General features: G+C 49.3%; 3 protein-coding genes across 6 annotated transcripts in view; 1 reads left to right on the top strand and 2 right to left on the bottom strand.

Moving 5' to 3' along the window:
* Il17ra (interleukin 17 receptor A) overlaps positions 1–9,010 on the top strand; it is a 19,669-nt gene extending 10,659 nt beyond the window's left edge. Inside the window, exons 6-13 of one of the 2 annotated variants that reach the window (XM_075982926.1) lie at positions 754–801; positions 913–968; positions 2,203–2,286; positions 2,676–2,760; positions 3,322–3,333; positions 3,529–3,630; positions 5,323–5,364; positions 6,292–9,010. In XM_075982926.1, the coding sequence (XP_075839041.1) occupies positions 754–801; positions 913–968; positions 2,203–2,286; positions 2,676–2,760; positions 3,322–3,333; positions 3,529–3,630; positions 5,323–5,364; positions 6,292–7,793 (1,931 nt within the window). In that variant the 3' untranslated portion in view covers positions 7,794–9,010. Of the gene's footprint in view, positions 1–753; positions 802–912; positions 1,077–2,202; positions 2,287–2,675; positions 2,761–3,321; positions 3,334–3,528; positions 3,631–5,322; positions 5,365–6,291 lie in introns of both variants that reach the window. The other variant, XM_075982925.1, reaches the window with a different exon arrangement.
* Positions 9,011–14,403: 5,393 nt separating this feature from the next.
* Tmem121b (transmembrane protein 121B) lies at positions 14,404–20,111 on the bottom strand. The gene has a single exon (XM_075982924.1). It carries the CDS (start codon positions 19,507–19,509, stop codon positions 17,797–17,799), a length of 1,713 nt encoding a protein of 570 aa, XP_075839039.1. The 5' UTR covers positions 19,510–20,111; the 3' UTR covers positions 14,404–17,796.
* A 15,985-nt stretch (positions 20,112–36,096) lies between these two features.
* Positions 36,097–55,662, bottom strand: Hdhd5 (haloacid dehalogenase like hydrolase domain containing 5). 3 transcript variants are annotated; one of them, XM_075982935.1, is made up of 8 exons: positions 55,513–55,662; positions 48,979–49,182; positions 46,602–46,714; positions 43,586–43,679; positions 42,253–42,286; positions 40,472–40,646; positions 37,208–37,396; positions 36,097–37,035 (listed from the first exon to the last, which is right to left on the bottom strand). In XM_075982935.1, exons 1-8 carry the CDS (start codon positions 55,636–55,638, stop codon positions 36,723–36,725), a joined length of 1,248 nt encoding a protein of 415 aa, XP_075839050.1. In that variant the 5' UTR covers positions 55,639–55,662; the 3' UTR covers positions 36,097–36,722. The 3 variants fall into 3 exon arrangements, with proteins under 3 accessions (XP_075839050.1, XP_075839051.1, XP_075839052.1); XM_075982936.1 differs by having other exon boundaries at positions 42,253–42,283; XM_075982937.1 differs by lacking the exon at positions 48,979–49,182.
* Between the last annotated feature and the right edge of the window lie 14,196 nt (positions 55,663–69,858).

Genomic DNA, 69,858 nt, shown 5'->3' with positions numbered 1-69,858 from the left:
GGAATTTCCACTGTATGTGCAGAGCCCAGGGCCACATCACACACGGGGGGCTCATAAGTACCTGCTAAATGACTGGGAACCCGTTAGAAACACTGCTTCCCAGGTGCTCAGTGGCAAGGTGCCTGTCTGGGTTTGATCCTCAGTTCTATGAGCACAAAAAGAAAAATATGAATGAATGGATACATGCTGACACTTGGCACCCAGCCAGGGCTCCTGTGGGAAGTCAGAGAGGCTGCAGCGGAGACAGAAGGGCCTCTGGAGTAGAAAAGGTAGAGGCCATGATGGACGAAAGACGCATACATAGAAAAAAAAAACAGGGATTTCTGGCCACATGAAGCAAGCTCTGACTCAGGATCAGTATGTTTGAGTCAGGAGGGCTCCCTAAGTTAGGAACCAGGTTGCTCTATTTGATGGGATCTCTGGCCAGGGCCAGCTGTCTGAGCCTGGAGCAGGCTGTGAAGGGGCGTCTTTGAACAGGCTCCCCAGGGGCACAGCAATCTTGGCCCCTGTGTCAAAAATGTGCAAGAACAGCCTGGGTTTAGTGGTTCATGCCTTTAATCCCAGCACATGGGAGGCAGAGGCAGGTAGATCTTTGTGAGTTTGAGGTCAGCCTGGTCTATAGTGAGTTCCAGGACAGCTAGGACTATGTAGAGCAGCCCTATCTTAGAAAAACAAAACGAAAGACCAAAATCTTCAGGAACAAACTCTCTCAAGGCAAAGACTTACTGATTTCTCCTTTATTGGGGTTGGCAGACTGCGAGGACCCTAGGATGAAGATGACCACATCGTGTGTGAGCTCAGGTAACAGGCTGACCTAGAAGACCTTGACCTGGGCAAATTAGCATGCATGACACATGTGCTCATGGACACACATGCGCCCCTCATTCCCAACCCACCCTGTACCCTTGGCAGGCAGCCTGTGGGATCCCAACATCACTGTGGAGACCTTGGACACCCAGCAGCTGCGAGTGAGCTTCACCCTGTGGAATGAGTCCACCCCCTACCAGATCCTGCTGGAGAGTTTTCCACACTCGGACAACCAAAGCTGCTTTGATGACATTCAGCAAATCCCTGCGGTACCTGTATTTCCTGCCCCCTCAGACACAGATTAACACACCTCCCAAATCCTCCAATTTCCTCCCTCCTGGCTAACCCTATTGCCAAAGCCCAACACTGTGCTCAGGTGCACCTCAGAAGGCAGAGGGTTCTGGTATCTTTGTGGTTTGTTGAGAATAGTTTGTGAGCATAGCTAAAGTGACTGAGTAAGCTTTAGACTGTGAATCTAAATACAGGGGTTTAAGTTCTCTCTTTCCCAAGCCTGTGGTGAAGCTCAGATTGGATTGCAATTGAAAGTAAAAAAATGACTCTGCCAAGGCTTCTGCTGTCTTCTCCCAGACGAGAGAAATAGATTAAAGTTGTAAGATATTAGTTGTTAACTAAAATTTTATTTCATCCCATCAATCTTCTGGGGATTTGGCTTAATAACATCACTTGATTTGCATTTAATAGATGTAAGATAAAGGTTTGCAATCCTTAAATAACAGAAGTTAAACTTAAAAGTTTGCTTAGGCCTTTGAAGGCCTTGGGCTAATTTTGTCCTAAACTTGTAGTTAAGGAAACTAATTATTGGGAGAGGGTAGTGGGAGGGTTTAAGTGGCAAGAATAATTAGAGTGTCAGGTTTTGTTACTTTCTCTGCTTCCCTGATAGTTAATTGTTTTGAGGATCCCCTCATGACTGAGTCTTCAGTTGTTAAAGTAGTGATGATACTGGCCAGCCCACCGCCCCACCCGCATTTTCCACAACCCATCTAGTGCATGCTCTCCACGCCTCCACATTCCTGCCTGGCCTCTGTATTTATTCTACTTTCTCTCAAAAATTATTTGGAAATTTAAAAAGAAATGAGATTAAGACAGAGGGAAATAGGTAAGATGAGGCCAAGAGAGCAGAAAGTGTGCTGTGCTGCACACCTGCTGCATACGCATAGATGCCCTAGTCCCAGCAGCCAGAGCAAATGTGCCTGAGTTTACCACAGGCTAGTCACCCTGCAGAAATGACAGTTTTCCTGGAGCGGAAATCAGAAAAGCATTTCTCCCTCTGGGGCTTGTAAGAGGGGCTCTGGCCCACAGAGGGTCACTTTCCCAATAGCTTTCTTTGGAGATGTACAATCCCAAGGTCTCACCAGCTTCTGCTGCTCTCTCCAGCCCAGACAAGAAGAATTCCACCAGCGAGCCAATGCCACGCTTCCTCTAAGCAACTCTAACTGGTGTTGCCGCCACCACGTGCAGGTGAGTGGGTGGAGTGGCAGGAGAGTAGTGTGCGCAGGTGGCCTTCCTCTGAGGCAGGCAAGGAGGGCAGCTCCAGCCACTACTGGCTAGGAGCCTCTGGCTGCCTTCTCCTCCTGGTCCTCCCAGCCTGATATGAGTGGGAAACCTGGTCTAACAGCCACCCTGAAAAATAAGGAGCATAGGCCCATTGAGATGGAGTCTTACCGTATTCCCTAGGGCTGGCCTTGAGGAGACTACCTTGGCTTCTCGAGCCCCTGGGGTCTAGGTACACACTACCACATGCGGCTCAACAGCTACATGGAGTCCTGAGCCTGGCCAACCAGGGTCTGTCACTCACATCTGATCCCAGAGTATGAGAAGGCATCTTCTTCACCCTTCTGCTCCCCCAGGTCCAGCCCTTCTTCAACAGCTGCCTGAATGACTGCTTGAGACATGCTGTGACCGTGTTCTGCCCAGACATCCCAAAGATCCCAGGTAAGAGAGAAATGGTTGTCGTTGGTATATATGGGGTAAGCGTGATGAAGTCGTCCATGGAGAAAGGTCCTGACCATGCGGAGAGGGAGATTTAGTTCTGAACCACGGTAGTGAAGGTGGAGCGCAGAATGACACCCGTGGGCTGGACTCCTTGCCACCTTGCACAGTCTGCACCTGAAGGCAAAGGGCTTTGCCTTTCTTACCAACTTAGTTTCCTTGGCTGAAGAACGGGATAGTTATTCCCACTAGGTTAGAATATGTTCCATAGAAGTGCTTTAACACGCCAAGTTCATGTATGAGAAAACTGAGGCACAGGTATTAATTTGCCAATGTCTGTGCTGTCTCTGGTGGGGTAAGACATCAGCGAGCATCTCTGATAGGTTAAAGCCGTTAGTGGGCATCTGTGATAGGTTAGGGCCGTTGGTGGGCATCTGTGATAGGTTAGGGCCGTTGGTGGGCATCTGTGATAGGTTAGGGCCGTTGGTGGGCATCTGTGATGGGCTTGGGTGACTGCTAATCATTAAGAGTAACCCTGTCCTGTTTCCTTTTGTTCTATTACAGATTCTCTTGCAGGTAAGTCCTTCCTACAGTCAAGGTCATTCCCAAGGGACCACACGAGGCCCCCGCTGATCCCTGAGCCAATCCAGGAAGGCAGGATGTACCCACAGCCAGCCAAAGGGTGAAACCATTAGTGTAGCCTGGTACAGGACAGAGCCTGGGCTGGGTGTGTGGGGCCCACCCAGACTCATGCTGTTCTGCTTGTCACAGACTCTATTCCCCTGTGGGTGTACTGCTTCATCACGGTCATTGCCATTCTGCTGGTGGGCTCTGTGATCCTGCTGACCATCTGCATGACCTGGAGGCTTTCTGGTAAGGAGTATGCTGGGGCTTCCTCTCTTCTCTTTTCCCATGTGTCCTCCCTTCTTGCCCCAGCCTCACAGTCTAGACCTGTCATCCTGTGTTTAAGGGGTGTCCTCCACTCTGCTCTTCCGTGCCTAATTAAGATCTCAGCTATCAGGAACCTAGAACCAGGCACCAGTCTGATCTGGAATCAAAGACCAGCTCCATGTGGAGCTCCCTGAGCCTCAGGCTTCTCTGTGACAAGATGGCATTTACAATGATCTGCACGTCCTCAGGTGCGGGGAGGGCTAAAGGGAACAAGCAGGAATTCTCCCTCAGAGCTTGGCTCCTGATGTTTGCTCAGTGCCTTTGCCACAGTGATGTTTTTGTTGTTCAAGTTAGTGTCGCTAAACTCAACAGATTGAAAGGAGCTAGGGTGGGATTTCCGTGCATCAGCCATGATCACTCAGACAGAGCAGCCTGAACAACCTCATCCTCAAGTCCCCAGCCTGTGCCTCTGAGCACAGAGACAATCCAGGGGCAGCAGGGTGTGACAGAGAAGACTCGGGCTCTTAACCCTGACTCAAAGAGCGGACTTTGCTCTCACCAACTTTGTACTCAGAGGAGTCACTTGCCCTTAGGTTTCATTTCCTTTTCAGTAAAATGGGTGCCTCCAAGAACCTGGAGTAACTGCTCAATCCCCACATCCTCTTCTACTGGCCAAGTTCTAATTGGGAGGAGGGGGATGACAGGCTAAAGGGCTAAGCTTTCCTGTCCTGGGACAGAATGTCTTCAGTCATCTGGGAAGAAGCTATTTCTACACTTGCCAATATCCGTGTGGACTATGGTTTCTGGGCAGAGTCATGTGACATCTCAATGTTAATGCTGAACCATGCCCCAGCTGCTACTACGTTTCCTGCTGTTTCCTAGAGTGTCCCCAGCACAGGGAGTTGAACAGGAGAAACCTCACTCACTAGTCATTAGACTGGCTTTGACAGTTCTGGGCAAAGACCCAAAGAATGAGGGTTGAAATTAAGATTCTAAATCTTCTTTAGGAGCCGTAATTTAGAGGTAGAACACTTGCATAATATACATGGGGCGCTGGGTTCCCTCCCTGGACCAAAAAGAAGTAATCCTCCTGGTCATGTGTCCAAGGGCAACAATTACCTAAGAATATAGTTCCCCTTCCTCATCTTGAGAACATGAGGAGGAAGTGTAGCAAGGGCCATGGGGGCTGCTTCTGGGAGGCAGTGTTGTAAGATGTCTGCTTCCTGCGTGGACCGCCCTTCCCTCCAGTGGAGTCTGCTTACAGAGGTCTGGGAAGCAGAACCCTAGAGAGGGGCTGCTAGGGAGGACACCCCAGCTCAGGTCTCTGGCTCTCCACTTGCTGAGTACCGCAGATAATCCATGCCCCAGCTGACTGAAGGGCCCAGCACTTCCCACACAGTCTCTAGACTGTAACACCACAGACCCATTCCTCAGGGGGAAAGATGGAGTGTCGGGCATTAGTAGCTCTCTGTTCATACAGCTTCCTGGAGCAGCTGACTCGGCCCTCACACCCACACAGCTATATGCCTCTGTCTCTGCAGAGGCCCGGAATATCTTGTCACCAACTAGGGCCTGCTCCCTTGTTCCCTTCGTCACTCAGTACCACTGGCCCTGACACCTGTGAGCTGCTGCCTTTTCTCTTGAAGGCACTCAGTAGATTTCTTTTCCCTGCAGGTTCTGATCCTGAGAAACACAGCGATGACTCGAAATGCAGCGGTGAGTAGCATGTGCGCTGTTGGGCACAAGGCTGTTCTCTAAAGCCTGGCCGTGAGCTCCTGGGGTAGGTGGATAGAATGTGTCTCTAGTCAGACTTTCATACCAGAGGAAGGCTCCATCCTCACTTAGGACACGTATCCACCTCATGCAGAAAGGGCTTTTGGGTAACCAAAACACAGGGCCCAGAAATTAGAAATTTCTTTTTCTAATTGCTTAGCCAGAAAAGGGAAGGTGAACATTTTGTGGGGAGCACTCTTCCTGAGTGGGTGTTTCTTTTCCCTAGGCAGATCCTTGTACCTTTTAGTACTTTTATTTATCTTGATTTAGGAGGTCTAGAGGTCTTACTATGCAGCCTTTCCTGGCCTGAAACTTACTATGTAAATCAAGCTGGCCTAGAACTCATAAAGATCCTCCTGTCTCTGACTCCCAAGTGCTGGAATAAAGGGGTGTGCCACCACAGCTTTTTTTAAAATTTAAAATGATTAAAGTATCAGCCAATAACCAGATGGAACTGTGGTGGGGGGAGTGTAGGGGTGAAGGAGGAGGGAGATCGGTTCTTCTTCACGGAAGCCCCTCACTGATTTCTCGAACATCACAGCAAGGCAGTGTAGCAGCATCTGGCCCACCCAGAAGGCTGTTAGCTGAAGACAGCCAAGCTCTACCTTTGGTACAGGTAGCTTGTAGGCTGTCTCTAGAGCAGTGGTTCTCACCCTTCCTAATGCTGCAACCCTTTAATACAGTTCCTTATGTTATGGTAGCCCCCCCAGCCATAAAATTATTTTTGTTACTACTTCATAGCTATAATTTTGCTATTATGAATTGTGATATAAATACCTGATATGCCATAAGGTTGAGAGCCACTGCTCTAGAGGGCGCTGCCCAGGTCTAGCATGTGAGCATCAGCTCGTATTCTCTTGTCTCTCACAGGCAATTCGCCGGTAGCTGAGCTGACTCCCCTGCCTCTGAAGCCCAGGAAAGTCTGGATCATCTACTCAGCCGACCACCCCCTCTATGTGGAGGTGGTTCTCAAGTTCGCCCAGTTCCTCATCACTGCCTGTGGCACCGAAGTAGCTCTTGACCTCCTGGAAGAGCAGGTTATCTCAGAGGTGGGGGTCATGACCTGGGTAGGCCGTCAGAAACAGGAAATGGTGGAGAGCAACTCCAAAATCCTCATCCTGTGCTCCCGAGGTACCCAGGCCAAGTGGAAGGCCATCTTGGGTTGGGCTGAGCCTGCTGTCCAGCTACGGTGTGACCAATGGAAGCCTGCAGGGGACCTTTTCACAGCAGCCATGAACATGATCCTGCCAGACTTCAAGAGGCCAGCCTGCTTTGGCACCTACATTGTTTGCTACTTCAGTGGCATTAGTAGCGAGAGCGACGTCCCTGACCTCTTCAACATCACCTCCAGGTACCCACTCATGGACAAATTTGAGGAGGTTTACTTTCGGATCCAGGACCTGGAGATGTTTGAGCCTGGCCGGATGCACCATATCAAGGAACTCACGGGGGAGAATTACCTGCAGAGCTCCAGTGGTGCGCAGCTCAAGGAGGCTGTGGGTAGGTTCCAGGAGTGGCAAACCAAGTACCCTGATTGGTTTGAGCGGGAGAACCTCTGCTTAGCAGGTGACCAAGATCTCCCATCCCTGGATGAGGAAGTGTTTGAAGACCCACTACTGCCACCAGGGGGAAGAATTGTCAAACAGCAGCCCCTGATGCGGGAGCCTTCTGAGGGCTGCCTGGTGGTGAATGTCTGTGTCAGTGAGGAAGGAAGCGGGGTAGCAAAGCTTGATCCACAGCTGCGGCCACAGAGAAAACCCGTGGCTCAGACTCTCCAGACCATGGTGCTGCCGGCAGAACAAGTGTCTGTGGCTCATGTGGTGGAACCTGTCCCTCTCCCACATGGCAGTGGAGCTGTGACCCAGCTGACCCTGGCAGAAGACAGCGAGGCCTGCCCGCTACTGGGGGCCCAGAGGAACAGTGTCCTCTGCCTCCCTGTGGACTCAGATGACTTGCCTCTATGTAGCACTCCGATGCTGTCACCTGACCTCTTCCACGGTGATGCAAGAGAGCAGCTAGAAAGCCTGATGCTCTCGGTGCTGCAGCAGAGTCTGAGCGGACAGGCCCAGGAGAGCTGGTTGAGGCCCGTGGTGGTGCTCAAGGAGCCCTGCACTTCCTCTGAGGAGGAGCAGCGGCAGTCAGTGCAGTCGGACCAGGGCTACATCTCCAGAAGCTCCCCGCAGCCCCCTGACTGGCTCACAGAGGAGGAGGAACCAGAACTGGATGAGTCATCTGAGCCTCTGTCTCCTGAGGTCCTGCAGAACCTGAGGAACCTCCAGCGGCAGCTCCTCTTCCAGGAGCTTGAGAAGAACCCTGGCTGGGACAGTTTGGAGCCACGGAGGCCAACCACAGAAGAGCAGGCTCCCTCCTAGGGCCTCCTGCTGCTGGTGCTTTAGTGGATGTATATTGTACTGGTGTGTGTGTGGGGGGAAGCGGCAGCTTTGGAGATGTGCATCTCTGAGTTTGACATAGTGGCGTATACCTGAACTCCCAGCACTTGGGGCCTGAGACTTGATCTCCTGAACCAGGGGGTTCAGGGCCAGTGTGGGCAACAGAGCAAGACCTCAGAAAAATAAAGACATTTTGATCCTGATCCCTAAACACCCCCTTATACTCGATAGGCACATCTGGTCGTCATCATACAAGAATCCACAGCATGTTTCCAGGCTCTCACAGCCAAGTGGGCCACTCATTCCTAGAGCATCTGTTCTGTACCTTACTATGCATCAGGATTGGGGATTGAAAAATAAGTTACATGACACAGCCTTGGCCAAGAAACTTAAAAAACAGTAAGGATGAAAAAATAGCCAGGATGATAATAGGAGACTTGAGGCTGCTGCCCTGACCACAGAAAGAACCCTAAGAGCCTGAGAGTGGAGGTCTTGGGAGGGGAGCAGCCTGTGGCTTGAGTATTATGCAGGAGCTGGAGCTCAGGGTGGAGAGAACTTTGAGGCTAGGGTAGGAGCAGCTGGGGACTCATTCCTAAGTAGATCTGTTGCCCTGTGGGGGAGGAAACTGCATGCCAGATATACCCAGAAGTCTTCTCAGATCCGTTTTGTACAAAGAGTCAAGATAGAAATGGGGGCTGCAAAACTTAAGAAGCAGGAAGAGGCGTGTGAAATCCTGAGCTCAAGTGCTGGCAGCCAGTCTGTGGGAGGGCTGGTGCGTGGTTCTTGACAGTGCAGCCACCTGATCCCAGCAGCTTGGGGCCCAAGACCCCTCAGCTCTACCTCAGGGTGTAGTAGTGGAGCAAAGTAAGATGTGGGGGTTTTGTGATGGGGGACATGGCAGTGGGCAACACAGCGGGCCCGCTGAGATCAGAGGAAAGTATGTCACTGTGGGCCTAAGGCGTAAGGAAAGGTTGTTTAACATAGCTCCTGGGATACCCTCTTGGGGCAGATAGCAGGCTTGGGTCCTAGAGAATACACAGGTTGCATGCCCTGAGCCCCATGCTGTCCACTGCCAGCCCTTCAAGCTTCAGGGAGAAAAGAACTATGAAGTCTGTGGGCAAAGCAAAAGCAGTGTTTCCGTGTGTGCATATGTGTGTGCCATAATGAAGACTTTAATTAAAGTTACTGTGTTGGTAAGAGCTCATAGTTGTTATTGATCACCTCTCAACCATAAGTAAAGAAGTTCCAGATAAATCTTGCCCGGTATTAGCAAGTCCTTAAGGTTCCTGGTCTCAGTGTGTGGCCCATATCCAGCCGTGCCGCAGCTAAGGGCCAGGGGAGAGAAAGAAAGCCCCTCCCACCCATCAGCCTTTGTCAACTCTGTTTCCTCTCAGAAATTCTGGCAGTGAGCGTCCTTGGGTCTGGATGCCAGTTAAGCTTGTGACATCCCCCTAGCTTCACCTATGGATGAAGCATCAAGGGGCTCTCCCAGCAGCGAGAGCCCCACAGCAGCACAGACCTGCCCCCCATAGTGTCCTCTCCAGCTTGGCCCAGTGCTCTTAACCCTCAGCTTCCAGCTGCTGCCCATTAGAGGGATCAGTAAATAGATCCTTCTGCTCCCTTTTCCCCCTAATATCTTCGTTGAGACGTTCACACATCAGGTAGTTTACAATTGGCCCTCTATTGAGTGGTTGGTATTTTCAGAGTTGAGCAGCCGTCAGTAGAATCACCTTTAGAACACTTCTGTCCCCTCAGAAGAGACTGGGGACTCTGCAGTACCACCCAACCTCCCTGGCAGCACCAACCCTGCTTTTTCTCACTCTCCAGACGTGTTTGTTCCAAAGCTTCCATGTCATGAGATCAGAATTCTCCAGGTCTTGTGACTGTTTCATGTTCTTCCCACCCCATCGTTCCTTGGAGGTCTTTGCTCATCATGAATGTTAGGAATTCTATAAACCAATGTCTGCTGACAGAAAAATGCCAGAATCATCAAGAACATTAAAATCATTCCTTCATGCTTGAGGAACCATGCCTAGTGAAACTCCCGCTTTGGCCTGGCCCATTTGAGAGGCTGAGACAGGAGAACTTCCAAGTTGGCGCTGGTTATATTTAGACTCTGTCTCAAAACAGGAAAAATGAAAAAAGATGGCTCTACAGGTAAAGGTATTTGCCAGCAAGCTTACTATCCTGAATTCAATCCCTGGGGCCCACCTGGAAGGAGAGAATATGATCTCAGCACGAATTTCATGGCACATACAACACGTGACACACACGTCAATTAACAGGAATAAATGGAACCCTTTGGGGGGGCTAAGTATGACTCAGGATAGGGTACTTTCCTAGCACACACGTGTCCTGTGGGTTGGAGGTGGCTGACAAGCACGCTCTTGCAGAGGACCAAGTACCATGCGCCCACACAGCAGCTCACAATTACCTGCAACTCCAGTTCCAGGGGATCCACTGTCCCCTTTTGGCCTCTTCAGGCACCAGGCATGTGCATGATGCACATACATACAGCCAAAACACTCATGTACAAAAGTCTTTTAAGATTTCATTTGCAAGAAGAGCACCCCACTGATAGACGCCACTGCCCCCATGTTCTGCTTTCTTAACTCTTTGGTCAGCTCCTAGAAAGTAGCAGAGGAGGCTTGCTGAGTAGACAACATCAGTGAGCACGTGACCAGAACACACATGGGGCATGTACCCCAAACCAACTTCAGTGCATCCTCAGGCAAGCTCCTGACTGCGGAGGTGGCTCTGACCTCTTCCTACCTGAGCCTAATCAAGAAAGGAGGTGTGTGGGGGGGGGCAATAAACAAGGAATAAGAGGCAATTAGACGGTGACCTGGGCATCACTTGATAAAGTGTTTCAGTCCAGATCTAGTTTCTGGCAATGCTTTGGGAGGCCCAGTGCTCAGTCCCTGCACCATGCATTCCCGCTGGCATCTGTGAATGGGAGGCTCCCATTCTAAGTAAGCAGTAGAGCAGGGCTTGCCCTACTCTGGCACTTTTTGAGAAAATGGCTCACCAAGGGCTGCCGACACCATGAGCTCTAGCCAGTGCAAGGGAGCAACAGCCCCAGCGCTCCCTGGTGCAGTCAATGCAGGACCCGCACTGTAGGTCAGGGCTTGAGTCTCACGTCTCACAGGGAGTGTCCCGGCCCCACTGCTCACCAGCTGAACAGCTTTGGCTATGACATCAAGGCTTCAGGTTACCATCTCTGAAATGGGCACAGCAGCAGCTCCTTCCTCAGAATGGTCTGTAAGGGGCGGGTGAAGTTCACACGAGCAACACTGAGGTCTCCCCACCCAGGAAGTGCTGAAAACACATTAACCGCCCTGGGCCCCTCTGCAGCGCCCCACCACACTGCCGCCTCTCCCAGCCAGTCCAGCTCTTAGCCTGTGCTTCTGACCTGATTCTGGGGTGGAGCAGCTTGTGTATCCTGAGGCGTTGTTCAGCCTCCTTTCCTGCCGTTTACTGCGCTCTCCCTCTCGTGTTTGCTTTCTGAGATTATCAAAGCCACCTCTGTCCACCAGCAGCTCACACTGACAGTGATATGTCATTGTGGGAAAGCAGCCATAGGACAGCACGCTAGTTACAGAAGATTGTTATGAAGACTGTAACACACCGGTGCTTCCTCAAGCCTGTGGGAGGAGCTCCGACTTTCTGCTTCACCTCAAACCCCAGCTGCTCCCAGGGCCACCTCCTTGTTCCTGCTCTTGCCCTTGCTCTCCACATTGTGGTCTTTCCTGACTCCTGGTCTCCACTCTAGCCCGTCTATATTGGTCACCCCGTGGAGCCAGCCTTTGTCTGTTAGTGGAACTTGACATCTGTTTCGTTGTTTACAAATGAGTAGAGGTCTTGTCCCCCTGCCCTGTCCACTCCTCACCTGGATACATTTCTCAGAGAATCACACTTGGGTTGTGGATACCTAAGTAGGAGCTGGCATCCAGATTCTTCATCTCAGACTGGAGAGGATGGCGGCATAACCTTGGCCTGAGGAGGGTGTGACCACACATAACTTGGCACAGTGCCCTGTTTGTTGGCCTTCTTCTCGTCTTCCACGAGACCTGCTCAGAAAGCAAAAATCAGTTTTGTTTTCAGCTACAATTGAGCTTTGCCACAGGGAAAGTTGACCCCACTGAGCAGCCGGCATCTGAAGGCTTCTGTGGAGTGAAGGTCTGAGAGGTGATAGACCAGGTTTAAAGTGGCTTCCTCCTGCCTGCAGGCAGCCTTCACAACTGCTTATCTTCCAGTGCTTCAGGAAAAGGAGCTGACGCCACCTTATAGGTGACCACACCGGGGAAATGAGCTGGTGTGCGCCAAGCCTGGCACCCCAGAGTGTGATGTTGTCGTCTTTGTTGGCACCAGCTCCGCAGCATGGTTTAACCTGTGGTTGCCTTCCTATCCCCACACTGAACCTGTCTTCCGGAGCCCTCCTCCAGCTTCCCCAGGTGTCTCTGAGGAGCTCCAGCTGGCCAAACCCAATGGGCACCGCTGGCTCGCCTGGAAGATATGTCTAAAAATGTGTAACAGGCCTGGCCAGACTTAGGAAGCCATGACACTGGGCCTCAAGGCCTGTAAATATCTTCTGCATACATCTTGGCCTGTGACATTTAGCACAGGCTCAAGAAAAGGATCATTTTGGTATAGGTCAGCTAGCTTAATTCTTTTTAAAATGTTATTAGTTTTATTTACTTGTGTATTTATTTTGTGGGGAGGGAGCTTGTGCAAGTGCCATGTATACCTGTGGGGGTCAGAGGACACCTTGTGGGACATCACAAGTCCAGGGACGTGAGCTCAGGTTGCCTGGATTAGTGGCAAATGCCTTTGCCCTCAAAACCACCTTGCTAGTCCGCCTCATTCCATTCTTTGGGTGTTGCTTTGTGTATGTGACTTTTTTTTTTGAACAGGGTTTCCTCTGTGTAGCCCCAGCTGTCTTGGTATTTACTCTCTAGACCAGGCTGGCCTTGAACTCACAGAGATCCTCCTGCCTCTGCCTCCTGAGTGCTGGGATCAAAGGTGTGCGCCACCACAGTGCTGTTCTCATTTCAATCTTAACATGTTCCTTCAAGGTGGCTGCCATGGCCCCTTTTTTTTTGTTTTTTGTTTTTGTTTGTTTGATGTGTGTGTGTGTGTGTAAACTTATTTATTTGATGTCTATATACCACATGTGTGCCTGGTGCTTAAGGAGGCCAGAAGAGGGCATCAGATCCCCTGGGACTAGAGCTGTCTCTTGATAGTTGGTTAGGAGCCCTGTAGTGCTGGGAATCAAACATGGATCTTCTGGAAGAGCAGCCAGTGCTGCTAACTTTGAACTTCCTCTCCAGCCTGTTTTGATATAGCATCTTGCTCTGGACTGGTCTTGAATACTTGCCCTTTTGCCTTACCTCAGTGCTAGGAATGCAAGCCTGTACCACCATCTCCCTCTTCTAACTGCTGCTTTAGAAAAGATGAAATACAGCCGGGTGGTGGTGGCGCACGCCTTTAATCCCAGCACTCAGCGGGCAGAGGCAGGGGATGGGATCTCTGTGAGTTCGAGGCCAGCCTGGTCTATAAGAGCTAGTTCCAGGACAGGTTCCAAAGCTACAGAGAAATCCTGTCTCAAAAAAACGAAAAAAGGAAAGAAGGAAAGAAGGAAGGAAGGAAGGAAGGAAGGAAGGAAAGAAAAAAGAGACGGGAGCTAGCTCCAGGAAGGAATGGGATGGCTCACGGCCACAGCTAAGGAGAGGGAAGGGGTCAAGCATGGGCTCCTTGTTGATCCGTGCTCTCATTTGCCTCCAGAGTCCTGCTGGTGACAACATGGTGTGATCTCTAATACTGGCTGCCTCAACACTAAGAAAAATTATTAGGACTTAATTTTTCTGAGCTTCTATTTTTACTTTTAATTATGGGTTTGTGTATCGGCATATGCTTGTGCACTTGAGCGCAATGCCGAAGGAGGGCAGAAAGAGTATGCGATCACCTCGGGCTGGAGCTATAAAGAGCTGCCAGCGGCCCATGTGAGACTCTTGACCACGGAGCCACCTCTCCAGCCCTACAAGTTTCTTTGGCTGAAAACCCAACGGTCTGCCTGAAACTTAGTAGTCTCCTTCCTGTCTGTTTGTTATTTAAACAATGACTTTACTTACACCGAAATTGTGCTTCTAGTTGAGGAAAGAGCGACATGATAGGAGAGAGTGGTTAAAGCTGGTTTCTCTCTGGGCACATCCCTGTAGTCCCAGTCACTTTGAGGACTGAGGCAGGAGGATCCCTCGAACTTAGGTGTTTGAAACCATCCTGAGTAGTAGAGTAAGAACCTGTCTCGAACAAGGAGGTTCACCTCTCCTGCCTTCCACCCTGGTAAGCTACCCCCAGTGTGAAAGCAAGCCAGCACAACTGGGAAATTCCTCTGTGAACAGAAAGCCCAGTCAGACATTCCCAGGCCCAGGCCACAGTGCACCGCCTCCCCACATCACACCAAATACTTGTGAAGGTGTGCCCATGACAGCGACACCAACCTACAAAACGATGACAAGTGTCAGAGTGACATTTAAGAATTCAGGGAGGAAATCAGGACAGGAATGGTCTTACACCACACAGGAAGCGTGTCACAAGTCTCAAGTTTTTTATTTTCAGAACAGAGTCTGGTTTTATTTTTAAAAAGAGGGGAAAAAATGTGATAAATGCTAGCGAGGTGCCGCTTCTCTGTTTCTTCTGGGCTCGAGTTCCCAGCTCTGCTCCCCACACACCCGGGCCTGGTTCCCAGCATGTTGGACAGGAAAAGCCTTGATTGGACAAAGCAGTGCACACCTGTTTCCTAGGGAGGCTGAAGTAAGAGGGCCACCTGAGCCCCAAGATTCTAGGACAGCCTTGGGAACATAGGGAGACACCACTCAGACATTTTTAAAGGGTGGGTGCAAGTCTCTAGAGAGAGCGCAGTCTTTAGATTAAGACTCTGTGATGGAGATGCAGCCCAGGAGACTTCGCTAGCATTGCCAAGCGTGCTTGAGGCCCTGGGCTTCCTTACTCCTCAGCATCGCAAAGAAATTAACTCCTTTTTAGAAACAGGTACCATTCAGAACACAGGTAATAAGCCCTCCCCTTTCAGGCTCAACTGCTAGGGGCAGGCAGAGCTAAATTCTGAGCCCAGGCTTCTTTTCCATGCTCCGTTCTTCTGGTCCAAGCCTCAGGACAGTGTACTGTCCTGGTCATGACACCTTGGGGACATCTCAAGTCTGATCCCTATCTACAGATACCCTAGAAAGCAAGAGAGGGGGAAAGGGCCTTAAGGGTCATGTGTGAATGGGACAGGGAAATGAGTAAAAAGACCCAAAATAAATACATCAGAAGGAAGGAGCCTGCCCCCTGAGCACAAAGGACTCAGAGAAGACATGTGGAAGAGGAGGCTGGAGAGGCGCTGGGCCCTCACTAGGCCCTCACAGTCCTGGCCTCTGTCACAGTGGCCATGCGCTCATGTCTCTTGATGTGCTAGGGAGATGGCAGCCTTCCATCCTAAATCCAGTGGCAGTCTCTCAGCAGTAGACAGCAGTCACACAGGAGAGGGATGGCTATCCAAACAGTAGAGGGAGGGTGGGTTAGGGGCCAGCCAGAGCCGGCCATGGCTCAGACATAATTTCTTTTCACAGTCATTGAAATTAGGTAATGAGAAACACAGCGAAGCTGGAGAACAAACAGGGAGGAGTGAGTGGGAGGAGCTGCAGCCCCAGCCAGGGCTCAGGCTCAGGACTGCGAGTCCAATCAGAAGAGGAGTCATCCGGGGTGAGAAGGAAAGGCAGGTGTGTTGTGCAAAGCAGCCGGTCAGCCAGCACCGGCTGAGGGCGAGAGACCAGAGGCGAAGAACTCACGGACTGGACTGTAAACATCCTTCACATGGCCCCTCTGAGAGCCGGGCAGGCCCCCGAGAGCAGGGCAGGCCCCCGAGAGCTGGGGCTCCAGCCAAGTTCAGCTGCTCCTGTTTCCAGCCACATAGATATCCTCAGCCCACAGCCCCAGGAAGTTGAGGAAGAGAAGCTCTTGATTCTCAGAAGCTCTAGAGCCAAAGGGAATGAGGGACTTGGGCCAGATTGCTGAGATAGTAGTCAGTGACCTGGCACTTTGGGCCTACCCCTGTGCTGTGGGCTTCAGAGGTCAGCATCAATGGGCCCTGCAATGCCTGTCCCCCAACCTAGTCTGCCAACTTCCCTTCAGCTCCCCCAAGACCAGATGCAAGGCAGGAGGAGGACTGTCCTCAAGTCCACCCTGGATAGCTCATCTCAAGTCTGCCTCTAATGTCCAGAGATTTCAAGTTCCAAACTCAAAGAATATCATCATCCTAGAAAGGTAGCTGAAGCTGGGCGTGGTGGCACATGCCTTTAATCCCAGCACTTGGGAGGCAGAGGCAGGTGGATCTCTGTGAATTAGATCGAGGCCAGCCTGGTCTACAAAGTGAGTTCCAGGACATCCAGGACCGTTGCACAGAGAAACCCTGTCTCGAAAGACAAAAAAAAAAAAAAAAAAAAAAGAAAGGAAGGAAGGAAGAGAAAGAGAGAAAGGAAGGAAGAAGGAAAGGTAACTGGGGCCTAGAAAGTAAAAAGAACATAGCATTCAAATCTAGCAAATAACAGGCAGAACAGATCACAGCCCCTTGTCTAGGTTCATTACACCACACAAAACTCCCAAAACAAGAGGGGGGGAACCAAAATTCTTCAGGTTTACACACACACACCCAATCCCGCTGTGGGGGTGATTATATCCTGACTTTGCTCCCTAGGCTTCTGACCCTTGACTCCCCTTAGAATACTTATCCTGCATTAGAGATTCCAAGGGTAACATCCCCTGTCAAGACTAGAGTAACCAACCCTGACTTTCCTTGAAGGACATCCCTAAGGAGAGCTTCACCATGAGGGCCCTGTGGGAGAAGGCTGGGCCAGGAGGGTCCCGCAGCAAGCCTTCTCCCTGAGGAGACCTGAGCAGAGGAGAGAAGAAAGGTCACCACCCTTTCTGCTCTATGCCGAGCTCTCCAAAAGAGCAGGTGGCGTCCCGGAGGGTCCCTAAGAGGCCAGACCTCACACACCTTTGCACCCAGTAAAGCAGGCGCTCTGAACCCAGTTCCAACCCAGCCAGGATAAGCATTCTGGTGCTGAAGGAGGAACCGGAAGAGAGCGAGCCAATGGCTGATACTCCACAGACCCTGTAATATCTGGTACCAAACCCCAAAGGGATCCAGTGTCCATGTTGAATGCAACTTCTGAGTGGGTTTTGTTTTGTTTTCGTGAGCAGCATCAATGTGTGATGGGATGAAAGTCGAAAGCACAGAGGTAGAAATACACACTCACCCAAGAAAGGGCGTCGCTGGGTCCTCACAGCAGAGACCCTCTCCTCCCCAAGCTGAGAACAGGGGAGCAGGAGTGAGGACGACCCTGGGTGAGCTTCTCCCTTGGAGTGTGGCAACCGAACAACTCCTGGGCATCCCGGTCATAAATTCAGGCAGGAAAGGATGGGGGTGGCATGTGGGGGGGGGCAGCAAGGCCTCCCTAGATCGCCTTCCCACTGCAAGGGGCAGGGAACAGACACCCAGAAAAACACCACACACACATGCACACGCACACACACATGCACACACACGTGCGGATGCACACACACGGACACACACACACACACACACACATGCATGCACGCACACGCACACTTCATCTACCGAAGCCTACCATCCCTGCCTGAACACCCCCTTCCTCCTCTCTCCCCCACAGAACGAAGGCAAGAAGAGCAGTTGGCACATTCATCCAGTCCCTTGTATGTCAGAACATGCAAGACTTTGGAGAAGAACCATGGTGAACATGGACCCTCCTCCCTCACAATATATTGCTGGTCTCCCTCCAAGTAGTCTCCACCCATAGGGTGCAGAAGAATTCGCTGGCCATCAGCCTTAGCAACCTTTTCTAAACACAGCCAAGGAGGCCGGAAACTCTCAAGCCAAGAACAGAGCCCCTGCCCTTCACCTTTTTCAGTTCTGAGAGGCCACAGCTAGAGTGTTGACATAGCCATGAGGACCCCCTTCATTTTCCAAGTGGCCCCGCTGGGACCCTCCCTGAGGTGGCGGTGGTGGAGGTGGTGGGGAGGCAGAGGGAGGAGCACCATAGCTGCTTCTGGCCCGACTTGGGGAAACCCAACTCCCTCGGTCCCAGCAGCCCTCCAAGGCCTCCAGGCCACGGCAGCCAAGGAAAAAGAGGTTTTTGAGCATGAAGATGGACAGCGGCTGTTGGTAGCTCACGACCAAGAGGCTGCGCAGCGCCAGCAAGGGCACGTCCACCAGGCAGCCGCCCAGCAAGCGCAAAAGGCGGCTGCAGCTTCCAGGCCCGGAAGCCTGGCCCCAGGACGGAGCTGCTGCGGTGGTGTTCAGCTCGTACAGCCAGAGCACTGGGGAGGCAAGCGTGAGGAAGTAGACGGCGATGAGCAGGTAGCGCAGGTGCGCGGGAAGCGGCACACGGCCGTCCAGCATCAGCTCCACCAGCGTGAAGCTGTCCAGCAGGTCCAGACACGTGCCCAGGAAGCAGCCCGCAGCGCGATGCTGCTGTGGCTGCAGGAGCAAGGGACCCGCCGAGCCCGGGGGCGCGCCCGCCTCGCTGATGGCACGCACCAGGCTGTAGAGCAGCGGCACGGACAGAGCCATGGTGAGGCGGAAGCCCGTGGTGCCAAAGGGCGCTCGCAGCTCAATGAGGTCCAGGATAGACGTTCCCAGGATGAGCACAACCTTGGGAGTGAAGGCGATGGAGTAGATGAGCCAGGCCAGGTAAGCAAAGGCGAACTCGCCCACCGCCCCGGCCGGCCCTGGCCCGGCCCCCGAGCCTCCTCGGCCCCCGCGAGCCTTAGCCCCGGCCCCCGCGGACGCCGCAGTCGGTAGGTGCAGAGGCGGCGCCGAGTGGTGGTGGAGCTGATGGTGGTTGTGCGCGCTGCTTGCTGGACCGCCCCGACGGCCCCGGCTGTTCTTGGCGAAGAAGATGGCCCAGCCCACCACCACCACCAGGTCAGTGGCAATCCAAGAGCACCAGTACAGGTCGGTGACGGCGATGAGGTACAGGTCCAGCAGACCACCCTGAGCCAGCAGCAGCACCACAGACAGCGCCTGGTAGCCCCAGCGGCAGCCCGGGCTAGGCGAGCAGCCGTGGCGCCGACCCCTGCGGCCGGGCCGGGAGGGGCGGCCGCAGCAGCAACAGCAGCAGGAGCAGCAGGAGGCGCCGCCGCCCGTCCCGGTGCCACCTGCGCCCGCCGCCGAGCGGCTCCCGGGGCCCCCGACGGCCCCGGTTGCGGGGCCCGCGCCAAAGTCCACGGCGGTCATGCTGCAGGAAGAGGTGGGAGTGGAAGTGGAGGAGGCGGTGGCGGGCGCGGTGGCGGACAACGGGGCGCCCCCCTGAACCGGGGGCCCCGGGAGCGCGGCGGCGGCGGCGGGCACCAGTGGCTTGCTGATGCTAATGCTCTCGTCGTCGTCCTCTCGCTCCGCGCCTGTGCTGCTGCTTGGGGAGCCGCCGCCCCCGCCGCGTCTGCCGCCGCCCCCACCGCGGCTGGTGCTGGTGCTGGTGCTGCTGTCTCCCGAGCCTCTCCGGCCGCGGGAGGAGCCCCCCCGGAGGAAGAGGGGCTGCAGCCGGGCGGCGGCGGGGGGCAGCGGGAAGGAGGCGGGCGCGGACGAGAGCGCGCGAGGGTGGCCCAGCGCCGGGTGCATTGTCCTCGGAGGGGCTCCCGGGGCTGCTGGGCCGCTCTCTCCCCCGCCAACCTCGGGCTGACGAGGCGGCCGAGGGGAGCCGGGGCCAGCCGCTGCCGCCTCCTTCCCAGCTGCTGAAACTCGCACCCGGGTCGGGTGGCAGCGAGATCCGGACTGGAGCGGCCGGACTGGGCGAATGGAGCCGCGGGTGGCTTGCGAGGCGGGGGTGCGAGAGAGGAGCCGGGGAGCCGAGCGGACCGCCGGGACTCTCGGAGAGGCGGGGGCGGAGGCGGGGAGCGAGCCCAGAAGGCAGAAGAAGGAGCTGGCAGCGGGGAAACCAGGACTGGATTCAAGGGGGAGAGGAGGCTAGAATAGAGGAGAAAGCCTGGCTGGCTGGATCAGCAGGACGGAAAGGAGGGGGAACTAAGAGCTCAGTGGGGCGGGCAGGGTGTAGGTAACCTGGAGGGCTAGGTGGCCTTGGTCTCAGTGTAGACCACACCTTCCTGCCTCCGAGCACCTTGCTCATTTCTGCCCCAAGTCTGCACTGTGCCTAAAGGAGAAAGCGGCGTGCCAATTTTCCCCGCTCTACGCGCCACCGGTCACTTTGTATCTCCTCCCTTTAACGCCCTGAGAACTCAAAAGGAGTGATTTAAAAGTAAGAATAAAAGAGAACCAGAAGGTGATCGGGATGATGTGTCTCCATTGGTAGTGATCTTGCCTTGCATGCATTAAGTCCTGGGCTCCATCCCCAGCACCAAAATAAAGAAATGAATAAATAGATAAATACCCGAAGTTCAGAAAGAGCAATCCCGAACAAATATTGCCTATTTACACATCCAACACTGTGTCTTCTCTCCCCGGTGGGATCTCAGTTTCCAGTAGCTGGGAAGGCTCCCTGAATACAATTGCTGAGAAGAGCGCCTAGGAAAGGGGGCTGCACTGACAAGCTCTGGAGTTAGGGGAGGCCAGGGCTAAGGCATGAAGTAGATCTGGAGACTGCCAGAGGTGGGGGTGGTTCAGAGAGTAGCCTTTGCTTACTTAGCCAGGATCATCTTCGGTACTCTCGAAGATTTTTACCTAGCATAGATGAAATGCTGGGTTCCTCTCCAACACCCCATAAAACTAGACATGGTGGCCCACGTGTGTGTTTCCAGATCTGAGGAGATAGAGCAGAAGAATCAGGAGTTCAAGGTCATCCTCAACTACTGTAGCAAGTTTGAGGCCATCTTGGGTTACACGAGACCCTGCCACAAAAACAAACAAGTTAAGGCAGGAGTTGAAATAACAGGGAACTATGTTTAGCAAAGAAGGGAAAAGGGTCTTTAGAGGTGTGAAGTGCATACAAAACAGACTCCAGCTAGGCCTGGCCTCACAGGCCAGCTCCTCCGTAAGCCACTCAGGAAGCTGAACCGGGAGCATTCTAAGTTCAAGACCAGCCTGGACAGTTCCATGGACTGAGTCTGCCCAGAGGCTGGACCTCCAGGTAGGACCCCTGTTTTTAGGGGTAGGGGAGGAAAAAAACTACTATATAATTTGAGACTCAAGAAGATTCCACTCCCAGCCCAAAGGCTGGCTAGTGCCTTACTCCCTGTCTTATAGATTGTACGTCTCTGGCCCCATGTCACCTCTTCAAAGTTGCTGCCACAATTGTCTGCCTGGGGGGCGGGGAGACACCATCATGTTGGTGGCCACAGCCTTGCCCTTAAATCTGACTCTTAGGAGAAAAATCTGGAGCTATAGAGATGGCCTAGTGGTTCACCCACTGATTTTGTAAAGGACCCAGATTCAGTTCCCAGCACAAGCCTGGCGGCTCACAACCATCTGTCACTCCAGTTCTAGGGAATCTGGCGCCGTCTTCTGACTTCCGCTGGTACCAGGCATGCAAGTGCTATACAGATGTACATGTAAACAAAACACTCATAAAGTAAAACAAATCTTACTCAGAAAGTAAATAAAAAACCAAAAAACAAAATTCTACTTTTTTTTTTCAAGACAGTGTTTCTCTGTGTAGTCTTGGCTGTTCTGGAACTCTCTCTGTAGATCAAACTGGCCTTGAACTCACAGAGATCCTCCTGCCTCTTCCTCCCAAGTGCTGGGATTAACAGAATGCACCACAACCTGTGAAAAATGAAATTTCAAAGAAGAACCTGCCTTAGCTATGCCTACTTTGTCTGGCTTCTTAGAGAATGATCTAGACAAATCCAAGACACACATATAATTTGGAAGTTATGATTTGTGCAATCTTACTACCCCTCACCCTGGCTCAGACAACCTTTGCCCAAATGTCCAGAAGGCAGAGCAGGTGGAAGTGTGGGACCCCACAGCCCCAGCTTCGTCACACAGCCTGTGGCAGCTAAGGCCATTCAGCTCACCTCTCTGTGCTGTGGGATAATGCTCTTGTACACTGTAAAGACTTGTCATTCGTGTTGGTTTAATAAAACACTTATTGGCCAGTAGCCAGGCAGGAAGTATAGGTGGTGCAACTAGACTTGGAGAATTCTTGGAAGAGGAAAGGCAGAGACGCAGTCACAAGCCAGAAGAAGCAGAGGAAGCAAGATGAGAAAGGCTTACTGAGAAAAGGTACCAAGCCACGTGGCTAATCATAGATAAGAATTATGGGTTAATTTAAGTTGTAAGAGCAAATTAGCAATAAGCCTGAGCGATAGGCTGAACAGTTTGTAGTTAATATGAGCCTCTGTGTGTTTCTTTGAGACTGAAGGGCTGCAGGACTGGGTGGGATAGAAACTTCCATCTACAGCTCTGAGCTTCACACTGATCTGGACAAAGTGACCAGCGCTTACTTTAAGGAAATTTTGTGTTGAGAGATTGTGTGTGCAGCTTAGCCTAGTGCTGGCTCGGGGTGCAGATTCTGTTAAAGAAGCAGGTGTTTATCTACTCAGTCTCCCAGGGGGCTCCTGCTCATAGCATGGTGGCTGTCATCTGAGCCAGGCTCCTTCTCAGGTCTGCAGTCAGGGGTCTGCTCTCTAAATCTTTACCTTTAGCAAGCACTAGGGAGTATATCCCTAGTCTTGAGAAACAAAACGACAATAACAGAAAAGCACTGGTTCTTTTCTTTTTATTTTTTTTGAGACAGGGTTTCTCTGTGCAACAGTCCTAGCTGTCCTGGAACTTGCTTTGTAGACCAGGCTGGTCTCAAACTTAGAGAGATTCGCCTGCCTCTACCTTCCGTGTGCTAGGATTAAAGGCGTGTGCCACCACTGCCCAGCAAAGTACTGGTTCTAAATCGGCCTTCATAAGCCTCATGGTATGGGGGTGCCCACCGTGCCCCCTGGTGCCAAGGCCACTCACTTGGGGCAGAGGGGAACTGACAGCTTCAAAGATGCAGTCTCCGCTTGCTCACATCCAGGGTAAAAAGGGGAGTTGGGGAACTGCCAGGTTCTGATGGGAGCGATTATAGCCGGTTTCCTAGTCTTCCCCAGGGAAAGCGAATGTGGAAGCTGGCCTGAGATTCCTTCTTAAGCCAGTGAAGTGGATGAAGAGATAAAGGCAGCCGAAAAGAGCTGAAAACAGCAAAAGCACTGGGACCCCCGTCATCGGTCCCCTGGCTGCAGAGCCAACAGTCAGGATGACCTTTCATTCACCAGGGCCAGATCATTTTATTTAACTATCTTTTGAAGTGTACTGTCATCCAAGGGGATGAACTTTCCTTTTATTTCATCATTATTGACTTATTTTATGTACACGGGTGTTTTGTCTGCGTGTATCTCTCAGTACCACATGTGTGCCTGGTGCTCGCAGAGGCCAGAAGAGTTGGATCCCATGGGACGGGAGTTAGAGCTGGTTGTGAGCCATCGCTTGGATGATGGGAATCGAGTATGGAAACAGCCGCCAGCATTCCTAACTAATGAACCGTCTCTCCAGCTGCTACACAGAGTTAATTTTTTGTAAGAGGTTCTTTATCTGAATTTCCTGTAGATCCCAAACCCCGAGTAACAAGAACACCAGTAATCAGGCTAAGTCAGCATGACCATGGAATAAGTTAGTGGCCAGAGGACTGGGGGCATCTCTCCTCTGTTTGGATTGGGTAATGTCCAGCGTTCTCTACCCCCCCCCCATAGGGTTGGGGATGGGGATGAGTTAACTACAAACATCTCAGAAGGATCTAGAAAAGGAATGGAACAGTCACAGAGCCCCTTACAGGCCCCTGGGGTGGGGGTAGGGGTCTGTTCTGGGTACCTGGAAACGGAACACACAAACTCAACTTACCCAAGTCATATTACTCTTGAAGAGGTGCAGACTAACTAGGGTTCTTCTGCCTGTCAGCCTGGCTGCCATTCTCTTCATAAACTCGGATGTCAGCAGCTCACAGACATTGGAGGAAGGGTCAGTTAAAGCGTTTGCATACGCGCACCTCATTGGGATAGCAGACACTAGATAAAGTTCCTCTGACAACCTAACGCCTGAACTACAAAGCTCATGGCCTTCCTGAGAAACAAGAGGCAAACCAGCAGGAAGAAGTGGCCTTGTCCAGCTCAGCACTGGAGGAAAAGGGGGGGGGGGGAGGTGGCGAGGATGCCTTTGCTTGCAGTGACCATGGGCCCTGTTCCCATCTGATCCAGTCTCTGCTTGGAGTAACTGCCTCTCACCTTTAGAGCAACAATAGAAGCCAGGTTCAAAGGGCCAGAGGAGCCCATAGAGGTCCCCAGTGTGAGAATGAGAAAAGACAGTGGAGTTCACTGGCTCTCAGTCGCGATGAGCATACACTGCACTCAAAAGAGCAAGCCTAGCGGGAGAGAGAGGCCAAAGCGGGAGCCAGCTCGTGAAGACTCCGCTCATGAGGACTAAAGCTTCAGAGCTACTCCGCCCTCTCAGAGAACAGACGCTGCACCTCCCCAGAATGCAGAGCTCTTCTAGAGCTCAGGGTGTACCCTGAGCTGCCCATCACCCACAGATACACCTATGCATCGGCCCCCGAGCCAGACGTGGAGATTTCAACAGGTTTTCTCTGAAAAGTGGAAGTTCCTCATAGAAGGCAGGCAAGCTCCCATCCACCGCCTCTTCAGTGCTGGGATTAAAGCTTTGTGCCACCACTACCCAGCATAGCACAGCAACACTTTAATGTATAATTAATCTAATGAGAAGGCGAGGCATATTTTTGTTTGTTTTGAGACAGGGCCTCATTTTGTACCCCTGGCTATCCTGGAACGCGTTATGTAGACCAGGTTAGCCTTTAACTCACAGAGATCTGCCTGCTTCTGTGTCCCGAGTGCTAGAATTAAAGGCGTGCGCCACCACGGCCCAGTGACATATTCAATTTTTGTGTAGCCCAGGGTGGCATTGAACTAACAGAGATCCCTCTGCCTCTGTCTCCCGAGTACTGGAATTAAAACTGTGTGCCACCACTCCCTGGCCTCTAGTGGCTTAGCTCTGTACTCTGATCTTCAGGCAAGCTTTATTTGTTACAGAACAAACAAAACATCCCCACAGCATATAAAAACAAAATCACCAGGGAAACATTTTCTGTACACTGGAAGAAAGCAGTCAATAGAAGCTGGTTATGAGGAAGCCCAAGTACTAATTAAAAGAATAAAACTGCTACTTTAAATGTTTTAAGAATTGTGCCAGGCATGGTGGCACATGTATTTAATCCCAGCACTCGGGAGGCAGAGGCAGGCGGATCTCTTTGAGTTCAAGGATAGCCTGGTCTACAAAGCGAGTTTCAGGATGGCCAGAGCTACATAGAGAAACCCTGTCTCAAATAACAAGAACAAAAAGTATTTAATTGGGTTTCTGGTTTCAGAGGGTTAGAGTCCATGATGGCATAGCAAAGACATAGCAGCAGGAACGTTAGAGAACTCACATCTTGTCCCACAAGCAGGGAACAGAGAGGGAGGGCACACTGGGAATGACTCAAGTCTTTTTTTCTTTTAAGATTTATTTATGTATTATGAATACAGTGTCTGCCTGCATGTATGCCTGCGTGCCAGAAGAGGGCACCAGGTCTCATTATAGATGGTTGTGAGTCACTGTGTGGTTGCTGGGAACCGAACTCAGTTTCTCTGGAAGAGTACCCAGTGCTCATAACTGCTGAGCCATCTCTCCAGCCCCTGCTCAAGTCTTTTGAAACCTCAAAAACACACACATCCTCCAACAAAGCCATACCTCCCAATTCTTGAGGGCTGGGATTAAAGGTGTGAGTCACACCACCCTGTTAAACACTTTCTTTTATGAAAGTCATGGTGTTTCGTGACAGCAAGAGAAAAGTAACTAAGACACCCACCCACTTTGGGCAGCCTTATTCCCTGGGCTGGTATCCTGGGCTGGTATCCTGGGCTGGTATCCTGGGCTGGTATCCTGGGCTGCACGAAGCAGAGAATGTGGGCTGAGCACAAGCATTGATTATTCTCTTTCCTGACCGCAGATGCAGTGTGGCCTGAAGCCTCAAGCTCCTGACCCTGCGACTTCTCTACCATGGTGGACTGTAGCTTCAAACTGTGGGGCAAAATAGAACCTTTTCCTGTAAGCCGCTTTTGCTGGGGTATTCTACCACAGTGAGCATATTCTAAAGGCAGATCATCTAGGTTCAAATCCTGCCTCTACCACGTAGAAGCTGATTAGCTATAGTCCCCTGGAGGACCAGAATCAATAGAACGAATCCGTAGTAAAAGGGGATTAGTTAAACTGGCTTCCATGGTACAGTCTAGGTAGTCCAACAACACATGTATTCAAACTGGAGAGGATGAGAACCTCTCTCTGCTCAGTCCATGAAGCTGGATAGCTCAGCATTCAGTCTGGAACTGAAGACTGAGGATTCCCAGAGAGCCGCGTGGTCTTCAGTTAACACTGAATGGAAGAGGGTTGGTTCTGTTCTCAGGGAAGAGCAGCAGCGGTGGTGGCAGCAGCCTCAATCAAACTCACGGTGGGGACCGGCAGACAAGCAGTCAAAAAGCAAGGGTTCCCCTTGGATTTTCTTTTATTTGTGCTGCCACCGGCAGGTACCACCCACATTTAGGGCAGGTCTTCCAATTGTCAGTAACCTAATCAAGAAAAGCCTTCCGGACAAGCCCAGAGTGGAATTCTGCATCTTATCAAGTTGACACGAACCATCACAGACGCCAAGTGTGAGGTGACGGTTGGTCTTAGCTGTCGGCTTTCCTGGAGCTATTTAAGATCTCTAGATGTGACTGTGGTGGCATCTCCAGAGAGGACTGACATGCTGGGCAGTGACTGAGAGTGGGAGAGCTTCCCTCTCATTCGGATGGCACCAGACAATGGGCTGGGGTCGTGAATGGAAAAGTAAGAGGAAGCCAGCAGACGCATGCAAGCTGCAATCTTCCTGAGCCCATATGTCTCTTGCTGCTGCCGTGGCCCACAAACATCAGATGCTAACTTCTGGGCCTTATGATGTGACCTCAAAACCAGTGACTCTTCAGGAGCTCTCAGGCCCTGCTCTTCCTTTCTTCTCTTAAAGAAAATGAAGCCATTTTTATTTGTTCATTTCTTGCGTCTGAATTATTCTTCAATGACAGCGTTGGCCTGAGATTTTTCACCATCATCCTTAACCACTACACAACTGTAACCAACCATTTTACAGGGTTTCCTTCTCCACCAACTTTGCAGAGGCCTATTCATTGCCCTACTTTCTTGTTGTCACACAGGACCTGTAGATGGAGTGGCGGGCCTGCTTTTCATCCCGCCTAGCTCCCGCACAGCTAGCTTAGCCCCAAAAATAACAACACACAAGTTGTATTCATTTAAACACTGCCTGGCCCATTATTTCTAGCCTCTTCTTGGCTAACTCTCACATCATGACTAACCCATATCTAATCATCTGTATGCCCCCATGCCTTACCAGCATGAGTTTATCCAGCGTCCGTCTTGGGAAGGGGAATCATGGCGTCTGCCTGTCTCTGCTTTCTTCCTCCTACAATTCTGTTCTGTCTTCCCCGCCTACCTATGTTCTGACCTATCAGGCCAAGCAGTTTTCTTTATTAATTAACCAATGAAAGCAACAGACAGATAGAAGACACTCCTACATCACAGGACCTTCACTAATTTGACATACATAGTGTACTAGTTCTAGAGGAACAGAACTGATAGAAAGAGCGCGTGCGGGTTCGCACACTCACACACACACACACACTCACGGGATTCACTAGAGTGGCTTACAGGCTGTGGTCCAGGTAGTACAGCAATGGCTGTCTACCAAGAATCCCGTAGCTGTTTAATCCACAAGGCTGGATGTCTCAGCTGGTCTTCAGTAGATGCCAGAATCCCAAAGAAACAGACTCTAATGCAAGTGAAGGAATGGATTTGCAAGCGAGAGCAAGGGTGAGCAGGCAAACAGCAAAATCTTCCTTCCCCCACGTCCTTTATAGGCTGCCACTATAAGAGGTGACCCAGATTAAAGGTGGATCTTCCCACTTCAAAAGATCGGGATTAAATGTGGGTCTTCCCACTTCAAAGACTTAAGAAAAACTCGTCACAGGTATACTCAGCTGATTGGAGTTTAGTTAATTCCAGATGTAGTCAAGTTGACAACCAAGAACAGCCACGTAGGCTTATCAATGCAAGCACACAAAGACGAGCTTGGCACAAAAATTCATCTAAAATCAGACACTTCGACAGCAAACATAGGCTTAATATTCAATTTAATATAGAGCCCGATTTGCTGGCTGGCTAATGAGCCTCCCGTCTATCTACTGACTAAGCTGTGCAACCTGCAGCGTTTGCTGGGGAGGAAACAAAGCAGGAGGAGCAAAGGAAGAAACAGACACTCGGGTAGAAGGAAGGTGCCCTGCCCTCCAAAGAGAACACTGTGGCTCTGCAGGAAGCGTTGGTAGTTAGGGTGGAGGGAGGTGGGAGGGCGTCAAGCTAGACGCCTATCCTCCAAGAGAAAAATGGCACAGCTTTGGAAGCGAGAGCTGAAGGAACCTGGAAGCAAATGCTGCCAAACCTCTGTCAACTTCCTAGCTGTTCACACTCTGTGCTGTCTTCCCACCTCTGGGCCCCAGGCAGAGAAACAGGCATCCTAACATGACCTGCCTCAGCAGAGCAGGAAGCCCTGGGAAATCACAGAATCATGCTAAACATACACACACACTGATTTTAGCCCGTGTGTTTTAAAATTCCTCCCTGAAGGCAGCATCGGGTTGCTACAGCAACCTGGCTCTGTAGGGTGTCCGGGTTGCCACATGCCCCCTGCACCTGCAGTCCAGGGGTGTTCCTCAGCAGCTCTGGGGGGCTGCCAGAGTGGACCTCTCACACGGTGCTCCAGAGATTACATCTGTTCACTGCCAGTGCCTGACAGCAGCCTTGTCCCAGATTGATAATTTCATGGAAAATACCGGCTCATCAGGCAGGGTGGCACAAGCCTATAGGGAGCACTGGGGAGGTAGAGGCAGGGGATCGCTTGACTCCAGGTGTTCAAGACCAGCCTAGACAGCATCCTGAAACCCATCCCCCAACATAAAATAAAAGTAAATTACAGGCTCATTGCCCACCATGTATGATTTCTTGGGTTCGATCCCAACACTGATGTAGGGGGTGGGGTAGGGTGGGGTGGGGGTGGGGTGGTCGTGGGAGCCAGGTGTGGTGGTATATACTTGCAATCCCTGCACTTGAGAGGTGAAGGCAGGCAGCTCAGGAATTCAAACTCATCCTCCCTTAAAGCAAGCTTGAAGCTAGCCTGGGCTACAAGACCCTATCTCAACAAAAACAAAATGGAAGTGTTGAAAGCCTTGCCTCGCATGCACAAAAGCCCTGACTGGGTTCTACTTTCAGCAATGCAAGAATAGTTTCGTTGCTTTAAATATTTTATTTTTATGTCTGAATATTTTGCCTGCATCTATGTCTGTGCATGACGCGTGTACCTGGAGGTCTGAGCAAAAAATAGTAGTTTCAAAAGACTTACATCCTATTCAAATTGATATATGGCCTTTTTTGCTTGTTTTGTTGGTGTTTGTTTGTAACTACTCTTTTGAAACAGGGCCTAATCTAATAGACCCGGCTGTCCCAGAGGCCTTTTGTTTTATTGCCTCATCAAAACACATGCAGTCACATTCCCATCTCGTTTGATATTGAGCAAATGAAGGCAGTTGGTTTTGACTCTAGACTCCACTTTGCATTTGGCAAAGCCCCTGGGGACAGGACCTGACCTGCTGCTGAGTGGCGGTGCCTTCCTCCCCACAGATCCATATATGCAATGTCAGTACACATGCCGGGGTTCTGTACCCAGTCAGGAGTCATATATCAAAACACAGGCAAGTAAGAGAGAAGAAAGGACCTCTCTTCACAGTCCCTGGGACTGTGCAGAAGGATCGGATCTAGAGTCCTGGCGCCCTCGTGTGGCCACTCTTGTTGTTGCCCTTCTGGTCTCCTGAAAACCTGCTGCAGGCCACACAAGGTCAACCTGCGGGGCCCTTGAACAGCTAGCTCCTTGACTGTGGCAGTGCTTGGAGGAAGATGATGATGCTGCCCGGCCAAGTGGCAGGAATGATGGTTCTGAAAGGAATAACTGAATGGCTTCTGCCTTTGTACCTTATTTGTAAGAAATGGGATAGGTAATAATTGCCTCTGTTGCCAGGCAGTGGTGACACATGCCTTTGATCCTAGTACTTGGGAGGCAGAGGCAGGCAGATCTTTGTGAGTTCAGGGCCAGCCTGGTCTATAAAGTGAGTTCCAGGACAGCCAGGGCTACACAGAGAAACCCTGTCTCGACTCAGCAGGGACCTGTGTTTTCCTTGCAAACCTGGCAACATGATTTCAATCCCCAGAACCCACATGTGGGTGGGAGAGAACCCAACTCCACAGAGCTGTCCTCTGACCTGCACATACACCTCCACACACACTACACACATAGTAAATACAATTTCACAAAATTTGGAGTCAGGTGTGGTGGCTTCTGCCTATCATACCAGCACTGGGAATGTGGGGACAGGAGGATTCTAGGGTTCACTGGCAGCCAGACTAGCCACGTCCGTGAGTTCCCAACTCAGTAAGAGACCCTGCAGCACACAATAAGGTGGTGAGGAGGTTCAGAGGGCCGCTGCTCTTCCAGGCGACCCACAAGGAAATTAACATCTGCGATTCCAGTTCCAGGGGAATCTGCTGTCTTCTTCTGACCTCAGCAGGCACCAAACACAGACACAGTATGTGCTGCAAGAGAAACAACCATATGCATAAATAAAATTTAAACATCAGATAAAATAAAATAAGGTGGAGAACGATTTAGGAAGACACCAGACACTGACTTTTGGCTCCAGATGCATGTGCACATAGGTGTGTATGCACACTCATATGCCTTCACACACACAAAGAGAGAGACAGAGACAGAGATACACAGAGGAAAAAAAACAAAAGAAATAATCACAGTCCAGATGTCAGAGCACATTCATCTAATCCTAGAATTTAGGATGTTGAGACTGAAGAATTGCTGAATTCACAGCCACACTAAGTCCCAAAGCAAGATTCTGGCTAAAAAAAAATAAGTAACTGTGCTAGGGACATGGTTCAGCTGGTAGGGGGCTTGCCTAGAATGCACGAAGGCCTGGGTTCGAGCCTCACCATGGTATAAGTCAGATGTGGTAGTTTATGCCGTCATCAACACAGAAGGTGGAGAATCAGAGCCAACCCTGACTACCTAGCAAGCTTGAGGCCAGCCTGGGAGACGTGAAACTATATATATTTTTGGGGTGTGGGGTTCGATACAGGGTTTCTCTGTGTAACCCTGGCTCTCCTGGAACTCACTCTGTAGACCAGGCTGGTCTCAAACTCAGAGATCTTCCTGCCTCTGCCTCCCGAGCACTGGGAATAAAGGCTTGTACCACCACCACCCAAAACAATAATTTTTAAATATTTATTTATTTATTATGTATACAATATTCTGTCTGTGTGTATGCCTGCAGGCCAGAAGAGGGCACCAGACCCCATTACAGATGATTGTGAGCCACCATGTGATTGCTGGGAATTGAACTCAGGACCTTTGGAAGAGCAGGCAATGCTCTTAACCTCTGAGCCATCTCTCCAGCCCCAATAATAATTTTTAAAAAGTAAATTAAAAGCTAGGAGGTGGTGGTGCATCACGCCTTTAATCCCAGTGTGAATCAGAGACAGGCAGATCTGTGAGTTTGAGGCCCTCTTGGTCTACAGAACAAGTTCCAGGACAGCCAGGGCCACACAAAGAAACCCTTTCTCAAAAACAAACAGAAGGTACATTAAAAAGCAAAACAAAGGACTGGAGAGATGGCTCAGAGGTTAAGAGCACTGCCTGCTCTTCCAAAGGTCCTGAGTTCAATTCCCAGGAACCACATGGTGGTTCACAACCATCTGTAATGAGATCTGGTGCCCTCTTCTGGCCTACAGGCATACATGCAGGCAGAATGTTGTATACATAATAAATAAAATCTTTTTTTAAAAAAGCAAAACAAAGAAACAACATGGAAGAAGTGTTGTTCAGTGGTAGACTACTTGCCTGGCACACTCACGGTTCCCTCCCCTGCTAAATAAACCACAGCAGTAACAGCTCAGTGCCATCCAGGTGCCGGGCACTGGAGCTGTGCTGCTTGGTTCTGGTCCAACATACGCTCTACCTCTACTCTTCCTAAGCAGAACGTGACTCTTTAATATTATTTGTTTTTTTGAGACAGGGTTTCTCTGTGTAGCCCTAGATGTTTTCGAACTCACAGAGATCTGCCTGCCTCACGAGTGCTGGGATTAAAGGCGTGCGCTACCGCTGCCCAGCTGACTCTTTAACATTTGAAAAATTACTACAATTATATATTTTAAGGGTGCGAGGGCACATGTACCACAGAGCAGGGGGTCGGCGGCCTCCTTTCACCACGTGGCCCCACGCAGGCCGGAAGTCAGATTGTGCGCAAGCTCCTTAACCCACCCAGTCGTCTCTCTGACCCTACAGCCTGAATCACTGTACTCTGTCCCTGCCCGTTAAAGTGAGCGGGCCTGGGTGACCACACCACTGTAGCCATGGGCGCATTCTGGAAAGTTCCATCCTCTCCCTCCGTGCAATGTGCATAACCAAGCACAAGGATGATGGGACAAACTTCCATATTCTCTTTTTTTAATTTATTTATCTTTATTTTATGTGCATTAGTGTTTTTCTTGCATATATGTCAGTGTGAGGGTGTTGGGTCCCCTGGAACTGGAGTTATAGGCAGTTGTGAGCTGCCATGTGGTTGGTGGGAATTGAACTCAGGAACTGTAGAAGAACAACCAGTGCTCTCACCACTGAGCCATCTCTCCAGCCCCCCAAACTCCCATATTCTCAAGCACAGCCCTTAGCAGTTCTTGTAGTTACAAAATGCTGAATCTGGACTTCCTAGTGCCTAGAAAAAAATGGTTCTATATGAGAAATTCTGGACTTTAAAAAGCTCAACGGCCCCCTCTTGTTTTTTGAGACGGGGCTTCATAAAGCAAGGCTGGCTTTGAACTTAATGTAGTCAAGAGTAACCTTGAACTTTGGGTCCTCCTGCCTTTACCTCCCGAGTGATGGGATATGGTGTGTGCCACCATGCCTGGTTTGTGCATGCCAGACCCTCTAATAAGGGAGTCTCCAGCCCACATTTATTTTTGACAGAAACCTGCAGCAAAGTTACAGTGAACACAAATTCTGCGTTGAAAAAAACAATGAAGTCTTGAAAAAGTGAAGGAAATGCGCCAGATCATACAGCAGAGTAGCAGAGCTGAGATTTATTCCAGGTTGACCCACAGTCTTCCTTCCTGCCATAGTCCCCAAGGAAAAGGGGATCCTTACAGGAAGACAGGTGTATCAGCAGGAACCAGCTATTGAACACACATCTACGGACGGAATGCTGCCAGGTCCCACATGCCTGTGCGGGAGACACGACGATACGGCCCCAACCCATGGAGCTTCTATTTCAGTAGAAGAAGATGAGCAAGTATATATTTAGGTCAAGGAGCGTAAGTACTAGGAAAAACTTGGGCAGGAAAAGGGGGTGTGAGCTGCCATGTGGATGCTGGGAATTAAACCTGGATCCTTTGCATGAGCAGTCAGTGAACTACTGAGCCATCTCTCTAGGCCTGAGAGAGCTGTTTCTCAGAGGAACTCACAGACGTCTGAGGTGACCTGCCCACAAGCAGGGAGGAAAAAGGAATGGCATGAGTCAAGTGTAGGCGACAGAGGCCCCGGGCAGGACATGCTGGGGACTTCTGGGTATGCACGGTGAAGGAGCATGAAGTGATGGGGGGGGGGGGGCGGGTGCATCAGGCAAGGGCCACCGGTGAGGTGGTGGGACGGCAGGACGGAGAGGCGGGGGGGGGGGGGGGGGGGACCGCAGGACGGAGAGGGGGTGGGACCGCAGGACGGAGAGGGGGTGGGACCGCAGGACGGAGAGGGGGTGGGACCGCAGGACGGAGAGGGGGTGGGACGGCAGGACGGAGAGGGGTGGGCCGGCAGGACGGAGAGGCGGTGGGACGGCAGGACGGAGAGGGGGTGGGACGGCAGGACGGAGAGGCGGTGGGACGGCAGGACAGAGAGGGGGTGGGACGGCAGGACGGAGAGGGGGTGGGACGGCAGGACGGAGAGGGGGTGGGACGGCAGGACGGAGAGGGGGTGGGACGACAGGACGGAGAGGGGGTGGGACGGCAGGACGGAGAGGGGGTGGGACGGCAGGACGGAGAGGGGGTGGGACGGCAGGACGGAGAGGGGGTGGGACGACAGGACGGAGAGGTGGTTGCCCTGTGGTAAGAAATTGTGGCTTTTACTCAATGAAACAGGAAATCGCAGGAAGCTTTTGATCACAAAATAGATCCAATCTATAACCTGACTGATTTATGGGACAATGAGAGGGAAGGGAAGAGACGAGACAGGTAAGGAGCCTTGCGGGGAGTGCAGGAAGCCTGAGCGTGTGGAGTTCTTGCGTTAATGTGTGTTGTTGGCATGAACAGGCATGTCAAGGACCCCTAGCCTCAGACCCATGGGAAGAGTGCAACCCCACCTCACCCTCAGGTGAGGCTGAAGAATGGCAAAGTCTTCCTCTGGTCCACGTGCAGATGTTCACACATCTGCACAAAGTGTCCATCATCGCTTTCTCTCTGGGATATTACAGCCTCAAGACCGCTCCCTTATAGAGCCTGCTCCTACCGAGTATTTAAAGCTCCTCCTCGTTCAGTGGACACAGTAACTCTGCCTCCTTCGTCATCTGTGTGCACTAACCCATCTCCTCGTTCAGATGTGTGCACTAACCCCATTTCCTCATCATCTGTGTGCACTAACCCATCTCCTCATCATTTGTGTGCACTAACCCATCTCCTCATCATCTGTGTGTACTAACTAACCCATCTCCTCATCATCTGTGTGCACTAACCCCATCTCCTCATCATCTGTGTGCACTGACCCATCTCCTCATCATCTGTGTGCACTAACCCATCTCTTCATAATCTGTGTGCACTGACCCAGTTCTCTGTCCAATATTATTATTTATTATTATTAATAATAAATATAATAAACAAGCTGGGCTCACAGGGCGCTGCAGCTTCTCCACCAGAGCTCAGTGGTGGAGAACCTAAGCTTTTCCCTGTGTTTTTCCCTTCCTCATTCTATCTCTGGGGCACAAGAAGAAGGGGGACCTCAGTAGGGGCAGGAGATGAAGGTGAGCAGCACTCCCACATTGTACACATCAAGAACAAAGCTGACATGGAAAACAGGGGAAGAAAGCATGACCGTAAGCCTTAGGGAGACAGCAGGGGAATTGTGTAACTTGTGAGGTGCCAGAGTGGGTGGGCCTGTGGATGGTTAAGGCCTGGTCCTCAGGGAGTGGGCATTCAACAACTGCACTCAGCTCCCAGGATGCCAGTTCCCCATTCTCCTCTCCCCTGGCATTCCCTCACCTCTAAACAATGAAGCAGCCAGAGGTATCAAGAAGTTAGTCAATGTAGCCAATGGTATTTTAAGAAAACTGAGCCCGGCATGGTGGCACACCTCTGTAACCTCAGCACCTGGGAGGTGAAAGCAGGTGATCAGGGTTCGAGGCCAGGAAGACAGAGAGACAGGATAAGGAGGGGGATGGAGTCAGGAGTTTGTACCTGATACACCCACAACTATAGTAGAACAGGGCAGGCATTGACTGGGGTCCTCAGTCAGGGGTTTTTGTTTTGTTTTTTAATTTTTACTTCTTCAGACAGTAGTATGCTATGTGTCCTAGGTTGTCCTCAAGCTCAAAATCCTCTTGCCTCGGCCTCCAGAATACTGAGAATGCCACATGCCATGAGATCTAATTCTCAGTGCTATGTTGGAGACAGTAACATTCAAACTATAGCACCACGAAATCTGACAACTACCAAGGTTCTAGGAGAGACAAACAAGACCGAACTGGAGTAGGATTACCTGGGGGACAGAACACAGGTAGGATGTACCTCTGGACTCACTGTGGGAAAAGCCCTCAGGACAGACACGAACAAGAAAGAGCTGTTTTCTTTTCCACACCAAGAAAGGTGCTAGGCATATGTCAAAGCCAGAGTAAGTCATTCCTAGACAGAGCCCTGCCTGGGGTGAGGAAAGGCAGCAGTAGAAGAGGAGACTCCATGCTCAGGGAAATGAAATGTCACAATTGTTCTGCCTCTTCGCTCCCCTCATGGGACATCCCAGACAAAGTTTCACAAGACACAACCTAACAAATACTAGGATAGCTTTTAATTTAAAAAAAAAAAAAGCCCACCAAGTCTGCGGGCAGTGCTCTAAAATACAGCGGAAACCACCATGAGTACCAGAACCTCACTTCACTGGCTTGCGGGGTCCCTCAGTGAGAGCAAAGGCTTTCCAGAAGTTTCCACATAATTGTACGCTGTCCCCGTTTTTAGAAGGCCCTTACTGAAGCAGGTATGGTGACAAGCACCTTTGATTCCAGTACTCAGGAGGCAGAGGAAGGCAGATGTCTCTGAGTTCAAGACCAGCCTGGTCTACAGAGTGAGTTCCAGGACAGCCAGGGCTACAATAGTGAGACCCTGTCTTGGAGGGGGAAAAAAAAGTCCTTACTGAGAGGACATGAGGCACAGAGGTAAAGGAACTGATATGAGGTCAGACTGCAAGAGACACACAGGAAGGACCAGAAATCCATCCTCCTGAAATGCTACCCAAGGGTCATTCTATAGCTACTGAGGCTGCGATCTTCTTCAGGAAGTCGTGGCAAGGGCCAGGCTGGGACTTGATGCCTGTGACCTGGACCACAGCCTGGCACACAGGATTCCCTGAGGCCGATGCCCCAACAGCCCCTTGTCTGTGATACATCTCCTTCCTATCAAGCCCAACCCTCCTGGCGGAAAACCAGCTGCACAGCTTCATCCACATCATGAACGATGTGGGAGGCCTCTAGGAGCTCCGGACTGAAGCTGAAGTCTCGGTGGCCATGGAATGGAAGCTGCGCCCCTTCGGAGCCTGGGTCCTGAGAACCGTGTATGCCCGTGCATACCAGGATGGAGACACAGCTCTGGATTGTTGAAGGCTGCCGCTTCTGCTGTCCACCAGTCCCACGTTCCTCCTCTCCACGCTTTGCCATTTGCAGGTGCTGGTTGAACAGGTTGGCACCATAGACATCAGACACAGGGTTATCACTGGTAGGGCAGCAACACCGAAAAGAAAAGAGGAGAAAACCCAAACTTAATGTGGCAAAGCCACCAGGACAGAGATCAGCCTGGGAGGAGGGGGTGTGACTCAGCTGCAGGGAGCCCAGGGTAGTGTGGGCAGATGAGCAGAGGAAGCCGGAGATGGAGACAGAGGGCTTACCCTATAGCATAGAGCTTCCTGACGGGGGCAGACCAGCCCCGCCTCTCAGCCTGCCGCCTCATCACGTCCTCTGCGTACTGGTAAGTGAGGATGCTGGGTTTGCCCATCAAGCCCTCATACTTCAGCTCCTTGCCCGTTACTTTCCGGTAGATGGCTTCCAGGCAGAGCAGAAAGGAGCCATGACCAAACCTGCCCAAGAAGAGATCTCAGCAATCCAGTCTTCAGGCCACTGGCCGTTCTCCAAGTGGTCTGTGCGCCCGGCCTGAATTCCCCTCCCTGCAGCCATTGCGCATGAAGAAAATGAGGCAAGAGCAGGCAATTTTCCCAGGGTAGTAAGCTAGGGTCAAAACCTGATAGCCTCACCCCCAAACCTTACGTTGTTTTTTTTTGTGCTGTGACCAGCAGAGGACAACTGTATGGAGTCAGTTCTCTCCTTCACCTTTACATGGGTCCTAGGATCACACCCATCTCACCAGGCCCCTAATCCCTGAGACTGGATGCTATTCTACAACCTCCGGCGCCATCCTTCCAGTGGCGCATACTGACCACTAGGTGGAAAGAGCATGCCCACCGGTCCCCACAGCTTTGATTCAGTGTCCTTAAAACAAGGAGGGCATGCCCTTCTCTGTCCTCCTTAGGGTCTGGATCTTACATGGTCCCTAGCTGATGATACCTTGGGAGGGTGGAATCTTCAGAAAGAGGATCCTGCTAGGAAACAAGCCACTGGCAGCAAGCACCTGCCTGTCACTCTACCCCTCTGCTCCCAGCTAGCGTGAGGGGAGCGGTTTTTGTACCATAATGTTCGACCCATCACAATGTTCTGGTCACCATAGGCCCCAAATCAACAGAGCCGAGATGGATCTTCCTCCTTTTAAGTTGCTAACTTCGGTATTTTGTCAGGGTTGCAAGCTAACAGCCCTACTCCACTGCTTTAGGTGGCAACCTAAAACGCTAACATAATGCTGACAGTCATTCTGGATTCTACACGAAGGAGCAAAGATTATGCTTCAGGAAGGTGTGTGTTTCCTTGATAGAGGAGAGACTGAACACAGGCCCCAGATTGCCAACCTGACTTCTTTTAATGAGAAAGCAATAAACTTTCTTGTGTAGAGTGTTTTCATCTTCCATCCTCAGTGCTAAGCCAAACCCTAATAGTCACTGTGCTTGGACTTACATTCAGGATCACTCTTTTACATAAGAATAACATTTTCTGGCTGGGCATGGTGATGCATGCCTTTAACGCTGGCACCTGGGAAGTTGAGAAGTGATGTGGGAATCTATGTATGCTGTGAATATGCTTTATTATTATTGGATAATTAGAAGTTGCTTTGATCTTTGATAGGACAGAATAGCGATAGGTGGGAAAACTAAACTGAATGCTAGGAGAAAGTAGGCAGAGTCAGAGAGAAACCATGTAGCTGCTGCAGGAGATAGACACCAGATGTTGGATGGAACCTTACAGGTAGGCCACAGCCTCGTGGTAATACACAGATTAATAGAAATGGGTTAATTTAAGATGTAAGAGCTAGCTAGAAATATGTATAAGCTAATAGGCCAAGTAGTGTTTTAATTAATACAGTTTCTGTGTGGTTATTTATGGTCTGGGCAGCCAGGAACAAACAAGCAGCCTCCGCCAACAGAGAAGCAAACAGATCTCTGTGAGTGCAGCCTTGCTTTTACAGGGAGCTCTAGGCCAACCAAGGCTAAATGATAAGACAACAAAATAACTCCATTTTCTTTTTCTTTTTTTTTTTTTTTTTGGTTTTTCGAGACAGGGTTTCGCTGTGGCTTTGGAGCCTGTCCTGGAACTAGCTCTGTAGACCAGGCTGGTCTCGAACTCACAGAGATCCGCCTGCCTCTGCCTCCCAAGTGCTGGGATTAAAGGCGTGCGCCACCACCGCCCGGCTCCATTTTCTTTTTTGTTTCTTTGTTTTTATTTTGTGAAGCAGGACTTCGCTGTATCCCAGGCTGGTCTGAGGCTGATGTTAACTGTGTGTTCTTCTGTCTCTGTCTTCTCAGTGCCAGAGTTGCCGCTGTGAACCACCACATCCAGCTAACTTTGAGAGTGTTAAGTAAACAGTCAGGCATGGTGGCACACACCTGTAATCCCAACACTCAGGAGGCAGGTGGAGGATAATTATGAGTTCAAGGTAGCTTGGACTACACTGAGTCACAGACAAGTCAAAGCTACAGAGTGAGACCTGTCTCCAACAATACAAAAATAATTCTGTGGAAAAAAAAAAAGTCTCAAGCCAGGTGATGGTGGCCACACACCTTTAATCCCAGCAGCACTCAGAAGGCAGAGGCAGGCAGATCTCTTTGAGTTTGAGGCCAGCCTGGTCTACAGAGTGAGTTCCAGGACAGGTTCCAAAACTGTCTTGGAAAACAAGCAAACAAAACAAAAAACAAAAAAAAAATCTCAAATATGGCTTCTTTGAATGGAAAACTCATCTCAAATCTGGTCTATAAACTAGTTTTCCCCTTGTTTTTCAACTCATAGCTACATACCCAACTCCTACCTGATCCCCATCTAGAATCAACATGTCCTAACCTATGAGTAACAGAGAAAACACCAAACCTCCTGCTAAAGAATACACTTAAAATACACTAGGGGGAACTGAGGCAAGAAGACAATGAACTGAAGTCAACTTGAGCTACATGGTTCGGTCCTGGCTCACAGAGAGAGGAAGAAAAGGAGAGGGGAGCATCACGGGAAGAAAGCCCTGCCTCTTCGAGGCTGTCTAGAACACTCTCTGCTGACCATGCTCAGTCTCTGGAAAACTGAGAAGATACTAGGTTCTGGAATCCCAGTCAGAGCAGCCATCAGCTGGCTTTACAACAAGGCACCCTGAGGGTCACAAAAGAGGTACTACCAGCCCGAGAAAAGGGCAGGATGCGGGTACCCACAGCTGGGTCTCAGTACTTGGCTCTACACCATGGGAATAATCCTGGTTTATAATCCCAGCTTTCCCCATCCTAGGGCTCACATACAAAGGCAAACAGAGAAGTGAGGGAACCAGTGCAGAGGGGAGAATCTTGAATACGCACCCACTGACATACCTTAGAACTACCTATTTGATGGATGTGTTCTGAGACCAGCAGGGTAAAAAAAAATCACTCAACACATCTTCATGCTCAGTAACCTGTAGTTTTAGTTTAATAATTGACAAGAAGTAACTCTTGAAAGCCCTTACTCTCAGCGACCACATTAGTGTGGTACCTACAGGGCTTATCAGGGAAAAGTCAGGGATACTGTGTTCTCACCTGGGCATCTTGGCTTCAGCCATCCACAGGAGATCCATGTTGCTAGCCAGGACAGGGAGGTGGGGATATGGAGCTGTCACCTGGCCAGTCCCAGGGTTCCCATTGCTAAGGAGGACATCCATAATCAGCTGCAGATTTGTCTCCCAGCGGACTGGTTCCCCAAGAAGGAGGACCCCTAAAAAATCAAAGGCACAGGGATAAGAAAGCAGGGCACTTGGACTGCCCTTTTGTGGTAGGAAGACCCTTCAGAGACAACAGAAGCCAGTTAGCAATACCCACCCAGAGCTACAGGCCTACTAAGGTGCACATCTGGGCAAGAGTGTGGTTCCCTGAGCATCCCTGATCAAGCCACGTCCCAGGACACCCTGGGCAAACAACGTCAGGGCCAGCAAGGAGTACCCTAAGGGCGTCCTTTGTGTCCACTGCTGTTTCATAGAAGCAGCAAATCTCATGCTGCCGCTCCTGTTGATGGACTCTATCCACCACACCTTACCCCACAAGTGCTACTGATCTCAACAGGGCCTGGCTCCCTCAGTCACATCTCTGAGCCTAATAGCCACGCAGAACTTGGGCTGAGGGGAGCCTTGAGCTCTGATCCTAACTCAGCCAAGTTTTCTGTGGAACTGTGCCAGTTATTCACCACTAAACCTCAGTTGCCTCAACTACATTTGAAATGAAAAGGAACATGGGCCCCTGAAATATGGCTCAGGAATCAAGGGCTTGCCTAGCATGAACAAGGCCCTAAATCCCAACCCTAGCAATACAATAAATACATGAAAACTAAGGCCTGGCATGGTAGCATACGTCTAGGGCACTATTACCTGGGAGGTGGAGACAGGATGATAATTTACAGATGGTTGTGAGGTATCATCTGGGCACTGGAATTCAAACCTTACGCTGCAAGAGCATCAAGTATTCTTTATCGCTAAGCCTTACAAAATATTCTTGTACAGTTTAACAATTTTTTAAAATGATCATATAATCAAGAGACTCAGCCGGGCAGTGGTGGCACGTGCCACTTGGGAGACAGAAGCGGGCAGATCTCTGTGAGTTTGAGGCCAGCCTGGTCTACAGAGAGTTCAAGGACAGCCAGGGCTACACAGAGAAATCCTTTCTTGAAAAACAAACAAAAAATTACCAAGAATTGTTCTCCATTTGAGACATCAATTCAGCAATGGCGATTCTGCCTACACACCTGTACTGCACCGTAGATACAGCCCGTCTCTACTGCTGGAGCAGTCCTGCCCACTCTGGTTGGCGCAATCATTTTACTTCTCAGATAACATTTACAATCTTCTCACCAGGACATTTTCTTTACGCTTCGGGTACAGTTGGGGCATTATACTACACTAACTACTTTGTTTGGTTTTGAGATAAGAGTCTCATTGCGAAGTCCAGATTAGCCTTATCCTTCAGCTCAGCCCCTGCCCAAGTGGGAGACTACAAACGCACCACCACACTGGCCACTGATTGCTTTCTGATGTGGGTCATGGGAAAGTTATTTTACTTCAGAAAGGCAACAAGATGTTACAATGTCTTTATTGCCCAAAGGGAGAGCTAAGCAACACCGGACTAAGCTGTCCGTACCTAACTACTGCAGAGTTGCTGAGCTCACAGTTCTTCACCACAGTAAGAACCATCATACATGTCTGAGTACTGAGCTGAGCCGAGAAGACAGGCAGAGCTAGATGCCAGTGACTCGGGTCCTGGTGTGCAGGGCCACCTTCAACACAGAGAGGGAAAGAGGGACCTACATCTACCCAGACACATGCCCTTTTTACCTTCAATGGCAGGGAAGTCATTCCTCGGACGCTGCTAAAAGACAAAGAGGCCATCAATGCTAGTCACTTTCCATTCCTGGAGTATCCAGTCTCTAGAGTTGAGTAGCAGGACAGGCAGGTTTCACACAGCTCAGACACCACCTCCAAGGACCAGTTCAAGCCAAGTGGCAGAGGGAACTTAGCAAGGAGAGCACAAAGGGAAGACAAGGCCCAGACTGGGCTCAACACAGGCTGAGGAACGCCAAGTGGCAAGTTGGCCAGGAGGGGCGGTGTCAGTTATGCGTCTCCAGGCATGACAGAAAGCAAGGTCCTGGCCAAGCAGGTCAATCAGGGCGCTAAAGGAGGAAGTAGCCCGAGAGAGGAGCTCTCTGGGCATGAGGACTCTCTTATCTTCATACCAGTTCTAGAGGATTTCTCTTAATCAGCCTTGGGCCTATTCTTCCCTGGGTCATTGCAGTCTTGGCTCTGAGATGAGCCACCTCTCCTGTGTTGAACTCAGCCTTGGTATTATTCTGAGATGTGTTCCCACGCTATAGTTTAGTTCTTCACAGAATTTAGTGACTCAAGAGAAAGCTCTCAAAGGATAGGATCTGTTCTACAACTAGAAAATTCCGGAAGGAAAACTTATAATCTATTTTCTACTAAATCAATGAAGTAAGTTTGTCTAAAATTGTATTTCATCAAATCCTAAATTGTTGACATAAGCTATTAAATATATATAAATTTCCAAAAGGAATAGCCAATGGGCACCTCAAGAGCCATACTCCAAAGGGTGGTCAATGAGTGGCCTGGAACTGATGATCCCAAGAAATAAGAAATCACGGGCTGGGATGTAGCTTAGCAGTGGAGACTTCCCAAGCCGGTACAACCCTGGTTTGACCACCAGAACTGCAAAAGGAAATCAAGCCACTGTGTTCAAATATGAGCTAAATACCAAGGGCAGTGGGAAGACACAGACTCCTCAGTGTTTTCTCCTCATAAGGCAGCCTCTTTGGACTGTGCTTCGGGGTAAAGGAGCAGCAGTGAGTCACGCACCAAGGTTACTGATGGCCTGCAGAAAACCTGGGAAAGCCACTGTTAAGTGGAGGAAGTGTTACGACAAAGCACAAGGCGAGGGCGAGGAGCCCACCGCTTCTCTCAGCCATGCTCATCTTCCCAGAGAACAAAACCCTTGGCCAGACACACCTCTCCAAGCCCAGTGCAGGAGCAACCACAACACAAACTGCGGCTGCCAGCAGAAGGGTAGGAAGATCAACAAGGGGAACCAACACAGGGAACAGGAAGACAACCAGGAGTTTGTGGAGGGTGAAGTGACCCACCCTGTCCTTATTACCGTGGTCTTCGGCCGCCGCTCGAGGTCCACCATGTCCAGCTCTGGGAAGGCTGTTCGCAACTCATCTGTTGTTACCACATTCTGGAAGCCTAATCTGGAGCAAGATCAGGGCAGCAAAGCTACACAGTTCTGAGGAAGATGTTTTATAGACACCTCAGGTCACAGGTGAGCAGATCCAGAGCCAGTCCTGACCATGGCAGGCAGGGAGCTACCATAAACCCCACTGGCACCAAGTGGCAGCCTGTGGGCTGCACAGGCAGAGCAGACACATGCAACACCAGAGTAATCCTTGTGTCCCACTAGGGCACATTCCAGGTACCAGATCCTACACCAGCAAGACCCAGAGAACAGAGGCCACACCCACGCGTACTCAAGGAGCGTACGCCACACTCAGGGCCCATTCAAACTGGTGAATAGCTGTTTCCTCTGGATTGAAACATTCCCTCCTGGAAGGTGGGAATCCCTGAAAGTTATCTGAGCCACAAGCTCCCTCCCTGATCTCCTCACACTTCCCTCCCCTGGGGAAGAGACACTCCCACCAGCCAAGCTGTGCAGAGAGCCCGGGGAAGCAGCTTCACCAGCCAGCACTCACGCTAGCATACGCTTCTCTGGGATGGGCTTTTGGTGACATGGCTGCCTCTCACCCCAATTAACTGGCTGGTTCACTGAGTTGTGGTGCCCTATCTGGGTTGAAGAGATGTTTGTTGACATCTCCCCAGGAAAGGCCACCCAACAGTCACTAAGAAGTAGAGGGAACTAAATCACAGTCAAACCCCATCCAGCAAGGAAGGGGTGGTCATGCAGAAAACCAGGCTGACTTCAACCTGCTCTCCTCTAAGATCTGCTGCCACCTTCCTGTCCTAATTCCATCCACAATCTTAACTAGACATGGTTTCAGACGACTCAAAACCAGTCTCCCCAGATGTTTATTCTAACAGACCCTCCCAGCAGTTGGGGGCCTGATTGGCTCTCCACTGCTCTGAGCTCACACCAAGACTTTCCAGCCCCAGCCTACCCTTCCTCTCTCTAACGCCCAACTCCACCCATTCCAACTGCCTGCCCTGCCTTCCCAGGAAGCCTTAACCCCTTCCAGGGCACCACCACACCATGTCTGAAGCTACAAGGCACTCCTGCTCCAGAGTTGTTTCCCTCTATACTTCGAGGCTTAGTACCTACAACATTCTTTGTAACTTCCAGTGCATTCCATCTTTTCCATTTTTATAAAAACATTGATATAGCTGGGGAGGGAACACGTGTGGAGGTCAGAGGACGACTTTGGTTGTCAGTCTCCTTCCACTGGGTGGGACCTGGAGATCTAACTCCCTGCTTAAGCTGAGACGCATCTCCTTGGCCCTCTGCCATCTTCTCTCCTATGTGGGAGCTGGGATTCAAACCAAGGCCTCATGCATGATAGACAAATACTCTACAATTGAGCCTCATTCCCAGCCCTCATCTCGTAATAGTTCATCTTTTTATATGTATAAATGTTACATTTATGGGCGTTACGGAACGACCTGTGGAGTCAGTTCCTCCCCTTCCACTGTGTGGGTCCTGATCACACGCAGATGGTTAGGCATGACAGCAGAGCCCCACAGCTGAGTTAGCTTCCCAGCCTGTGATGACTCTCATCTTAACTATCGGGAAAAACTAACTGAGGGGGAAAGGCCTCCCAAGAATAGGGGGCTGTGGTGCTTTTCTTGGTTAACGAATAAAGAAACTGCCTTGGGCTGTTGATAGGGCAGAACTTAGGTAGGCAGGAAAGACAGAATTGAATGCTGGGAGAAGGAAAGAGTCTGAGAGAAGCCATGGATCCTCCTCCTGAGACAGATGCCAATTAGAATCTTTGCCGGTAAGCCACTGCCACATGGCGATATACAAATTAATAGAAATGGGTTAAATGAATATAAGAGTTAGTCAATAAGAGGCTAGAGCTAGGGCTGGAGAGATGGCTCAGAGGTTAAGAGCATTGCCTGCTCTTCCAAAGGTCCTGAGTTCAATTCCCAGCAACCACATGGTGGCTCACAACCATCTGTAATGACGTCTGGTGCCCTCTTCTGGCCTGCAGTCATACACACAGACAGAATATTGTATACATAATAAATAAATAAATATTTTTAAAAAAGCTAGAGCTAATGGGCCAAGCAGTAATTTAATTAATACAGTTTCTGTGTGGTTATTTCAGGGCTAAGCTAAGGGCAGCCAGGATGAACAAGAGGTCTGGCTCTCCTTGCAACAGGGGGAACCTTTTGGAAGTGGCCCAGACATAAGAGGTCTGAGGAATTCAGCATGTACTGAAGCTTTCTCCAGGAACAGTGCCAGACTGAGACTGCTGAGGAACAGTGGATTGAGCAGCTACAGAGTTCACAGGTTCTCTAGTAGTAGGTGGCCACTGTTGAACTACCCAGCCTCTACTGTGTAAGTCAAGCTAATAAAGTTCCATTCATAATATATGCTCGTTCTATTGGTTCTGTTCTAAATTAAACATTCTTTCACTGTTTGTGGGTATGCTCTTCCATTCTCAAGTATGAATTCCCTGATTAAGTCACATTCCCAATGCTCTTACCTGGGTCCCTGGCCTGCCTTAGATCACAGCCCAGCATGGTTCCCAGGAAGGATCCAGGGCACATGAACAAGCTGCCTGGGAGCAGGGATCAAGTCTCTTGCTTTCTGAGTACATGTGACCAAAAGGGCACTATTTAATAACAGGAGTGACAAAGACGGATGAAGGCTGAAGCAAAACTCCCACATGTAGTCACCCCAAAAGGTCTTACTTCACTGAGAACTCCTGAGTTTTTAACTCAAGACACAACAGATCAAGACTATTCAGGGATAAGATACAGGATTCTGTACATTAAGTTCTGCAGAGGGCACTCATGTGGTGGTGTGTGGCCTGGCATCACCAGGCACAAGGACCACATGAAGGACCTATCTTGTTCCCCAAGAGCCCACCTCATATCTCTGGCACCCCAAGTCTGCACCCTCCTCTCCATCCAGAACAGCAAAGCAAAAAGGATACGCTCTGGCGTTTTCCACCAGGGGTCCCTGCCCAGATACCAGCATCCGCTTGTTGTGGTACTGCGAGAAGAGTTTCATGGGGCTGTGAGAGAGAATGACTTGGTCTGGATCCACCTACAGAGACAAACAAGAAACAGGAAAACAGGGGACGATATAGGCTTGAGAGGAAATAACAGGGAGACAGTCAATGGGTTCTGCCACTGGAGGGGAGGGGCTCATTGTCTAAAACACAAAGTATGACAGCTTTTCCAAGCACCTGACACCTTCTAAGACTTACCTATGTAGGAATGAGAACTTACCTTGGGCCAGGAATATAGCTCAGAGACAGGGTGCTAGTCCAGCATGCATGAGGGCATGGATTCAATCCCTTGGGTGTGGGTGTGCCTAATTTAATTCTCAACATACGAAACAAGAAAAGCATTATCAGATTTAAGATCTGACTGTTCACCAATACTACTGGGCTTAGCTTGGAGACCTACTGAGATTTCTTTCTTTCTTTTTTAAAGATGTATTTTTTAATGTGCATTGGCATTTTGCCTGCAGCGTATCTGTGCGAGGGTGCCAGATCCCCTGGAACTGAAGTTGCTATGTAGGTGCTGCTGTGTAGGCACTGGGAATTGAACCTGGGTCCTCTGGAAGAGCAGCCAGTGCTCTTAACAGCTCTCCAACCCCACCCCTGAGATTTCTTCATCCCTTAGTTGAAAACCACAGGCTTTACAAGTATATTCTTTGTCACTGTCATAAAAAAATGTCTTGGATCTTGATAATGTGTTTTCAGTTCTACCTCTCCGCGTTGGGTACTGAATCAGGACCTTGCAAATGCAAAGCAAGTGTTCCATCATTGACTCATACTCCCAGCCCAGAGTCTAGTTTGTGTGTGTTGTGTGCATGTGTGTGCATATGTATGTGCGAGATGCAAGTGTGGAGAACCAGAGGTCAGCACTGGGTGTCTCTCTCAGTCAGTCTCCAACTTACTGAGTCTCTCATTCAACATGGCTCCCTATTTTGCTAGACTGGCTAAAGGCTAGATTGGCTGCCCAGCAAGCCTCAGGGATACAACTGTCTCCAGCCCTGCCCCTAACCCTGGAATTACAGTTGTGCCTCCAAGCCTGACTTTTTAGATGGGTGCAAAGATCAAACTCAAGCACTTTGCCCACTGTGCCATCTCCCCAGCAACCTCCAACAATGTATGTAGTCTTTATCAAAAGTGACTATTATTTTGAGATGGGGTCTCACTATACTCAAGCTGGCCTGAGACTTGTAGTTAATCTCTTTCCTCAGTCTCCTATGTGCCAAGATTACAGAGGTGTGCACGATCACACTAGGTTCCTCAGAATGTTTTTTGGGGTCCTTTTATTGAAAGAGTTTCAAGGTTCTAGTTTCATTCCTCTACCTTGGATTCAACCTCAGCCAGCACCACCTAATCAATCAATCAGCCTTTATTGACTCTCTTGGTTACAAAGAACCCCTTCGCAAAACTAAGTTCACCCTGACCAAGCAGGTACCCATTTGGATACAGTGAGGAACTGCAAATGGGCAGAGATGCTCGGCTTTTGGAGGACAGAACTCCCGGAGCTGCACAGCTGCTGGCTGTGTGGAGGAGTGGGATTTTTGTTATTTCTTTGACACAAGGTCTCACTATGCAGCCCAAGCCACCTACAACTCATAATCATTCTGCCTCAGCTTCTCAGGTACCTGTTATGAGCCTGTACTATTATTACTGTTAACAAGAGCTGCTATGGCACAATCCCATCTGTACCGTGGATTGCCGAACACATGTGATCTTGGCTTTCAGGGGCCAAACCTCTAGAAGAGTCATGAAGACAATAAACTAACTGCTGGGCTGGGTAGAATGCTTGCCTAGCATGCATGAAGACCTGGGTTTAATCCCCAGCACATAAACCACTACGGCAGTGCACAGCTGTGATCCCAGAATTAGTGAAGCAGAGTCATCATCAACTACTACAGATACACGAGTCATTGTCTCAAACACTAAAACATAAAGGACAGATCCCTGTCCTCTCCCCACCCTCCTGAAACAGGGTATCATGTAGTCCAGCCTAGTACTGAAAAACAGCTGTGATAAGGGTGTGCCACCATAGACAGTAACGCCACGCTGAGGTCCTGCTCAGGGCTTCACGCATGCTAGGCATGAATTCTGTTTACAGAATTACATGAACTACACCCTCAGTCCCAAGGGCAGGACTGCTGTGCTCACTCAACCATGTGTGTACACCTGTGTGTAAGACTCTCTGCTGTCATCACAAATCTACACTAGAACTTTAAGACTCCCACTGCCCAGTCAAACCACCACCTGTTGGGCTGGAGGGTCCAACAGGAGCCTGTCTTTGGGTTTCCATGCTCTGGCTGCCTCTTACCTTGTACCCCAGCAGGTCTGACAGCTCCTGAGCTTTGCTATGTTGTAAGATGTTCCCAGCATTTGTGACAAAAACCACGGGTACTCGCAGCTGCCCCTGGGAGTTTATCAGCTTGCCGAATGCTTCCAGAGCAGCTGGGATCACTCTGTGGCCTCGAACCAGCACTCCATCAATGTCAAACAGTAAGCCAAAGGTGGGAGGGCTCTGTACACCAGGAAAGAGAATTGGCACTGCATGAGAGACAGAGGAAATGACGGGGAAAGACCATCATACAGAAAGGGTCATCCTCAGGTCACTGTCTGAAAATGGCATCAGAAAGAACAAGAGAGGAAAGCACGGCCCGCCTCCTCTCCTTTGCTTGTCTGGCAGTGCTAGAAATCAGACTTTACACATGGTAGGTAAGAACTCTACCTCTCAGCTACACCGAGGCATGGGATTTCTGATTGGCCAAATCCACCTACACAAAGAAGTTTACCAAGTTCACCAAACACAGAACTACTTTGTCGAAATTAATTTTGCACCAGGCAGTGGCACACATCTGTAATCCCAGCACTCAGCAGGCAGAGGCAGGCAAGTCTAGAGTTTAAGAACGGCTTGGGGCTGGGCAGTGGTGGTGCATGCCTTTAATCCCAGCACTGCGAAGAAGAAGGCAGAGACAGTTGGATCTCTGTGAGTTCAAGGCCAGCCTGGTCTACAGAGTGAGTTCCAGGACAGCCAGGACTGTTACACAGAGAAACCCTGTCTTGAAAAACAAAAAGACCAGCTTGGGTTACACAGTGAATCTGAAGCCAGCACTGGCTGCTTAGCAAGGCCCAGTCCTGGAAAAGCAAAATAAATATAAACAATTTAAAACAGGAAATTAAGGAATCCAAAGGAAAACATAACCCTACCATTTTAACACAACCAGTTTCTATTTTCCCTGTTTATTCTTCTTTACCCCCATGCAATTAAATACAATTATGTACCCTGTTCTCTTTGGGTGATAAACAATTTAACCAGTAACACTGGCCCTCATAATTATATTTTTTAAATTCCTTTTTAAGGTTTAGTTTACAGGGCTGGAGAGATGGCTCAGAGGTTAAGAGCACTGGCTGCTCTTCCAAAGGTCCTGAGTTCAATTCCCAGCAACCACATGGTGGCTCACAACCATCTGTAATGAGATCTGGCACCCTCTTCTGGCCTGCAGGCAGACACACAGACAGAATATTGTATACATAATAAACAAATATTTAAAAAAAAAAGGTTTAGTTTACATGTATGAGTGTTTTGCCTGGGATGTCTATATGTGCACCATATGTATGCCTGATACCTGGAATGACTAGAGAGCATGTGGAATCTCTTAGAACTGGAGTTTGGGTAGTTGTAAGGCACCACGTGGATATTGGGGATAAAACCCAGGTCCTCTATAAGAGAGCAAATGTTCTTAACTACTGAGCCATCTACCCAGCCCAAACCTTCCCTCCTTCTGAAGAGGATCTTACTTTGTACACCTGGCTGGCCTGGAACTCACTATTTAATTAGGGAAGCTTGGAGTCTGTGAGATCCTCCTGCCCCAGCCTTCTGATTGCTAGGATTAAAGTTATTCACCAGCACTTCTAGACACAGCCCTCTTGTAAGAGTTTGTTCTAGGGCTGGGAACATACCTCAGTGGTAAGTCGACTCGCCTAGTACACTTGAGGATATATGTTCAATTCCCAGCATCATTTTTTTAAGCCGGGAAGTGATAATGCTTCCAGTAATCAGGAGGCAGAGGCCAGCAGACCTCTGGACCTGAGGCCAGCCTGGTCTACAAAGTGAGTGTCAGGACAGTCAGGATTACACAGAGAAACCCTGTCTCGAAAAACCAACCAACCAACCATTTTAGAATCATCTTTAGTGGCATACTTGTAATCCCAGAACCTAGGAGGAGGCCAACCTGAGCTGCATAGCAAGTTCAGGCAAGCCTGTGCTATATGACTTTGTCTCAAAAGAAAAAAATGTGTTTTCATTTTAACTTCTTTTGGGGGTGGGGGGGGTGAGACAGGATTTCTCTGTGTAGCCCTGGCTATCTTGGAACTTGCTCTGTAGACCAGGCTGGCCTTGAACTCAAAGATCCTCCTGCTTCTACCTCCTGAGTGAGTGCTGGGATTAAAGACACAGCTGCCACCACCCAGTTAATGGCATTGTTTCTGCCTAGCATGTATAAGGCCCACAGCTCTATCACCCTAACCATTTCCATTTCCCAATTTCTAAATAATCTTTTTTTGAAAACTCATTCCATTTCTTAGTTTATGAGCTGCCTGTTAATTCTCAATTATCAAAACAAATGAACTAGCCTAACCTGTCTGCCGTTTCTCTTTTGTTGGCGCCAACTAGGTCAAGCCACCCTTAAAACACATGCAGTCTGTGCACAAAGCTCTATGAGTGGTGACCAATCCAAACCACAGACAGGAACAGGCATGGTGCCGTTCATCCTAGCACTGGAGGGTGGGCCAGCCAGGGCTATACATTGAGACCTGTCTTAATAAACAAAACATCAACCCAGGTGAACAGTGCTCTAGTCCCTCGTTGCTTAGTTGACAGGACAGAATGAGCAGCTAGCCTTGAAAACAAGCCACTAAAACAGCAGCGCTTTCACAAATAGGAATCAATCTAAAGTTTTTAAGTTCTCAGGAAACTAGAGAGAGAACCTTGGACCTCACGCTTGACAGGCAAGCACCCTACCACTGAGCTATATCCCCAGGCCTGGCCGTTCTAAGTTTGATAATTACATACAATGGAAGGATCAAATTAAACAGGCGGAGTTTTCTGGAAAAGAATTCCGAGCTAGCACTGATTGATGCTGACAGTACACTCAGTGAACCGAAGAGGAGTAGCAGGCAGGGGAAGGATGGAACCTGTGGGGGTAGGTGTGGAGAACTCAGGACCTTGGAGAGACAGCTCAGTAGTTAAGAACACTTGCTGCTCTTACAGAGAATCCCAGTTTGGTTCCCAGCACCCACAACAGGCAACTCACAGCCATCTAACAACTTCAGTTCCAGGGGATGCGACGCCTCTGGCACACAAAGGCACTTGCACTCAGACACATACATCGACACACACACCTACACACACTCACAGACTCACACGTCCACCTACACACGCAGACACACACATCCACACACACACATATCCATCCACACACATGCAGACACATCCACACACACACATCCATCCACACATATGCAGATACACACCTACACACACACACACGCAGACTCACACGTCCACCCACACATGCAGACACACACCTACACACACTCGCAGACTCACATGTCCACCCATACACACAGACACACACACACACCCCTACACACATTCGCATACTCACACGTCCACCCACCCACACAGACACACACACATATCCATCCACACATATGCAGATACACACACACACACATGCACACACCACACACACATGCAGACACACACACACACCACACACAGAGAGACACACACACAGATTTTGAAAGTCTATTCTTGGGGAACTAGGAAGACCACTACCATTTAAGGACATAACACATGAAGGCCATGAACACTAGAGAGGCAGCAGTCAAGGCAAGATGGGAAAACAAGAGGGTATAAATTAAGGGAGTGAAACTATGTCTGTATCAGGAAAACTAGGAAGTAGAGTGACTAATGGCTCCATTTTCCTCCCACTAAGCAGGTGTGAGCTCCCATCCTTCCTCCCACTAAGCAGGTGTGAACTCCCATCCTTCCTCCCACTAAGCAGATGTGAGCTCCCATCCTTCCTCCCACTAAGCAGATGTGAGCTCCCATCCTTCCTCCCACTAAGCAGATGTGAGCTCCCATCCTTCCTCCCACTAAGCAGATGTGAGCTCCCATCCTTCCTCCCACTAAGCAGATGTGAGCTCCCATCCTTCCTCCCACTAAGCAGATGTGAGCTCCCATCCTTCCTCCCACTAAGCAGATGTGAGCTCCCATCCTTCCTCCCACTAAGCAGTATGAGCTCCCATCCTTCCTCCCACTAAGCAGATGTGAGCTCCCATCCTTCCTCCCACTAAGCAGATGTGAGCTCCCATCCTTCCTCCCACTAAGCAGATGTGAGCTCCCATCCTTCCTCCCACTAAGCAGATGTGAGCTCCCATCCTTCCTCCCACTAAGCAGTATGAGCTCCCATCCTTCCTCCCACTAAGCAGGTATGAGCTCCCAGACCTGTTGGTTCCTTTACCTAGCTTAGGAACAGTCTCACAGGCTTAGCCCATGGGCCAAGCAGGAGGTGGGCAGGAAAACTGGAAAAGCAGGCAATAACAACTCAAATCAGTAAGACAATTACTTCTGCCCACTAGAAAAAAGCAGAGAGACAGTCTCTCATGCATGCAGGAAATCTGCGAGCAAACGGCCAAAAGCCTCCAAGGCCGATCCCTTAGCACCTTAGCCCAGCAGAGTATACTGGGCTCCACGCCAGACATGTAGCAAACATTTTTATCTATTCTTTCTATCTAACTGTGAGGAGGCGTCTATCTTCAAATGAGGTATTACCTAGCAAAACTCTCCCACAAAAGTGTAAGAAAAAAGTAGCTATTAAAGAATGTGGCCAAACATAACTTGTATAAGGCCTGACTTCATTTCTCAGCTCCTTCCCTCTGATCAAAGAACCAACTTTTGAGAGGAAAATGAGCCAAAGGCTTCCTAGCCTGTTTTACAACTCTGGGTCCAGAATTCCACTTCAAATGAACTAGCAGCAAGCCCAGAGCCCTTACCCCTACTCCCTTGGCAGTTCAAATGAACTAGCAGCAAGCCCAGGGCCCTTACCCCTACTCCCTTGGCAGTTCCTGGAAGCAAGCAAGGATGGGGTGGGGTGGGGTGGAGGGACAGGACAGAGATCTCAGCCTGGACACACTCTCCCTTGCCTACTGTCAATAAGCGTACTTCATTCATACCCAGTGGCCCTCAGTATCCCTGCAGTCCTTCCCTACTGCTCAACATCGTTCTAACAGAGTCCTAAACTGAGGCTCTCAGGTAGATTCCAGAGTGACCATAAAATCCCTGGGTTTTGTTGTTGTTGTTGTTGTTGTTGTTGATTTTTTTTTTTTTTTTTGGTTTTTTGAGACAGGGTTTCTCTGTATTACCGTTCTAGCTGTTCTGGAACTAGCTCTTGTAGCCCAGGCTGGCCTTGAACTCACAGAGATCCTCCTGCCTTTGCCTCCCTAGTGCTGGCATTAAAGGTGTGCACCACCACTGACCGGCAAGCCCTGGTATTTTTATTTTTCCAGAGCTCTTTTCCGATTTCATCATCTTACTCTTCTCAGAGAGAATCAGCACATAGGTCTGAACAGACGAGGGGACATGATCTCCCCACACACTTGCCATGCACAACACTGGCACTGTGCCCAAGCCCCTTCGTGTGCTCAGCAATGACGTCTGGGGGGAAAATATGGCAGACCTTTCCCTTGAGACGCCTCCCAAAGGAAGCGGTGGCGACTCTCGAAAGGCTAATCTGTCACTTTTAACAGTTCAATTTTTATCTTTGTCCCCTTGCAAAATCAGGGAACACTGCTCTGAATGCAGGCAACAGCATTCTGAACATTTAAGCTTAAAACCCCATTTGCCTGGTGGCACCTACTGGAAATCCTAGCACCTAGGAGGCAGAGGCAGGAGGAGCATCAAAGATGTGAGGCCAGCCTGGTCTACAGAGTGAGCTCCAGGTCAGTCAGGGAACATATAGTGAGACAACCCACACAAGCAAACAAAAATCCATTCACTTACAATTTCAAAATAAGTTGACATTGGTTAGGCATGGTAAGAGCATTGTGATTCCGTTCAAAACGTCCTTTTTGGAGGCCCTCACACAGTTCAGGGTTGAAATGATAAAAACTCCGGGATTTAAAGTCTCACAGCCACAAAGGGGGAGAGATAAGCAGATGCACCAATATACAGCGACTGGTTATTTGGAAGATAAAAATATGAGATTCGTATTCTTTTTATATTTGGAAACTCACAATGCTTAAAAAACAATTAAGGGCCAGCAAGAGGGCTAAGCTGTTAAATGCGGTGCAAGCGTCCTGACATGAGTTCCAACCGCAGAACACACACTGGAAGGCGAGAACCCCAAAGTTGTTCTCCAAGCTCTGACACGTGTGCTCGCGTATATATCACACATAGAAATAATAATAATAACAAAATTAATGGCTCTTTTTGCCTTAAAGGCTGCACAGCTGAGCCGTACAGAGTGTACCAGTCACATCCAAAGCAGTTACCTTTCCAGAAACAAGACTCCGCGGGCTCTTCGAACAGTAGAACCGAATTAACTGCTAAGAAACTTTCCAGGCGCGCGGGAAGGGGCTGCGAACCCTCCCGAGGCTGATCTGGGGTCCGTATGGGTCTCCCCTGACATGGCCTTTTCCAGCGGGCGGAAGGCGCTCCGGGAAGGACGAAGGGTTCAGCGACTCCACGGTCTCCGGGAGGGTGTCCCCGAGGCCGGGATGCTCAGTGGCCCGCACGGCCCTCCCGCCCGCCAGCCCTGAGCGCTGGGCCGAACCCGCTCGTCCTCACCTCAGCGCGACCCACGATGTAGCCCCTCCGGAGCCAGCAGCCCGGGAGCCCCGCAGACGGGCGCGCAGGAAGCTTCCACAGACGGCGCCCTGCACGGAGAGCAGCCAGCCCGCTGAGCGCAGCCATCGCGCCCGCCGCGCGCACGCGCACACTGCGCGTTCCCCAGCCCCGTCTCTCCTTACCACCCCCCAACTCGCGCCCCCTCCCCGCGCCCCGCGAAGCAACCAATCAGCGGTCGCCGGCGCGGGACCTCTCGGGATATGTAGTCCGAGCTGGCGGAGTCCTCATAGGTTCCGAGTGCCGATCCTGGAGTTCGAGGGTGGCGTTCGCTGGTAAATGGAAAGTCTATGGGTCCCTCGCTTCTCTGGTAAAAGACTTGGGGTCAGCAAGTCGGCGTGCGCGGCAGACCCGAGTGGGAGGACAGACACCTGATCAGTCTGTGCACCTGCTGACTTCCGGGAGCGCGTGCCTTGGTCGAAGTCCGGATTCCAGAAACCCTGGTGACTTTCGGGGCGACCATGTGGAAGAAAAGCAACTTAACCTTGAGTTCGAGATTGGGAAAGAGGACCTTAGTTTTAAGGCCCACGTCCTCTGAGCATCATCCACACAAAGAATGCTGATGGCATACTAGCTCTTTTTAAAATCTTTTGCTCTGACCGTGCGTGGCAGTTCTACTTTCTCACCTAAAATCCGGGAAGAACACAGGCGAATGATCTCCTTGATTCATACTTTGTAGGGAGGCTGGGATAGGTGTACAAAGCATGGTAAAACGATCACTGTGCCGTAAAGTCAGATAATGATTTCGGCAAACACGCAAGGAACCCAGCTGAGCAGTCAGCGAAGAGAATGGGCTTTGGTCAGTGTGCGGGAAGAATAGAACTGGGTCTGACCGTCCTTGGTATGAGGTGGGAGCCTTCTGCAGGAAGAAATCTCTTTTCCCATTATGTGAAGTGTGTGGATAGGCTGCTGCCTTTGATCAGTCTCTGAATCGAATCGTACAAAACCGAGTGAGCCTACATCGTATTTAGCTCTGGAGGAAGAGGGGCTCAGGAAAGAACAAGGACTCTGCTAACTCACTTGTGTGCTTTGCTTCTCGGCTTTGAAGTCCAAAATCATAAATCAGAGTAACCTCTGTTGATGAGAAGTTGGAAGATAGGTTGCCGTTAGTCACACACACCAGAGCACAAGCACACGAGCCCAGACAGGAGATACAGCTGTCTGGGTTTGGGATGGTTTTTTTTTTTTATCTCTTTTCCTGCTCGTTAACTACTTAGGAACTAATTTTGGTAAAAGTGTGGTGGTGTCTAATGCCTGCAATCCCAGCGCTTGAGCGGACTGCAGGAGGATTACCCCTAGTTCAAAGCCTTGTCTTAATAATAATAATAATCTGATTTAGCAATTAGGAGATTTTAGAATGTGTTAACACTTGTTCTAGTGATGGCTACCCCCATGAAAACATGTGTCTAACAAAGTATACACTTCACCGTTCAGCAGATAGGAGTCTTCAGAGCTCAGTTCTCAACCCCAAGTGGGGGTGCAGCTGCTGATAGGGAGCCTCTGGAACCAGCAGTGGATAAGTACATAAAAGCATGCTTGAGAGTGAAAGTGAAAAACCCACTTTGAAACACCACAGCTCTGCTTTGGAACGGGTACTCTTAACAGTATGAACGTTCATTGAATTGTGCAGTCTTTGGATCTAGTTCGTTTCAGTGTGAGATTTTTTTTCAATGCTTTTTATAATAAAGTTTTAAAGAATCTGGACTTGCTGTGGAATAATCCTCTTGTACACTGTAAAGATTTGTCACTCGAATTGGTTTAATAAAACACTGATTGGTCAGTAGCCAGGCAGGAAGTATAGGCAGGGTGATCAAACTAAGGATGCTGGGAAGAAGGACAGAGTCTCAAATCGCCAGCCAGACACAGACCCCGTATGACATACAAAATGGGATAGAGGTAAAAGCCACGTGGCCAAATGTAGATTAATAGGAATGGGTTAATTTAAGTTGTAAGAGTTAGCTAGTAACAAGCCTGAGCTATTGGCCGAGCATTTACAATTCATGTTCAGCCTCTGAGTTGTTATTTGGAAACTGGCATGCAGGAGAGAAATGTCCAATTGCATGGGATTGATACACTAAAGGGAAAAGAATATCACCTTAAAACTTGCTTAGCCAGACCAAAAAGCTTACAAAGGTATCTTATGGCTTACAGATAAACAGAACATCATGATTTCATTTGTAGATTTTTTTTAAATAATATATTTTTATTCTATGTGCATTGGTATTTTTCCTGCATGTATGTCTGTGTGAGGGTGTCAGATCCTCTGAAAGTGGAGTTACAGAGACCTGTGAGCTGCCATGTGGGTGCTGGGGATTGAACCTGTGTCCTTTGGAAGAGTAGTTAGTGCTCTTAACTGCTGAGCCATAAGTGAACATAAAATAAGATAAACAGTTTCTAAGTGCCTGTTAAAACAAGGCTTTAATCTTTAATGAATAGTTCAATTTGTAGTTAAGAAAAGATTTGCATAAATGTCTGCAAGCTATTAACATGTTTTACCTATATTCATACCTGTTAGATATTTGAGATACAATATGCATGCTAGGAAGAAGCATGACATCACTGGTCTCCGCAGCAAGCCTCTGAATTCTCTTCCTTTGCTCCTCCAGAAAAAAAAGAAAAAAAAAACTATTCATTATTTCCCACTCCTCTTTAAGATGGAGCAAATTTTTCGTATCCAAAGCTTCACTTGAGAGGGTTAACGTGTGAGATTTTGGCTCTCCTGATGACCTGAGTCCCATCCCTAGGACTCACATGATAGAAGGAACTGACTCCTTCAAGTTGTCCTCTGACTTCCACACACGTGCCATAACGTGCCCACCCACGTATACATACCACACATGCATAGGTATAACAGTAAATAAATAAATGCATATTTTTAAATTAAAAAGTCTTTTGGTCTGTGGATTTTCTTTCCTGCCTTTTATTTCTTTTTTTTTTAAGATTTATTTATTTATTATGTATACAACATTCCTTCCATATATGCTCGCATGCCAGAAGAGGGCACCAGATCTCATTACGGATGGTTGTGAGCCACCATGTCGTTGCTGGGAACTGAACTCAGTGCTCTTAACCTCTGAGCCATCTCTCCAGCCCCCTACCTTTTATTTCTTATATTTCTCTACTCAAGATTATTAGAAGTGCTGTTATCTTGGCCAGCTCCTGCTGAGTTTCAATAAACTCTTACTAGACAGAGTTTCTTTGTAACAGCCTAGCTATTCTGAAACTTTGTCAACCGGGCAGGCCTCGAACTCACAGAGATCTTCCTGTTTCTGCCTCCTGAGTGCTAGGATTCAAGGTGCTACCACACTCAGTTTTAGTCTTCTTTTTCTTTTCTTCCTTTTTCTTTATCTTTTTAAACAGGATCTTATCATGTAGCCTTGACTGGCCTGGAACCTGCTGTATATAAGAGGCTGGCCTTGAACTCACCGAGATCTTTCTGTCTCTGCCTCCCAAGTGCTGAGATGAAAGGTATGTATCACCATACCCAGCAACTCTCAGACTTAAAAAAATAAATAATTCTCAATAAGCAGTGCAAGCTCTTTGAGACTTTCAGTGTTAATTTTTTAAAGAAGATCAATTATTGTTATTCATTTTTTCAAGATTGGCTATCACAGCTCTGGCTGTCCTGGAACTCACTACATAGACTAGGCTGACCTCGAACTCACAGAGAAATTAATCTTTATTATGTATGTGTGTGTCTGTGTGTAGTATGTGCATGGGAGTGCAGGCACCTGCAGAAGCAGAGGCAGCAGACTCCCCTGTAGCTGCAGTTACAGGCAGTTATGAGCTACTGGAACGTGGTGCTGGGAACTGACCTCGGGCCCTCTGTAGGATCAGTGTGTATTCTTAACCACTGAATTAGCTCACACTCTCAGACTTCTATGAGAGAAAAGAGAGTGTGCTAGACACAGCAGCACATGCCTTGAATCCCATCACTCAGGAAACAGGCAAATAGAGATCTGTGAGTTTGAGGCCAACCTGGTTTACATAGCGCATGCCCTTACCTACGGAGCCATCTCTCCAGCCCCTGCTTTTTCATTTCCTGACTGCTCAGACCCAAATAATCACATAGAAGCTATAGTAATTACAACACTGTTCAGCCAATATCTTAGGCATATTCCTAACTAGCACTTACATCTTAATTAACCCATTTCTATTAATCTATGTATCATCACGAGGCTGTGGCTTATTGGAAAAGGTTCTGGGCTGGTTTCCTTCCCCTTAGGCAGCTACATCACATCTATCTGACTCCACCTACTCTCTATCTCTGTTCGAATTTCCTGTCTGGCTCTACTCTGCTAAGCCATTGGCCAAAACAGCTTTATTCATTATCCAATAAAAGCAACACCTATATAGAAGGACATCCCATATCAAACAGTTGTGAGCCACCGTGTGGGTTCTGGTAACCAAACCCAGGTCCTCAGCAAAAGCAACCAGTGCTCTAACCACTGGGCAATCTCTCCAGTCTCCATATTCTGAATATCAACCTTATATCAGATTTACAGCTGACAAATATTTTCTCCTATTCTATAGTCTGTCTCCACACTTCATTAACCATTTCTTTGCTGTATAGATACTTTTAATTTTATAAGGTCCCACTTATCAATAATTGGTCTTATTTTTATTTAAAAAATTACTTCCTGGGCTGGAGAAATGGCTCAGTGGTTAAGAGCACTGACTGCTCTTCCAGAGGACCCGGGTTCAATTCCCAGCAACCACATGGCAGCTCACAACTGTCTGAAGATCCAGTTGCAGGGGATCTGAAACTTCACACCAATGCATATAAAATAAAGTTAAATAAACCATAAAAAATATTTAAAAAAATTACTTCCTATGCCTATATTGAAAAATGGGACTCCCTACTCCCTGCCCCTTTCTCTAGCATTTTTACAGTTTCAGGTTGGGGGGGGGGAGGGAGAGGGAGAGAGAGAAAGAGAGAGAGAGCCTCTGTGTTTGTTTGGAAGTCAGGGGACAACTTGTAGGGTCAGTTCCCTCCTACCATGTGAGCCCTGGGGATCCAACTCAGGTCCTCGGCTTTGTGGACATCCATTTTTTTTTCCAAGACAGGGTTTCTCTGTAGCTTTGGAGCCTGTCCTGGAACTAGCTCTTGTAGACCAAGCTGGCCTCGAACTCACAGAGATCCACCTGCTTCTGCCTCCTGAAAGTTGGGATTAAAGGCGTGCGCCACCACTGCCCGGCTGAACACCCATTTTTGAAGCATCATTTGTTATGGAAGAATGGCAAATCTATAAGAGAGACTTTTTGCATTTTTATCAAAAGTCAGGTAGCCATAGCTATCTAGGCTTCTGTTGGGTTTTCTATTCTGTCCCATTGATCTCTAACGTCTCTATTTGTGCCACTGCTATGCTGTTTTTATTACAATCTCTGTTGTATAACTTGAAATCAGACAGATATGGTGGTTGTTGTGGAATCTTCCTTTACACTTTGCGAAGATGTGTCATTGAGATTGGTTTAATAAAGAGCTGAATGCCCAGGAGGTAGGCAGAAAGAGGTTAGGAGGTATTTCTAGGGACAGAGAGGTCTCAGGAGAAGAAAAAAGTGGCATCACCAGCCAGACTCAGAGGAAACAGGTTAGGCAAAATGGAGGTGAGGCGGAGGCTGTTCGTTCCTTCCCCGCTGCCCAGAACTGAAACAATCACTCAGAAACTATATTATTTTTAAATAACTGCTTGTCCAATTACTTAAGTGTATTGCTAGCTAGCTCTTATATCCTAAACTAACCCATCTCTATTCATCTGTGCATCACCACAAGTTCATAGCCTATTGGAAAATTTAACCGGGCTCTGGCAGATGCATCTGTCTCCTGCGGTGGCTACATGGCTTCTCTATGACTCTGCTTACTCTCTTTCTATATCTCTATTTGGATTTCCTGCCTGGCTTTACTCTGTGAAGCCATTGGCCAAAAGCAGCTTTATTCATTAACCAATAAAAGCAACACACATACAGAAGGACTTCCCACATCATCTCCCCTTTTCTGTTTAGATAAAAGGGAAGGTTTTAACTTTAACATAGTAAAAATACTTATAGCAAAACATGTACCAAGCAAGAATTGCAATTACAACATTTATATCTACTTTATCTTTTATCATAACTAAGGAAAACTATAACTATCTATTCTTCAGCTCCATCAAAGACTTCAGAAGGATATAATATTACCTAAGTAAACAGGAAGTACATTGTAAGCAACTTCCAAAACTCTAGAATTGACAGAGCCATGCAGGTAACATGTCAATTTTTTTTTTTTTTTTGGTTTTTTGAGACAGGGCTTCTCTGTGGTTTTGGAGCCTGTCCTGGAACTAACTCTTGTAGACCAGGCTGGTCTCGAACTCCCAGAGATCCGCCTGCCTCTGCCTCCCGAGTGCGGGGATTAAAGGCGTGCGCCACCACCACCAGGCAACATGTCAATTTTTGTGAACTGGAGGCTCAAAGAGAAATTTGTCTACAGGTGGTTCCTAGGGTTCCTCCACATACCTCCAGCACTGCTCCTGCTCAGACTTCCTTCTGCTAGCTGAGGTTTCCTGTACCCCCAAGTAAACTTGGAGATTATTTTCTCTGTGTCTATGAAGAATCGTGTTGATATTTTGATTGGGATTGCTTTGAATCAGTAGATGGTTTTCATAAGATGGCCGTTTTCTCACTATTGATTCTTCCAACCCAGGAGTATGGCCGCTCTTTCCATCTTTGCCCATCTTCTTCTATTTCTCTTTGGACTGTTTTAAAGTCTCCATCATAGAGAGCATTCAGTTCCCTAGCTAGGCTTACTCCAAGATGTATTAATTTTTGGACAGTTTAAAAGTTTTACACTTCTCTATTTATTTGGAGTAGAAGGTCACATGAATGTGGTTGTGTATATGTATAGGTCAGAGGACAACCTGCCTGGATTGCTCCTGCCTGTCCACAACCTTAGTTTTGGGGACCAAATTCAGATCTTCAGTGACAATGTCATCTTTCTGACCTCTGAGGCAATTTTAAGTGGCATTGATTCCTTGGTTTCTTCCTCCCCGTATTTGTTACTGATACACAGGAAGGCTACAGATCTGTATACGTTAATTTTATGTCCTGCGCTTTGCTGATAGTGTTTATCAGCAGTTCTTAGAGAGTTTCGGTGGAGTTTTTATGGTCTCATGTATGGAATCCTCATCTAAAAATAAGGATACTTTGACATATTCCTTTATTGGCAGCGGTCCTGTGGTCCCGCTCTCAACCACACGAGGGCAGCAGCAGCCCGCCTTCCGCCAGCCACAGGTGACCGAGCAGGCTCCCTCCGTCGAGGTCCCTCCTGCGGTGCTCAGATCTCTCTAGTCGCCATTTGCTGTCCACATGCTCAGTCTCCATTTCCGCCAAGGGCCACAGCTGTCTGCAAGCCGGAGTCGGTGGGAGGGGCTGGGCTGGCGGAGGTTTCTGGGGCTGCACTCTGCAGGGGACTCTGGACAAAGGGAAGGCTCTTAGGTTAAGGTCCTGGGCTTCAAGGGACATTCCTCCCTAGTGAGGGAGGGAACAGGAAATCGAGAATGCTTCCGGGCTTGGACGTGGTCAAAGGAGAGCCAGAGGTCAGAAAAGGGGTCAGCTGTCCCTCAAGAAAAATAACCGCTCCTATTAGGACTGAGGGTTTTGGCTTCACGAGTAAAGGGAGGTGCATGTGGTCTTGCCCCAGGGCAGGTTAGAGCTCAGGCAGTGGAAGCCAGAAATCGATCCTGACCCCTGGTTTATGGAGAAACTAGTTCTGGAGAACCCCAGAAGACCACTTCAGTAGAGAAGAAAAACAGCAATTAAAAAAAAAAAAAAAGCTTCAGCAAGCCTTCTGTCGCCCGCGGCACTGCGGGAGAAGTCAAAACACAAAGGTCAGCTAGGAGCTAGGAGGATCTTTCTTGCCTCTGGTTCTAAGATTTCAGCCCTGGTTCGAAGATTTGGGAATGCTCCCAGGCCCACTTTCCTGCCTCCGGCTGACCTACCTCTGGGGAAGTCAACTGAACAAGGGCAGGCCACTCCCTGAAGAGGCCTCCAGCTGTGACGTGGTCATTTGGAAGCCTGGCTGAGGCCTGCGCTAAATCTGGAGGAGGAGGAAGTGATAGACTGGGAATGAGATGGAAAAGCAGGCAGCACTGGGCTAGCCTGGCCTTTTTGGGCCAGTGTTGACTGACCTGGATGTTTCTCAAGGCAAAGGCAACCTCAAATTGCCCTTTTACCCCATTCCAGACACCTCAGAGCCTTCCAGCCGCCCAATATTTTATTTTCACCCTTTCCACACAGGGAGGATGGAGAAGGGCAGGGTAATTTTAGAACAACAGCTATTTTAAGCAATGGAATACCTGTGAAAATAATATTTATGGGCTGGGGTATGGCTCAGGGGTACAGCTCTTGTCTAGGAGGTGGGGAGTCCTGCGTTCAAATCCCTACATCGAAACCAAAGCTGGTCCTGGGAAATGGGACGTGTGCTGGGGAGTTTTATGTCAACTTGACACAAGCTAAAATCGTCTGAGAGGAGGGAACCTCTATTAAGAAAACACCTCCCCAAGATCTGTCTGTAGGGCATCTTCTTAACTAGTGATCGAGGGGAGAGGGTCCAGCCCACTGTGGGTGGTGCCATCCCTGGGCTGGTGGTCCTGGGTTCTATGAGAAAGCAGGCTGGGCAAGCTAGAGGGAGCAATCTAGTAAGCAGCCCCCTCTGTGGCCTCTGCATCACCTCCGCCTCCAGGCTGCTGCCCTGCTGGAGTTCCTGTCCTGACTTCCTTTAATGCTGGGCTACAAAGTGGAAGTATAAGCCAAATAAGCCCTTTCCTCCCCAGTTTGTTTTTGGTGTTTGATCACAGGAATGGTAACCCTAAGACAGAATTTGTTTGTGTGTTATGGTGTACCCTCGCTGATAAGCCCATTACCTCAGTCCTCCCTAGTCCAAAGAAATTACAAACAAATCAGAAAAGGAAAAAAAAAAGTCCTTTTTGTTTGTTTGCTTGTGGTTTTGGTTTTCTGAGACAGGGTTTCTCTGTGTAGCCCTGGCTGTCCTGGAACTTGCTCTGTAGACCAGGCTGACCTCGAACTCTGGCTCTGACTCCTGAATGATGGCATTAAAGGCATGCGCCACCATGCTCAGCAAGAAAAATAATCTTATAGTTTAGATACAAGCTCAGCGGGGCTGGGTGGTGGTGGCGCACGCCTTTAATCCCAGCACTCGGGAGGCAGAGGCAGGCGGATCTCTGGGAGTTCGAGGCCAGCCTGGTCTACAAGAGCTAGTTCCCGGACAGGCACCAAAGCTACAGAGCTTTGGTCTCAAAAAACAAAAACAAAAAAAAGCTCAGCAAGGAGGGACGGGAGGAGGGGAGGAGGGGGAATGAGACTACCATTTCCTCCCATGTAATCCATGAATCAAAAGCTAGAATAAAAATAAATTTAACTGACACAGGTTAACAGATTATTTCCCTGGAACAGAAGTGACCTGAATTCTGAAAAAACTGGCATAGTGACTCCAAAGGAGGGTGGACAGGAAGGCTTTTATTGTAGATTTGAGGGAGGCTATAGCCAGAGGCGTCTGGAAGAGTCCAGAAAAGAGAGAAAGCAGCGGACTGAGCATGGCCAGCAGAATGTACTTGACCCTGGGAAGGAAAAAGAAAGGGGACCAGGAGGGTGCTTAGCCAAAATAGCAGGGTTATAAATTGGGGGGACTGAAGCCCATGAGCTGGAATTGTCGAGGGGAGGAGAGGGGTGAGAAGAGCTAAGGAGAGCCAGGATGGCCGTGTGGACTCTGTAACAGGTACTTGTGATACTGGGGGCACCTAGAGGCCAGCATATGCTGATATGCTAATTGATATCACAGCCATTTGTCCTGAGTTTCTCTTGGACCTGACAGGTCCCAAGTTTGCCTTCACTGTCTCTGTTCTCTGTTATAGACACAAGGAATTTTATAGTGGTTTTTGTTTGTTTTTTAAACAGGGTCTCACTGTGTCACCCTGACTAGCCTGGAACTCACTATGTAGACCAGGCTGACCCAAACTACGGATATCTTCCCACCTCTGCCTCCAGAGTGCTGGGATTAAAGACATGTGCTAACCAGGTGGTGATGGCCCATGCCTTTAATCCCAGCACTCTGGAGACAGAGGCAGGTGGATCCCTGAGTTCAAGCCAATGTGGTTTACAGAGTGAGTTCCAGGACAGCCCGGACTACATAGTGAAACCCTGTCTCGAAAAACAAAACAAAAAAGGCATGAGCTGCCGTCACACCCAACTAAATAATACCTTACCAAAAATAAAAACAAAACAAAACAAAGAACCATTTTGAAATGTAAGATCCCAATTCCTTCTGAGCCTGGCAGAGTTCTTTGTCCCTCCATCCATTCTGATAAGGAACAGAGTCTCCATGTCTTTCCTTCGGGTGTTCTCACTCCTGTATGCTGGCTAAGTACACCACCTTTGTAGCTGATGGGAGGGCTACTCTGAGAGCAAACAGAAACACAAGTGTCTCCTTAAATTATCTCCTCTCCTGCTGCAGCTTCTGCATGGGCTGTGGACTGGTGGCTGAGGCAGGTGACAAACTCCTGAGATTCTGAGCTTTAAGAGTTAAGTCGGGGGGGGGGTCTGGAGAGATGGCTCAGAGGTTAAGAGTATTGCCTGCTCTTCCAAAGGTCCTGAGTTCAATTCCCAGCAACCACATGGTGGCTCACAGCCATCTGTAATGGGGTCTGGTGCCCTCTTCTGGCCTGTAGGCATATACACAGACAGAATATGGTATACATAATAAATAAATAAACATTAAAAAAAAAAGAGTTAAGTGGGGCCAGGCATAGTAGCGTACATCTTTAATGCCCACACTCAGCAGGCAGAGGCTGGTGGACCTCTGTGAGTTCAAGGCCAGCCTGGTCTACAGAGAGAGTTCCAAAACAGCTAGTGTTATACAGTAATACCTATCTCAAAAAAAATTAAAAATTAAACAGGGATGGTGTGTGTGTTAAACAGGTGGTTTGAAAGAAAATGGCTTTGTTGGAGTGAGTGCAACCTTGTTGGAGGAAGTGTGTCACTGTGGAAGCAGGCTTTTAGGTAGGTCGCATATGTGCTCAAGCTACACCCAGTGTCTCAGACCACTTCCTGTTGCCTGCATTCCACCATGATGATAACACAGTGAATCTCTGAAACTGTAAGCCAGCCCCAATTAAATGTTCTTTCTTTATAAGAATTGCCATGGTCATGGTCTCTTCACAGCGATAGAAACCCAAACTAAGACACATGTCTGACAGGCATGGCGGCTCACAGCCATAATCCTAGGATTTAGGAAGCAGAGGCAGGAATTCTCCGTATTCAAGGACAATTTGCAATGCATAATGGGACTTGGGGGAAACAGAGGCAACCCTGAGTGGGTGAATGTGTTTCGTTGTCATGGGCATGGCCTTATCAAGGAGTCTAATTTCTCAGCACCGTGGAAAACTGGCAAAGCCTCAAGGCTCAGAGGAATTGCAAAGCTTCCTCCTCCCAAGACTCGATGTACCTAAGGGAGTAGTAGAAGCTGCGGTTCTGGGTTGTCGGGTGGGAGTAGGAGGTGCCACACGGCAGACTTCCCACGCCCCACCTGATCCTGGCTTCACTGCATGAATGTCTGTGTCTATCCTTTCTTTGTTCCCTTGCCAGCCCTGGTGAGGTTCTGGGCTGTAAGCGGTGAGGCATGTGACACTTTGATTCTGACATTTTTAAATTAGAATACTCTCATTGCGTGTGTGGACGACGCATGTGTAAGGGCATGGGCACTCCTGCAGGGGTCAGCGGACAGCTTTGAGGAGCTGGTCTCCTCCTTCCCCCTTACAGGAGCTGCAAGTTCAGAACTGAGGTCACCAGACTGCGGCAAGTGCCTTTGTTCCTGCTAGCTGAGCCATCTTGTTAGCTCTTACGCCAATATTTTTTTGTTTGTTTGCTTATTTCAAGACAGGGTCTGTCTGTGTAGCCTTAGCTGTCCTGGGACTCACTCTGTAGACCAGGGCTGGCCCTGAACTCACAGAGATCCGCCTGCCTCTGCCTTCCAAGTGCTGGGATTAAAGGCATGCACAACCACCGGCCTGCTCTTTAATCTTAGTTACTAATAGTATGGCTCAGATATATGTTCCACAGGACACAGAAATCATCTATCTATGATTCAGAGTGGCTGTAAAGGGTTAAAGAGGCAGCAGCGGAACTCACAGAGTGCCAAAGAGGCCAGAGAGGTCAACACAGGCCAACTGAAGGGAGGGGTGCAGAGTTGCCGCAGTAACAAGATAATGAAGCCAAGCTGCGGTTTTCCTGGGGTGCTGGCTGCAGCTGCCACTGCATACACAGCTGCAGAAACAGGGTGTGTGGTAGAAGCTGCAGAGGCAAAGTGGATGGGTGGACAGCAGGCCCAGATGGATAAACAGACAGACAGGGGGATGGCAGTTTAAGCCATCTGCATCAGCAGTGGGCACCGAGCTTAGCTGAATCCCCCGGGGAGTCAGGTGTTCTTGACCTATCAGTCCCTTGACAGACACACACGTGGTCAGATGACAATCTTCAGACTATTGCCATCACGGGTATGTGTCCTTCGTGTGGGGTCCTGCTGAGAGAACTGCACCCTCTCTTCAGTCTAGCATGTCAGATAAGTTCAGATGGAGTATTATCATTTTATTATTTTTATTGTGTGTGCATGTGGGTACAATGCCTTGGTGCCCGTGTGGAGGTCACAGTGTAACCTTATTTCTTTTCACCTTTATGTGGGTAACAGAGATTGAACTTGGGTCCCCAAATTTGTGTGACAAGTGCCTGGATTCACTGAGCCATCTTGCCAGGCTTCTTGATATGATTTTAAGATGCCCATGTCCTCCTATAGTCTATAGGCTTTTGTCTGAACCAGGCGTTTCCTCTTCTTCCTATTCTTCTTTTTCCTCCTCCTCCTCTTCTTCTTCTTGCTTTTTTAAAAGATTCATTTTATTTTACAGATGAGTGTTTTATCTACATGTAATGTATGTGCATCACATTTGTACCTGGTGCTCCAGGAGGTCAGTAGAGGGCATCAGAGCCCCTGGAAGTGGAGTTACCACAGGTTGTGAAGCTACCCTGTGGGTGCTGGGAACTGACCCTGCATCCTCTGAAAGAACAAGTGCCTTTGTTTCCGAGACAGGGTTCTCTGTAGCTTTAGAGCCTGTCCTGGAGCTTGCTTTGTAGACCAGGCTGGCCTCGAACTCACAGAGATCCGCCTGCCTCTGCCTCCTGAGTGATGGGATTACAAGGGTGCGCCAACACCATCCAATCATCCAACTTGGTTTTAGCTTCTTGTTCCAATTATTGAGGCAAAATAGCAAAGGGTATTATTTTAAAAACCCAGTGAGGGCTGGAGAGATGGCTCAGTGGTTAAGAACACTGGCTGTGGTCCTGGGTTTAGTTCCCAGCACCCACATGGTGCCTCACGACCTTCTGTAACTTCAGTTTCAGGGATTCTGATGTCCTGTGGTCTCCACGGGGCCCCAGGTTGCTAAATGCATTGCTGGTAAAGGGAGATATGTGTGGCTCATGCTGAGGGAGTTCCAGGTCCCTGAATTATCCCCACACTTGCCTGCTTCAACTTCCTCTGGAGAGACTTTTCTCCCTGATTCATTAGGGGTAGTTAAAGGCAGAAGGTCCATCCTCTGAGTCTTGTGCCTGCTGGGGTGCTAGAGCTGAGAAAAACCAAAGACCCAGAGTCTTTCCTAGTCTTTTCCTTTCTTGTTCCTGCTGGGGTGCTAGAGCTGAGAAAAACCAAAGACCAAAATAGTCTTTCCTAGTCTTTTTCTTTCTTTTTTTAAATTTTTATTTTTATTGATTTTTCTAGAAAGGGTTTTCTCTGTGTAGCCCTGGCTGTCCTGGAACTCACTCTGTAGACCAGGCTGGTCTCAGACTCACAGAGCTCTACCTGCCTCTGCCTCTTGAGAGCTGGGATTAAAGGTGTGCGCCACCATCAGCTGCTATCTTTCCTGTTCTTTACCTAAAGTTCCAGTGTTCCCTGGACGGCTTGGCACTGGAGGCTTTTCTTGGTGGTATAAGATTAGTTGGGACGTCTCTCCCATTATATAGTGTTCCCATTTAAATTTCTCTTATACATGTGTATATTTTAGGAAGTTTCTATAGTGGGGGGTTGCCATACAGCTTTTTAAAAGCTCTTTAGTGTTAACTGTCCCTCCCCATCGTCTCCCATCCCACTCTCCATTTTTCCCGTTTCTCCTTTGCCTCTCCAGAACATTACATTTTATTTCCCTCCCTTGGGAGATCCTCTCCTCTCCTGGCCCCTTACTAGGCACCTAGCTC

This window comes from Microtus pennsylvanicus, chromosome 8 (assembly GCF_037038515.1).
Source record: "Microtus pennsylvanicus isolate mMicPen1 chromosome 8, mMicPen1.hap1, whole genome shotgun sequence".
Lineage (NCBI taxonomy): Eukaryota > Metazoa > Chordata > Mammalia > Rodentia > Cricetidae > Microtus > Microtus pennsylvanicus.
The sequence above is the reverse complement of the archived record's forward strand: the minus strand, read 5'-3'. Positions and strand labels throughout refer to the sequence as shown.

What these genes read in the sequence shown, in the direction of transcription:
- Tmem121b (XM_075982924.1), bottom strand. Translation starts at nt 19,509, where the DNA reads ATGCACCCGGCGCTGGGCCACCCTCGCGCGCTCTCGTCCGCGCCCGCC.
- Hdhd5 (XM_075982935.1), bottom strand. Translation starts at nt 55,638, where the DNA reads ATGGCTGCGCTCAGCGGGCTGGCTGCTCTCCGTGCAGGGCGCCGTCTG. An exon ending in AGCGGCGGCCGAAGACCACG is followed by an intron (nt 42,287 to 43,585) that starts GTAATAAGGACA and finishes TTTGTCTTTTAG; the next exon opens with CAGCGTCCGAGGAATGACTT. An exon ending in TGACTTCCCTGCCATTGAAG is followed by an intron (nt 40,647 to 42,252) that starts GTAAAAAGGGCA and finishes TTGATTTTTTAG; the next exon opens with GGGTCCTCCTTCTTGGGGAA.